Source organism: Balaenoptera musculus, chromosome 11 (assembly GCF_009873245.2).
Source record: "Balaenoptera musculus isolate JJ_BM4_2016_0621 chromosome 11, mBalMus1.pri.v3, whole genome shotgun sequence".
Classification (NCBI taxonomy): domain Eukaryota; kingdom Metazoa; phylum Chordata; class Mammalia; order Artiodactyla; family Balaenopteridae; genus Balaenoptera; species Balaenoptera musculus.
In genome coordinates, this window is record NC_045795.1 from 92,087,470 (window position 1) to 92,159,558 (window position 72,089).

General features: G+C 39.0%; 1 protein-coding gene and 1 long non-coding RNA gene across 3 annotated transcripts; one reads left to right on the forward strand and one right to left on the reverse strand.

Annotated features, from left to right (window-relative positions):
• Positions 1–4,343: 4,343 nt before the first annotated feature.
• LOC118904207 lies at positions 4,344–43,064 on the reverse strand. Its single transcript, XR_005021954.1, has 3 exons — positions 42,967–43,064; positions 31,102–31,160; positions 4,344–4,729 (listed from the first exon to the last, which is right to left on the reverse strand). It is a non-coding gene; the product is annotated as an uncharacterized LOC118904207 (long non-coding RNA).
• An 82-nt stretch (positions 43,065–43,146) lies between these two features.
• LOC118904491 (histone-lysine N-methyltransferase SETMAR) lies at positions 43,147–54,984 on the forward strand. Of its 2 annotated transcripts, none has more exons than XM_036870693.1 (2): positions 43,147–43,354; positions 51,130–54,984. In XM_036870693.1, exons 1-2 carry the CDS (start codon positions 43,238–43,240, stop codon positions 51,931–51,933), a joined length of 921 nt encoding a protein of 306 aa, XP_036726588.1. In that variant the 5' UTR covers positions 43,147–43,237; the 3' UTR covers positions 51,934–54,984. The 2 variants fall into 2 exon arrangements, with proteins under 2 accessions (XP_036726588.1, XP_036726589.1); XM_036870694.1 differs by having other exon boundaries at positions 43,161–43,312.
• The last annotated feature ends 17,105 nt before the right edge of the window (positions 54,985–72,089 follow it).

Below are 72,089 nucleotides of genomic sequence, written 5' to 3' on the forward strand. Positions count from 1 at the left end.
AGCTTATCTAACTACCCCCAAATTATAGTATTTCATAAAAAGACAAAAATATTTTAAATCTTCCCAACTTATTTTTAAGTAGTAAAATATTTTTTTCTTTTAAAGAATGAAAGAATTACATCGTATTTTAGAAATCTGAGAGCTTAACTAGTCTTTTTTAGCAGCACACACTTATCAAACTATTGGAACTACAGCATTCAAATTTTCAAGACAAATGCAGAAATAAAATTTTAATTTAGTTTAGTCATATATCATAATTAAAGGATGTTTAATAGATACATGCAAATATAAAGCAGTCTTAACAAAAGTGCCATATTTCAAATTAGTTGGTATAAGCAGAAGATAGGGCATCACTAAGAGGGGAGAAGAGAGTAGATAAAGGCCTGAAGCAGGGGAAAGGAAGAATGAATGAAGTAGTCATCCTGACAATCAAAACTTCGTTTCCCAAAACCCAACAGTCACGCCCAAAGGCAAAATAGGAATATTCCTAATGTGGAATGATTTTGGAAGCCATGAAAAAGCTAACAAAGACACTCCATCATATTCTTCCATTTGATTGGTTAATGCCTGAAATTCTACCAGACATGCATCTGTTCTGTTTGAGGATTTGGTCCTATTAGAGTTTCACCCTTTTGGGGATGGAGTGGGAAACATAGAGCATATTACAGAAGTTGCTCTTGTTTATCTACACTCCATGTAACTAGCAGTCAAAAAGAGGGAAATTTTTGAAGGTGAAGAGCTTACAATGAGGTAATGATACACATATCGAATGAGCGTTATGTGCTAAGCATTTCATACCCACCATCTCATTTAATCCTCACACTGATGCTATGAGTTGGGTATTCTTAACCATATTTTATATATAAGAAACCAAGGCTCAGAAAAGTTAGATCATTTACCCAAAGTTCAGGGAAAACAAATGAAGAACTGGAGGTCAGAGCTGGACTATCGCTAAAGCTAAATTGGTGCTAAACTGAAGCTGAGTAAATAGCTGTGGGATCCTTAAAAAGAAACCTCAGTATTGAAACAATCAATAGCTGAAGCACAACCAACTCTGCAGGTGATAAAGGGGCCCCAGGTCTAGAAGAAAACAAGCAGGGAGACCAACAGAGAGGAGGTCCCTTCCCTTCCTTTCTCTCTCTCTCCCTCTCCCTCTCCCTCATCTTTCCCTCTATCAAACACATGCAACACTTAAATTCAAAGCACACTGATAAAGAGACAGAAAACTTAAACTATCTAAAAAGCAATCATTTATAATTACACTTCCTAATTCTTTAGGATTCTGCCATAACAAGGGTACGTATTTACAGAGACAAAGGGAATTGAGTATAAGGGGAATTTTAATTCATGGCAAGAAGAAGGTCATCAAAAAATAAATGGCACTGAACTTTGCCTCAGATTTTAACAAAGGACACCAGCATGTGGGAAGCTCCCTAAATATAACTAGTATTAAAAATGAATCAGGTCTGGTGCAGGATATTTCCTGGTTTTGCCAAGCAAAGATGTTAGATAACTTGATATTAACAAAGATGGTTATTTGCTTTTCACTGTGTTAAAAACTTCCCTAGAGGGTTTTATATTCTTAAACAATACCATTTCACCCAATAGAAGAGTTTTGGACACCACAAAGTGAAACCAAATCATGTAAAATGGTAACTGGTCAACTAGATCTGACTGAACTAATTATGCAAATTATCAAGATAGCAGATAGAAAATATTGTTAAATCTGAGTAGTTACGCATATCAAAAATATTGATAACAGTAGTATTTAAAATGACTGGAAATTCAGAGAAAGAAAACAAATCCTGGAACATGCCAAACTCAGTCACTGAAAATATAGTCAGCCTAATTCTCTGACATTCATATCCATCACTAATCCCATTCAGGAGGATCTCTGTAGTGTTTTTCTTTATGAATAAGTGTTTTTAACTCCCTGAAAAACTATAAATAACCAAAGTCCTATAAGAGAAGAAAAGGAGTAATGTATAGTGAAAAAAAACAGTTGACCAAATTTTAGTCGTAGTTCTCCTTGCTGCTCTTGAACTAACCACTCCAAGTCTTTGATGCCCTGTATTTCTACCTACAAAATAAGGAGGCTGAACTAAAGAAACTCTGGAGTCTAACATTATTTGATTTTATAAGTCATCCATGACTATATTTTAAAAAGAATGCACTTTGTTCAAATGCTTCAAATGAAACATTAATTAATTAAAAATTAAAACCACAGTCTGTGGTCAGAATTGTCCTTAAAAAAAGGAGCTCGTTGGAATTCTGCTTTATTTAGAGCATACTAAATGAAGTTTATTCCTACAAATCCTACAGATCTCTGGATAATATAGAAAGAGCCAACAAAAAAAAAAAATTTTTTTTTTGGAGAACAAAGTGCTGGGAATTTCTGTGATAATTAAATTCTGCTTTACTCTCACCACAGGGCTGCTAGTTTAACTAGCATCTCACTGCCCTCTCTTGGTAGATACTGAGATAACAGAAGCTGATTTCTATGCAGGGATTGGAACTTGGTTTAGGCTTCAATAAGATACTCTGATTCTTGCCAACAGAGGGATCTCCTTCATAAGACAAGCGTAAATATAATCTATATTATTTAAAAGGTAACAGTTTGTTGCTTTCAAGACTGGTTTCCTCCAAGAGGCAATTCAGATGGACAGGTGCACAATAATGTGCAGAATGTTTATGAGAGTAGTCTGAGGAGCAATCCTTCTTCTGGAGGAAGGGAAGAAAGAAGACAGGGGCTGGGGCTGTAATGCAGTTTCTACAAGGGCCTCAGTCAGCCCCACAGAGAACCCTGAAGCTGGATGGCCCCCTCAGTTGTCCTCAGTTGGGGCAAAAAGTGCTTTCATGCCTCATATCAACTAGTCATTGGATATAGGCTGCCCCTAGGAAGGAGCAAGCCATGACCATGGACAAGGTGACTGCTTAGCCAAGGGCAGTTTCTGGCGAGAGCTGACACCTGAGGACTGTCAGCTAGCAGCACTTCCAGAAGATAGAGGAATAGATCCTTCAGTCCTAAAGGAGAATCTGGGTGTCATATCTGAGTGTCTGCTACATAATTACTCTGTACTGTTGTTAATAACTTTCTGTTTCTTAATAAATACTATACAATTTATCTTAAAATAATTACAAAAATCAAAGGCAATAAATATAGGAAATGGTGCAACCATTTTGGAAAGCAGTTTGGTAGTTTCTCTGAACAGTAAATATAAATTTACCATATGAACTAGTAATTCCACTCCTGGGTGAAAGACAATGAAAATATACATCTACACAAAGACTTATGCAGGAAAGTTCATAAGAGCATTATTCAACATAGACCCAAAAAATCGAAACAATTCAATGTCTATCAACTGGTAAATGGATATAATATAACAAAATGTATTATATTCATAGAGTGGAATAATATTCAGCAATAGAAAGGAATTCAGTACTGATACATACATGCTACAACATGGATATACTTTAAAAACATTATGCTAAGCAAAAGAAGCCAAAAGAGACTGCATATTACATGATTCCCTTAATATGAAGTGTCTAGAAAAAGCAAAACTAGAGAGACAGAAAGTAAATCAAGGATTGCCTGAGGCTGGAGGTGGAAACAGGGAGTGTCTGCAAATGGGCACCAGCGATATTTTGGAAGTGACAAAAATGTTCTAAAATTGGATTGTGGCAATGACAGTACTCTGTAAATTTTCTAAAAATCTCTAAAGTTACTAAAATGAGTAAATTTTATAGTAAGTAAATTATACTCAGTAAAGAGGAAGGAAGGAAGGAAGGAGGGGAGGGAGGGAGGGAGGGAGGGAGGGAAGGAGGTTGGATATCCTCATTCATCATGCACTAAGTGACAAGACCTGATCAGTGGTTTTTATTTTTTCTGAACTTAGAACCATGGGGTTAAAATAACATCCTGGTCTGCACCTGCCCCCTATGAATGGGAATGGGGTTTCCCCTAAAAAAACTGAACACCCCACTATAAAATATCCTGGGGAGAAGTTTATCCTGCAGCTGGAAATTTTTTTTTAAAAAACTTCTTACTGGTACATTTACCTGGACACCAAATTTCAGAGAGATCGGGAATGACGGTGGGAGATGAGCTGCCCCTGGCCACATAGAGACAGGACAGAAGGGAACAGGAAGCTGGCCAGGAATCACAGGTTGGGTTCCCCAGAAGCAGAGGCTGAGATGGTTTTGGGGGTGCAAGGTGTTTATTAGGAAAGAACATCAGTGAAAGGAAGGACTAGGAGGCAGGATTGGACAAAAGAAGAAGTTCAACTGTGACACAGGCCTGATAAAGCCCTGACCAGCCTGGTGAGAATCTCTGGAGCAAGCACTGACCATTAGAGTTCTTATATGTCGCATCTCTGTGTCTACTACACCTAGGGAGAGACCCCAGGTTTGATCTGTGTTATGAGTAGCTGAAAATTTTTCTCCATACTGTGCATCTTTTTCATTATAGTCTGACCTTAGTTTGTGCTATGAGCGATTAGAAAAAGAACCTGTGACCATGCTAGAGTAACAGACAGGAGAGATGTAGCCGTTAGAGTGACTTCATCTGCAAGTACAGACAGATTCAATTTGTTGAAATAATATGTATTGCTTCTTATGCAGGGAAGTTCAGAGGTAGAGCAATTTCAGAGGTTATATGATTGGGGCTCCAGTTCCACTTCCCTGTGATTATCTTGCTTCTTCTCTCCTCTGTGTTGGCTTCATCCTTAGGCTGGTGGTAAAAGAGAAGGTAGTTCCAGACAAAATATACAAACGGACAATGTCAAGAGTCAAAAGAGGGACGGTCTATTCTGGGGTATACGAACAAGAAAGCCTTTCCCAAAACCCCCTACTTCCACCCGAGCAGACATTCCCTCACATCTTATTGGCCAAAAAAAAATCATGTATCAACCCTAAACCAATCACTGGCATGTGATCCATTTGGAATCATCATGACTGGCTCATTCTAATCAGGATCTACCTGCTTTACCTACTGCTGAGGCCAACTACCCCTAAAGCACAAAGCTCTGGGGAGGAGGGGTGGATATTCAGACAAAGTCAGAATTCTCTCAGGAAGAAGTAAAAGGCAAAATGTTGGTTGGGTGTACAACCAACATTGTTCCCTGCATAAGTGCTCTAGTTGCTGAAATCAGCAAGTGTCACCTTGCCAAGCAACTATGACGTAAGGATCAGAAGTAGGAGAACCCGGAGCTTGGGAACAAGAACAGAAAAAATCACACTGGCTTCTTTCTGCTCATACCCCAGTGTCCTAAGAGAATTTGTATCTTTAAAAAAACTCCCAGGAAGCTAATTTCCCAAATCAGTTTCAGTTCACTGTGTCTGGTTACCTTACACATGAAAAATAAAATATTTGAACCCTGATGTGCCTGGCAGCCAAATTCAGGTGTGCAAGCATGGGACAGTAATTTCTCTCAGATCCCAAGTCCCCTGTGGGAATTCACTGACCAGGAATCCACCCTCATAGCTCAACATCATTCTCTAGCAAGAGATTTGAAGGAATCTTATACAGGAGACAACAGGGATGCTTAACTGAATGGGCAGAAAATACTATTTACTGGATTTCCTAAAACTAAGATCATGGCAGCACATTATAAATATGCAAACTGATTTAAATGAGTAAATAGCCTTAAAAGACATTATGTGACTCACCAAACAAGAAATGTTTAACTGATTTCCCTAAATGCTGTTATTACATTAAAAAATGTAACTATTTCTTTTACTATGAGTAATGAGAATTTCTGAGTATAATTAACTATCAGTAGAACATTCCACCAATACTTTGTTGTAGTCCTATTTGTTTCCACTGTAAGAAGAAAAAAAAGAAGAAACTTTATCCCTGTGGGAATTGTCTGTAACTCTAGTTCTGCCACCCATTGGATGGAAAAATAAACTCTCCGAACAATTCACTGTCCCCCAACCCCAAAAGAGATTCATTAGTTCTGGAGTACGGTGAGACTGGCCATCTATATTTTAACCAAATTCCTTGAGGGATACTGAAGCACAGGCAGGTTTGGGAACCACAGTATAGTCCAATTGCATTATTTAATGAATGAGAAAAAGTGCAAATAGTTGAAGAAAAAAAGCAAAAGCAAAATATCTAGGTCTCCTTTACCAAAAGCCTGGGATTCTTTCCATTACCTCATCAATATACATCATAATTACATTAAAACAGTATGCTTAACATTACATTAAGAACCAGTTTGTAACTCGTTGGATCCAAAAAGAAAGACTATTCAAGAGAGAGCATGAAAATGAGGATTAGCTATAGGAAAACAGCTACAGGGTATGACTTAATGCACATAGAGAGACACAGTGCTAATCAAAAAGACAAAGGAAATTGAAGGAAAAGGAGATAGGAACGGCAGGGATGCTCTCCAAGTTAGTAAAGGAGAATAGACCAACACAGTAGGACCTTAAAAATGAAAAACACTAATATTCTTTACATCCAGAACAACTCAAGAAAACTAGCATAAAAGAGAATGACTTCATATGTACCATTTCTGTGCTATACTTTCTCATTCAGCATAATAATGTGATAAAGGTCAGTCAGATTTCAAAAGAAAGCTGTAAGCAGTGTTAGAATATCTCCACTAAAAATTAGGCCAATACACAGTTCACTGGAGCCATAGGAAGAGCTTCCCCTGAGGGTCCACTATTTCCAGGCAAGTACCTTCAAGCAGGGCCCATCCAAAGTTTTAAGATATAGATGTGGTGATTTCATCATCATCATCATCAAATATGTACTACATACCCACCCACAGTGCTAGAGATAAAGAGACACAGGACTTGCTCCCTGTTTGATAGGGAAGATTGAAAAGAAACAGAATTAACTCGAAGAGACCTGAAAGCAGTGTTATGCTGGTAACTGTTTAACAACCAAGGGAAAGCCTTGGTTAAGTGTTTAAACATTATTAAACACTTACAGTGTTTGCCAATTTCCATGGTGTAAATACTCTCGTGATGGTCAGTTTCAAGCTACCAGGATGAAATCAACCAGCTAACAAAATACCTATAAATTTAACAATTGGCTCTTCGGAGATGGTATAAGCTGCCTCCAGCTTAAAAACCACACAACTGATGCCTCTACCCTCCCCATGTCACATTCAGATAGAAAAACCAAAGCCCAGAGAGATAAAGTGACTTGTCAAAGGCCTCACAACTAGATTGTACCAAAACTAAGAACAGAACCTAATTCCTCATTTTTTCCACTATAACTCACCCTGTAAGTTCTAAGACAATGCTTTCTGGCATTTGAATTAGAGATTGAGAGCTCAGGTTCTGGAGTCCACAGGCCTGGGCTTAAATCCCAGCTCCAGCTGGGAAGACTGCATGATCTTGGAAATTTACTAAATTACTCTGAGCCTTATTCTTGTCATCTGTAAAGTGGGGATGATAACACTACCTATATCTTACTGGATTGTGGAGAAGATTAAATAAGACAAACATGTAAATTGCTTGTCAAACAGCCTGGCATACGATACAACTTTAATATACATTAGCTAGTATTATTATGGCACATTAAAATCTACTAGGCCAGTACTACTCAAAGTGTGGTCTCTGACCCAGTGCTGTTTGTTACTGGTCCTTGACAAGATAACTATAGAATATGACAATAAGTGTTTAGAAACTTCTTTAACCATTTGGCATTGCCACAACATCCAAGTCTGGAATCAGTGGACTCGTTTTGATAAATAAGGTATACACAAGTTCGGATGCTGTTAAACTCAAGTGGTGAGCCGCATGGGGCATAAAATGCAAGCTAGTTAAGCACAGTAAGACCTTATAATACGTGATATCTCAGGTGAATTTGTCACCTATAACCCACAAGGGAATAAAAATCTGATAAAATGCAGATATCTGTTTATTTTTACAACTTGCTATTTTTACAATTATTATGATTTTAGATCAAGCTTACTTTTTAAAAATGTACTTTAATAAACTAAATAAGAACATAAAATTATTTTATTTTTAACTCTAATTTACATATGCCAAGATAAACCTCACTGAAGTTTGTTTTTGTCAAGAATAGACACTCATTTTTCTGCATGCAGCAGTGGTACTAAATCAAATGATAATGATGGAAGTTATTCCAAGTAAATGAGGACCAAACAAGTTTGTTCCAACTCTATTAGGAATATGATACTTGTATATTGACTTTGGTCATGTAGCCATAATTGAGAGTGAAGTACTAAAATCACAATGTGTTATTTGTGGAGACGTGCTGAGTGGTCAAAACTTGAGTGGATCTTACATATAAATCATAAAGAAATAAGCTCAAAGCCAAAAAATTCTTTGAAAGAAAGCGAGCTGAATTAAAAAGCTAATAGAAGCAGGTGTTCAATAACTCACATATAAATATGAGTGCTTCTCAGCCTTTTTTTATGTAGCACTTTAGATTGCTAAGACTGAAAAAACACAAAAATGTTTTCTTGGAAATGTAGGTGAATCTAGGGCAAAGAAAGAAGCTCAAAAACTACTTTTCAATGACACAATAGCCCAAAATAGCCAGGCACCGGCTAATGATATGGAAGCTCAACTCATAGAACAAATATAGCCAGTAAAGTATTTTTCATTGTTAATATGGCAATTTTTTAGCATATTTATGATTTTTTCCAGCTACACTGCTTATAAACACAACTAGTTCTTAACTGTAAAAAATTCTAAGTTGTCAACCTTGTCAACACATGATTTGGAATTTAAATTTTGTATATGACTGTGTTCAGATGGCACAGTTCCAATGACAGGAAATGCTTTTGGAATAGTTACTCAGATTAGGGAGTCTGAGCCAAAATGTAAACCACTGTACTACTTCCTTCATTGAAAAAGTCTTGTTATTAAGGAAAAAAAAGTTCAGCAGTATTAAACAGTGTGCTTAGTGACATAGGAAAAAATGTGAATCACCATTAAAGCTAATTCACTTAAATCTGATACTAATCACTTTTTTATTCAACGATAAAAAGCTCATAATAAAAAAAAAAAAACTATATATGGACTAAATGGCGAAATACAGGTCATTCCCTCTCCCTCACAAGGACAACTCACATCTATTCAAGACCAAAACAGCAATGAGAGAATCCTATAACACAGAGGTGAGGCTGAAGCACCCCTGGCGCCTCAAACACCAAGACAGACCGCATTAGAAGGGAGAGAGAAGCAGCTCCATGTTGACCACACTGCCCCTCCCCAGGCCAGTGCAGCACCACACAGAGAGGCCTCCCCTCAGTTTCCGATTCCTCCAGTGGGAAAAGAGAGTGGTGGGGGGACAACCAGCTTTCCAAAGCACTGTGGGTCACTTTGTGGGGAGCCCTACCCTGATTTCTCACCACACAGACCACGGAGGAATCTGTGGGGCTCAAACACTGGGAATCCGATTGTGACAGAGAAGTGGGGGAGGCATGCAACAACCAGCACAAGGACCTTGTCAGACCAAGTTCATACCTGTAGTGCCCAAGTAGTAATCCCAACTGGTGGCTCTGCTCATCTGCAGAAGCAAGTCGGGGGTGGACGCGGACCAGGGAACTCGGCAGGATGCGTATCTGCTGATTCGGATCCTCAAATGAGGAGTTTTGCCGGTCCTAGATCCCGGCTTCCCACACTCAGGCAAGCTGCTGAGTCATACCTCCACCTGCTGTAGACAGTGCCTTCCAGCCACATCTAACCAGAAGGACTGATGACAACTCCTAGAAGCTGTGTAGCCCAGCAGGCAGAGCCAATGCTCCCAGAGCAAAGCCAGTACCAGGTGTGGAGACTTTCCATGCTATGCACAGGCAAGGGGATTAATCCATAGCCAAGGCTGAGGGTAGCTCCTGGCCCTTCCCAACTGGAGATCCTCTTTGGGAAATTCAGAGTAGCCTGGAGTGACCCCTCCTACTCGTGCCCGGGGCAAAGGGGCTCAGATATAGCCCCACCTGCTGTAGAGAGACTCTTCTGGCCCCATCCGACCAGGAGGTTAGGCAACAAGTCCGAGAAGTTGTGCAGGCCTGTGGCGCCTAAGATGACAGAAGGGCAGACAGAGCCAATAGTTTGTAGAGCAAAGTCAGTGGACCTGCTTGGCCAGGGAACATGGGGTATGTGATGGCTTGAGTTAAGACAACAAACAAAGTGCTTTACCAGTTTCTGAGCTGCTTCTTTCACTGCACCCAAGCAGGGCATTTAATTTGTAGCCCCACTCATTACTGAATACATCCTTCAGCTGTCTGACCAGAGAATCTAACCAGAGCACACCGGGAGCTGCATAGCCCATTCAACAGCCCTACATATAGTGGCTCTTGAACACAGAGCACAGCCCATGACTTTTCTTGTCTGCAGAGCAAAACCGGTGGCCAGGGCTGCCCTGGTGGCACAGTGGTTAAGAATCCGCCTGCCAATGCAGGGGACACGGGTTCGAGCCCTGGTCCGGGAAGGTCCCACATGCCACGGAGCAATTAAGCCCATGAGCCACAACTACTGAAGCTCGCGTGCCTAGAACCCATGATCCACAACAAGAGAAGCCACCACAATGAGAAGCCCGCACACCGCAACAAAGAGGACCCCTGCACGCAGCAACAAAGACCCAATGCAGCCAAAAATTAATTAAGTAATTAATTAATTAATTTAAGGGAAAAAAACAGTGACCACACCTGACCAGGGAATTCAGTGCTCACTCAGGCTGGAATCAGGCCCCCAAACTGTACATATCTACAGGCCCTGAGCCCTGGCCTGTTCCCTGTCAGGGAAGGGAAGCTACGTCACAGTCCCACCAACTACTGAGTATAGTAGCCAGTCCTGACCATCTAGTAAGCCTGACCAGAGAATTCAAGCAACCACAGAGATCATCCAGCAGTCTTATCCAATTGCTCTCAGCCAGTGGCACACCCCCCATCTCCATCCTCAGAGCTCAAACAGTTGCCTCACTCAAAAACAGACCATCTGCCCAAAGACGTTACCAGTAGACACACCCAGAAACCCAAACTAAGCTAACTGGTGAAGAACTGTCTCTGAAAAGCAAACCTGTAAACTCTGGAAGAGGAGCCCCAATGCACAGATACCAACATAAGGAACCAAGGACCGTGAAAAACCAGGTAAATATGACACCACCAAAGGAAACTAATAAAGCTCTAATAACTGACCCTAAAGAAAAGGAGATCTATGAACTGTCAGACAAAGAATTCAGAATATCCTCTGGGCAGGGAGAAAATTATGTGCTATAGAGCAGAAAAGAGGAATTGTATAAAATGAGGCTGGACAGGTAAGAAGAACCTAGACCATGAAGAGTACCACGTGCTCTTTGAAGTTCATACTCTGTACAGGTGACACAAGCCATGGAAAGGCCCCTCTAACTTGCAGTGTGAAGAATAGATGGGCAGGGGCTATACTGGAGACACAGACGATTTGTGAGGTTACTGTACCTTTAATGATGGAAAAGGGTGATTGTACTATGGGAGAGAGAAAAGGCCAGAGGAAAGGGAAGAGAAACTGATATACATTGATTGCCCACCATAGGCTACTAGTCATAGATTACCTCATTTAATACTCACAGCAACCCTATCCCATAGGTAATGATACTTCCATTTTAAAAGTAAAGTAACTGAGACCCTCAAGTTTAACTCAAGGTTACATACTTCGTAAGTAGTAGAGCCAGCACTCATATACAGGTTGGTCTGACCAGAAAACCAAAAAATCTGGGGAAAATGTTTATGGTTCAGGGGTGAGAGAAAATAATTAGAAAAAATAACACAGAAAAATTCAGAACAGTCTACATATTAAGTAAACTTTGGGGGAAAATGGGGGGGGAGAAAAAATATATGTATTTAGATAAAGAAAAATTGGAAGGATTTAAAGAAACTAATAAAAGTTATTACATGTAGAATAGAATGTAGGAACAGAGAAAGAAGAAAAGTAGGAACAGGAGTAGGAATGAGAATCCTTACCACAAACTTTTTATATTGTTTTGACTTTTTTTATCCATTTGAACATACTTCCTTTTCAAAAAGCAGCATAAAACACTTTATAAAGAAAGAACAATTCAGTAGAATAGCAAAAACGAGCCAGAATGCAGAAGATTATATAGGTACTTAGAAGTTGGCTTTGACCTTTTGGTAAAAACCCACAATCTTAATTTTGTTTACTTAACATGCCTGATTTGTATTATCATTATACATTTCATTTAATATTGTTTAGAGCAAAGAGAAAACATCTTTAAAGACTCTGCATTGGTTAAAAAGACTACTAAGTCCAATAACAGTGTACAAAAATTAGAATCAATAGTCCCTATTATCATTTTGTTAAACCACTAATCTCCATGAAACACAAAATCAATGTACTTATCTAGCCATAGAAAGAAATCACATTCAAATGAGTGGGGAGGTAGGGGCAGTTTTTTGCAGTTTTACCAGAAGGAATACTCGGCCATTAATAAGACACAATGCTAAGAATTCTAAACCTTGCTTTTTAGAAAGAAGAAACACACAGAGGGGAAGTATGTAGAGTTAATGGACTGCTATTTCTATTTAATTTCTACAGTCAATTAATTAGAATCAAAAACCATTGCATACAAATCTTCCACAATTTCTCTACTCCCCAATTCTTGACTTATCAAAGCAAACAAACAGAACTACTTGGTCCCAAGAGTGGGAAAAATATCTTTATGGCAACATGAATGGCTCTTAGCCACAGTTGTTAAAATTTCAACCATTTTATACTAAATGGCACTTTCATTGAAAATAATGATACCCGCACAAGAGTATAAGGTGAGAGAACTGTTGCTCCGTCAATTCCTATTTAGAAAAAGATCTTAAAAGGAAATCTTATTTTAAAAATTAAAGGTCATAAATCAGTTCTCTTAAAATAAGCTGTCTGTTTTTTGTCCTGCATCAATCATGTATTCCTTTTTCCCATGACTACTTTTGGAGACATAATATCTTCAAACATAGTACCAAATAAGAACTCCAAAAATGTCTTTATAGATTGGATATTCTGCCCAATGAAAAAAAAATTTTTATTGGAAATGACTGTCAAAACTATTTTTATTGCTCTCCTAAAAGCTCAATCTGTAATCACGTACTACACTTTTCTACTCTTGAGTACAAAATGAATTAGGATGACTGCATCCCTTTTTCAGATGGAGTATTATGCCATTCTAGGAGCTCAGACTGTGGGTCTGAAAGGAACTGACGTTCTGCATGTGGTACCTTTCCCTTGAGGATCTTTAGATTCTAGGGAGAGAGAAATCACTAAGGAGAGAAGGCTTGCAAATCTGCTACAAGTGTGCTCCTATTAGTTTAAATCTCTTCCCGAAAATTGCCCCCACATTCAACTTCTGGAGGCAACAATAAAGTCTATAAAACTCTGTGGCAAAGGAATTTCCACATGCCTATTTGCATTAAAAGTCACAAATAGCACTTTTCTATTCTTGACACAACAGAAACATATATTCAGCTGGAACTGTCTGGCTATCTATAGTATGAACTGAGGGGTCTGTAATGTTAACCTGGTCTCCAAATATTTTCTCCAACCCACCTGAAAATTTAACATTAAGTATTTGCTCTTTCTTGGTTAAAATTTTGCCTCTCTAAAAATTGTCAAAATGCAAATAGGACTGAAAGATTAATAAATTAAAATATCCTAAAAAAAAAACCTAACATTTTAGGGAGGATCAGTAGTTTATTTTTTAACATGATAACAGAGAAAATGGCTGATAGTACACATCATCTTTGATAAAGGGACAAAGAACAGGATAAACCCGAGTACTGGACACCGCATAATGAGGACAGGCGTAAGTGTTACCCACCGGAAAGGGACCCTAGAAAAATAGTAAGGGGAGCTAAGAATGAGGAATGATAAAAGAGAAAATGGAAAAGTACAAAAAAGTGGGCTTGCCACTTTTCTATTTGCACACAGGTGGCCCTGCTATCAACTTTCCATTACCTACGTGTGAATGATCCATTTTAAATATCTTTGACATATCTTTTGCTCCAGTGTGATTATTTTCTTGCCACCAAAAATGTCTTTAACCTAGCTCCTCTAAGGAATTCACACTAGTTTCAACAATTACTTAAAATTTCTAAATGAGGAGGAGAGATAAATCCATGTTAGTTTAAATACTAAGATTTAACTGATAACTTTTATGTGAACATACTTTTGATAGTGGATTTGCTAAGCTTCTACTCCTCATGTATGTATAATACTGTCTCTAAGAAATCAGCTTCTCTTCTCTGAAGTAAAATGAGGCTTGCTTCTCTTTCTGAGTAGAACCTATCACATTCTCAGAATTCCATGAGTGAGATTCTTCTGTCCCTAATCCACCAGTAAGGGAGCTGCATTATCTATTTCAGATCTCTTGGGCACAACTATAAAGTTACAACCATAATCTCTGGTCAAATCACTACTGTCCATTAAACAACTTGTGCGTAAAATAACTTGACTTAATAGCACTTCCTCTTCCAGAACAACCAATAGCAAGGGCTGTATGTAATATTTGCATTACTCCTAGAACTGTACCCAGAATGAGTATCTTTACTTTCCAAAGGGTCTACTTAAAATAATTAAGCGGCAAAAGCCAAACACCAAAATACTAATAATGGCAATTGTTATGTGAAATTACAAGCAATTTTTCTTCTTTGTGACTGTCTAGAGTTTCTGAATTTTTCACAATGAGGGTACATGATTATAAGAAGAAATACTGTATATATGGTTAATTTCAATCTTTGACAATGAAATTTCTCAAACAAAACTAGTATGTCTCCGTGAACGCATTATGTTATTAATACTTCTTTCCTAGTCTTTGGCATTTTCTTCCGTATGTTTTATTTACTTGTATAGATGTATCATAGATTACATGCTGAGGACACATTCTGGATCTTATTACATATTTATACTCTCCTACAGTGGTTCACAGTGCCTCATATTTGGAAAGTAATTAGTAGCTGTTTGAGGAATGAATGATACTTCCAAGAATGCAAAGGTTAGAGTTGATATATTCATCTGATACACACCCAAACTGTTAAAATGTTCACATACTTCCATACTGATTGGTAAATGCTATAATGGTAAAGTAATAACCAGGAAGATTAACCAAAAATATAAATTATAAGTTCACTTCATTAATTCAAGTCAATTGTTAGGGTATGTCATAAAAGTAAATCCTAAATGGGCCTCCCATACTAGTGAGAGATAAGAAATATTTGCAATACCCATCTGTTTGGCCCACATCACAGTATGCAGCAAGAATATACTGCATATTCTTTACAAGACACCTTAAAAGCATCACTGGTTTACAATATTCCCAAATTATATAGTTGCTCTATTTCTAAATTGTTTAGTTTTTTCTTTAGTTTTGATTTCAGTGTATTACTATTCTTGTGTAAGGAATAACTGCACAGTTTTTTTGGCATTTATGAATGCAAAACTATAATAAAATATTAAAAATAAGTACTCAGAATAAAAAGACTATAAAGTTATGATAGTTTCTTAATGTTCTTTTTGAATATTATAAACATGAGTTTTATGAATATAGAGGAAAACAAAGCAGAAACCATGTTACTAAAGAAACAAGGCTGGGAACATCTTCTAATCCTGTACGAAGTGATACAGCCTAGAATGTCTTTTGATGCTGAGCAGGAAACAGTGCAAAGTGAAATAAATTTTAATTCTGAAATGAAAAATGACTTACTTGAACAAAAAATATGATTGACTCATTTTTACAAAATGTTAAATAAAAATGATGCTCATATGTGTTATTGTTTATAATTCATTTTCATCAGAACAGCAATTATGTTAAGCCCATGGTCCCTGAAAGAAAATTAAATGAATATGGAAAATATGAAAGAGGAGTTCATAGCCTGGTAACCTCTGTTCTCTCCATTTTGAATAATTACTATGTGCCAGGCACTGTCCTTAACGTATAATTCCTCATTTGAATCTCAAAATAACCCTACACACACAGACTGGAAAAAACATAGCACATATATCAAAGGGATACTATCCAAAATATATAAAGAACTACTACAAATTAACAATAAAAATCTAACAGCCCGGTTTTTTAAATGAACAAAAGGCATGAACAAAATTCACAGAAGAAGATATACAAATAATCAATAAGCACATCATCATTGTTAGCCATCAAGCCAATGCCAATTAAAAAGAAAATATAGGGCTTCCCTGGTGGTACAGTGGTTGGGAATCCGCCTGCCAATGCAGGGGACACGGGTTCGGGCCCTGGTTCAGGAAGATCCCACATGCTGCAGAGCAGCTGGGCCCGTGTGCCACAGCTACTGAGCCTGCGCTCTACAGCCCGCGCGCCTAGAGCCGGTGCTCCGCGACGAGAGAGGCCACCGCAATGAGAGGCCCGCGCACGGCAATGAATAGTAGCCCCCGCTCACCGCAACTAAAAAGAAAGCCCACACGCAGCAACGAAGACCCAACGCAGCCAAAAATAAATAAATTAATTAATTAATTTAAAAAAAAAAAAGAATACTATAAATATGGGAGTTCCTTGGTGGCCTAGTGGTTAGGATTCCGAGCTTTCACTGCTGTGGCCCAGATTCAATCCCTGGTCAGGGAACTGAGATCCCACAAGCCGCGCAGCGTGGCAGAAAAAAAAAAAAAAAAATCAAAAGAATATTACAAATAAGTTTCATACCCTAGAGTATTTAAAACAATTATAAGTTCAAAAGATATTTTATCAGTGTCAATAAAGTAAATGAAAAATATGAAGAAAAATCCATAACATACCATGACACTTAATATACATTTATAACACTATGTACTGTAGATAAAAATCATCAAGCATTTTTAGACATGAAGTATTTATATAGAACTTAAAAAAAACATTGCTATGGGTGTATCACTGCAATCCAGATTTAGGTTTTCATTTGCTGTAAAAGTATATCTATTGCAAATGCTCTCAAACCGTGGCCTAGGAACCCCTGAGATCTCTGAGACTACTACAGTGGGTCTGCAAGGTTAAAATTATTTTCATAATATTTGCCTTTCATAACTAACATTCTCTAGTTTTCATAAAACAGTAACACCTCCCAGCTTTGTATATTTAAATAAATATGTATATATGTCTTATAGAAGCATATCCTTGACAGATATAAAAAGATATACACTAGGTTGCTAATGACATATATCAGGTTCCTACCTGGTAGGGAAGTGGGGAGGTAGAAGGAGGAGGTAGAGGAAAGCTAGCAGAAACAGAAAATACCTTAAAAAATAGGTATATGATTACATTTGTACATTTAGATAAAATGATGGGGGAAAAGTACAAAAGCTTTTAAGAAGAAACAAGAAAACCAAAACCAATTTTTAAAAATCATTTAACCTATAGGTTGCCAAACTTTTTTGGATCATGCTAACCTTTGTGCCTGACTAATTTTTTTATGACATCCCTAAGCCAGGAGAAAATATGAATTCTGTTAGATCCAAACAACTATATATGTCCCGACAACTTAATAGCCATTTGGAAGGGTAATTCACATAAATTGAAAATTTTTTTATTTTATTCTTAAGGACAGTTACTTACTAACGAGATGTGTGTGCCTCCTGGTCACTACACAACTCCTCAAACCTTAGAATCAGGTTGAAAACTCGCTCTTACTTCCTGTTGATTGTCACTGGTACTTGCTTTATCACAGTAATCACCAAAACCCAACTTCACAAAGATATGACCTAATCAAAAGGAATATAAGAGGGTCTAAGGTTGAAACTGAACTACCCTAGAGCTAATAATTTGCACAGATGTTGAGTATACTGTGTTCCCCTTGAATATTTAAAATAACCTGCAGTACCCCTGTGAGCTCCCCTTAGGCTCCCCAAGGTGCCTCAGTGCATTTTGGGAACAACAGATGTAAAACATAGAGTGCTTTTCCTTGTCACCTTGGTTAGTTCTGCATTAGCCAGCTGTTTCTGGTTAGAAAATTCCATTATTATCAACTAAGCAGAGCTTAAAGTAAATTAGCAAATCATCCAGTATAGGAAAATAGGATGATTTTTGAAGTCTTTCTGATAATTCATGGATTTGGATAATTCACACTGCTGCTCTGACGTACATGCTTTCTTTTCTCCTCATCTTCTGAGCTCCCTTTCCCAACTCTACGATGGCATGAAAAATTTAAAGATGAATCTGTGTAAAAGCAAAATAATGACCCCTAAGAGTTCAGGCACCTGCTATTTTCAGTACAGGTTTGTGACCATTTAGAACGACTTCATCAGAAAACACCTAGGAAAGATGAGGTTATTACGTCCAATGATATAACCAAGTTCTTAATTGCTCATCATTGATGCATAAATGCCAGTTTCCTAATCTTAGCAAATATATCTGAGCAGTACGCAAATAGTACTGACAAGCAGAGAAACTATGCATAGACAGAATTTCCCTCTTGGCATAGCACAAAAATATCATCAGCTTCAGGCAAAGAATTAAGAAGCAGAAATAATTGTTCTGTATGTCTTTCCACTTAAAAAATAAATACTCTAAAACTTTTGGGAAGGATTCTGAAAGAATTACAGTTGACCCTTGAACAATGAGCTTGTTAGGGGCACCAACCCCCCACCCCCATGCAGTTGAAAATCCACATATAACTGTAGAGTCTGTCCTCTGTATCCACAGTTCCACATCCATGGAGTCAAACAACCACAAATTGGATCATGTAGTACCGTAGTACATATTTACTGAAAAAAATCTGCAGATGAGTGGATTTGTGCTATTCAAAACCATGTTGTTCAAGGGTTAACTGAACTATGATTGGCCTCCATCCCAAAACAGTGAGCTATTCCTGTAGGGTTAGCATCTAGTTAGTCCTTCTAACCTAGCGTAGTGTTGCAATATAATCACCTCATTCAAAAACTAGAAGTTACGCAGCCTTCTATTTGTAAAAACATTTAACTTTAATTTAAATTTAACCAATAAGAATGGTTTTGGAACTTTGCAAATCTCCCTTTACTTTACTCCTTTCTTATTTACTATTTATCTATGAGAATCAAGAAGAACCTCAGGCCCATAGAGTGCTTTTTGTTCTTCCTACCAGTGCTATCCCATTATACATTGCTATTCAGCTCTGTAGCAGAAAAAGTATGTAGCATAACTTTCTCCTGGTGGGCTGTAATAACATCACATTCAGAGGGAGGGCTATTTTAACCTTATCCCAGTGAAGCCAGAACTGAACTAGATGAAAAACAACAACTGGGAGTTGAGGTGGAGATGGGGAGGAGGATAGTGACATAAAGGAAGCCTGTAAACCTCAGACTGCAGGTAAAAGAGCAGCTGGAGGCCAGGACACTCTCACCTGGGGATGGCGGTCAGGAATCTACAGCTCTCCTTCCCCTCTTAGAACTGAAAAAGCAGTTTCCAGTTCCCAAAACATGCCCCACATTTCCTGCCTAATTAAATCGTCAGGCCTATCCTATGAAACTGAGGAAATTATCTATGAGAACAAGGAGCATATTTGGCCACTTTGGTGTACATTGGTCATTCACAGATGACGTGTTAAGGGAATGTTCTCGCATTACTGCTCCAACATCAAGAAACTTGAAATAAAACTGGAAGGAACCTAAGAGACAGGGCTTAAATATATGCCTTCATGCAAGTATAGGCCTTAATTACACCTCACCTGTTCTTGAAGATTTCCTGGGAAGTACCACCCCCCCACATATACCCACCTTCCATCATTCATTCCAGTACTTCCTACACTATTACAGACTGGAACTACCATCTCTCTTAACTTAAACCCATTTTCTTTGGTGCTATCATCCATACAAGGTAAATGTCTAGTTGTAAAGTTTCTAGCTAGAGCACAATGTGCAATAAATGACCATTTAAAATAGCATCTAGCACCGCCCATCTCCCAAGGCTTGCAGCCCGCTACCCCAGGATCCAGCCTTGCCCAACAGTGGGCCAGCACTAGCCCTGGTTCCTTAGGCACCAGAGTCAGCCAACCTGGGACACAGCCCTGCCCACCTACAGGCCAGCAGCCACCATACAAGGGAGAACCTGGAAGCCAACTGAGCAGCGAGCCAGCACTGCCTACCAGTGCACACACAGTAATCAGTCCCACAACAGAAGGGCCCATGCAGCCAGCATCGGGGACACTCCTAGAGCATATAGCTCTGGTGACTAGAGGGGAGTGTGCTACTAAGCTCCATAGGAACTCTACATAAGGCCACTTCAAGATTGGGAAACATAACCAACCTACCTAATATATAGAAATAAACAAAAAGAAACAGGCAAAGTGAGGAGTCAAAGAAATATGTTCCAAACAGGAAAAAAACAAAACCCCAGAAGAACAAAGCAAAGTGGAGATAAGCAATTTACCCAATAAAGAGTTCAAGGTAATCACATAAAGATGCTCAACAAACTCAGGAGAAGAATGTATGAACACAGTGAGAAGCTTAACAAAGAGTTAGAAAATATTTTTAAGAATCAAGCATAGGTGAAGAATATAATAACTAAATGAAAAATACACTAGAAGGAATCAAGAGTAGATTAGATGATAGAGAAGAATGGATCAGCAAACTGGAAGACAGAATAGTGGAAATCACCCAGGCTGAACAGAAAAAAGAATTTTTAAAAGTGAGGACAGGGCTTCCTTGGTGGCGCAGTGGTTGAGAATCTGCCTGCCAATGCGGCGGACACAGGTTCGAGCCCTGGTCTGGGAAGATCCCACGTGCTGCGGAGCAGCTAGGCCCGTGAGCCACAATTACTGAGCCTGCGCGTCTGGAGCCTGTGCTCCGCAACAAGAGAGGCCACGACAGTGAGAGGTCCGCGCACCGCGATGAAGAGTGGCCCCCGCTCGCCGCAACTAGAGAAAGCCCTCGCACAGAAACGAAGACCCAACACAAGCCATAAATAAATAAACAAATAAATAAAAAAAAAAATTTAAAAAAAAAAAAGTGAGGACAGTTTAAGAGACCTCTAGGACAACATCAAGGATTTGCATCTTAGGGGTCCCAGAAGGATAAGGTGGGGGATGGGCAGATAACTTATTTAAATAAATAATAGATGAAAATATCCCCAACCTGCAAAAAGAAACAGACACCTAGGTCCAGGAAGCACAAAAGTCCCAAACAAGATGAACCCAAAGAAGTCCACACCAAGACACAATATATTTAAATGTAAAAATTAAAGATAAAGAGAGAATCTTAAAAGCAACAAGAGAAAAGCAACTAGCCATGTATAAGGAAACTCCCCAAAAGTATCAGCTGACTTCTCAGCAGAAACTGCAAGCCAGAGGGAGTAGCATGATATATTCAAAGTGATGCAAAGGAAAACCTACAACTAAGACTAATCTGCCTGCCAGGGCTATCACTCAGATTTGAAGGGGAAATAAAGAGTTTTATAGACAAACAAAAGCTGAAAGAGATTAGCACCACTAATCAGCTTTACAAGAAATGTTAAAGGGACTTCTATAAGAGGAAAAAAAATGACCACAACTACAAATATGACAATTATGAAAGGAAAAATCCCACTGATAAATGTAAATATACAGTAAAGATAGTAAATCCACCACTTATAAAACTAGTAGGAAGACAAAAGTAGTATAATCATCTATATCCACAATCAGTAGTTAAGGGATACACAAACAAAAAAGATGTAAAATATGATGTCAAAAACATTAAACATGGTTGGAGAGTAAAAATGCAGGGTTGTTAGAATGTGTCTGAACTTAGGAAATCAATGAGTTAAAATAATCACATATATTTATTTTTTTTTTACTGTTTTTAAAATATATTTATTTATTTGTTTGTTTATTTTGGCTGCATTGGGTCTTCGTTGCTGTGCATGGGCTTCCTCTAGCTGTGGCGAGCAGAGGCTACTCTTTGTTGCGGTGCATGGGCTTCTCACTGTGGTGGCTTCTCTTATTGTGGAGCACAGGGTCTAGGCACATGGGCTTCAGTAGTTGTGGCTTTCAGGCTCTAGAGCGCAGGCTCAGTAGTTGTGGCACACAGACTTAGTTGCTCCACAGCATGTGGGATCTTCCCAGACCAGGACTCAAACCCGTGTCCCCTACATTGGAAGGTGGATTCTTAACTACTGCACCACCAGGGAAGTCCCTCACATATGTTTATAAATGTTGTTATATATGAACCTCATGGTAACCACAAACGAAAATCTATAATAAATGCATTCACACAAAAAAAGAGAAGAGAATTCAAATATAACACAAAATAGTCATCAAATGTAAAGGGGAAAGAGCAAAAGAAGAACAGAACAACAACAACAACAAAAAAAAGAACTACAAAAAAACCTGAAAACAATTAAAATGGCAATAAGTACATACCTATCAATAATTACTTTAAACATAAATGGACTAAATGCTCCAAGCAAAAGGCATGGAGTGGCTGAATGGACCAAAAAAAACCAAAACAAAACAATAAAAACAACACAACAAGACCCATCTATATGCTGCCTACAAGAGACTCACTTCAGAGGTAAAGACACACACAGACTGAAAGTGAGGGAATGGAAAAAGGTATTCCATGAAAATGGAAACAAAAAGAAAGCTGAGGTAGCAATACTGATAAAAGGCAAAATACTTTAAAACAAATACTATAACAAGAGTCAAAGAAGGACGTTACATAATGATCAAGAGATCAATCCAACAGGAGGATATAATAGTTGTAAATGTCTATGCTCCCAACATATAAGCACCAAAATACATAAAGCAAAAACAAAAAGGGAGAAATTGACAGGAAGAAAATAATAGTAAAGGACTTTAATAATGAAAACACATCAATGGACAGATCATCCAGACAGGATATCAATAAGGAAACACTGGCCTTAAAAACACATCATACCAGATAGATTTAATAGATGTATATATAGAACATTCCATTGAAAAATAGCAGAATACAAATTATTTTCAAGTGCACATGGAACATTCTCCAGGATAGATCCCATGCTAGACCACCACAAGTCTCAATAAATTTAAGATTGAAATCATATCAAGCATCCTTTCCATCCACAGTGGTATAAGACTGGGAATCAACGATAAGGAAAAGTACTGCAGAAAACCACAAACAGGTAGAGGCTAAACAATATGCTACTAAACTACCAATTGATCACTGAAGAAATCAAAGAGGAAATCAAAAAATACCTGGAGACAAATGAAAATGGAAACACAATGTTCCAAAATCTGTGTGATGCAACAAAAGCAGTTCTAAGAGGGAAGTTCATAGTGATACAAGCATACCAGTCAGGAAATAAGAAAAATCTCAAATAAACAATCTAACCTTACACCTAAAGAAACTAGGAAAAGAAGAACAAACAAAACTTAAAGTTAGTAGAAGGAAGGAAATAATAGAGACCAGAGAGGAAATAAATGAAATAGACACTAAAAAACAATAGAAAAGATCAATGAACCTAAGAGCTAATTCTTCAAAAACATAAACAAAATGTATAAATCTTTAGCCAGACTCATCAAGAAAAGAAGAGAGAAGGCCTAAATAAACAAATCAGAAAGGAAAGACAAGAAGTTACAAACATCACCACAGAAATACAAAGAATCATAAGAGATTACTGTGAATAATAATGCACCAAAGGAATTAGACAACCTAAAAGAAATGGATAAATTCCTAGAAACATACAATCTTCCTAGACTGAATCGGGAATAAATAGAAAATACAACAGACCAATTACCAGTAATGAAATTGAATAAGTAATTTGTAAAAACTACCAAAAAACAAAAGACCAGGTCAAGTCAGCTTCAGAGATGAATTCTACTAAACACCTAAAGAACAGTTAACACCTATTATTCCCAAACTATTCCAAAAAATTAGAGGAAGGAATGCTTCCAAACTTATCAGCATCACCTTGATACCAAAACCATACAAAGACACCACAGAAAAAGAAAATTACAGGACAATATCACTGATGAATGTACATGTAAAAATCCTCAACAAAAGATTAGGAAACCAAATTCAACAATAAATTAAAAGAATCATTCACCATGACCAAGTGGGGTTTATCCCAGGGAGGATGCAAGGATGGTTTATTATCTGCAAATCAATCAATGTGATATACCATATTAACAAACTGAAGAATAAAAATCATATAATCATCTCAATAAATGGAGAAAAAGTGACAAAATTCAACATCCATTTATGATAAAACCTCTCAACAAAGGGAGGGAACATACCTCAACATAATAAAGGCCATATATGACAAGCCCACTTCCAACACCATAATCAATGGTGAAAAGATAAAAGGATTTCTTTTAAGATCAGGAACAAGACAAGGATGCCCACTCTCACCACTTTTATTCAACATAGTGGAAGTTCTAGCCACAGCAATCAGACAAGAAAAAGGAATAAAAGAAACCCAAAATGGAAAAAAAGAACTAAAACTGTCACTTTATGCAGATGACCTGACACTATATACTATATATATGTAAGATTCTAAAGACATCACCAAAAAACTATTAGAATGAACATATGAATTCAAAAACTTGCAGGATACAAAAATTAATATACAGAAATCTGTTGTGTTTCTATATGCTAACGATTAACTATCAGAAAGAGAAATTAAGAAAACAATCCCATTTACAACTGCACCAAAAAGAATAAAATACCTAGGAATAAATCTATCTAAGGAGGTAAAAGACCTATACTCAGAAAACTACAAGATACTGATGAAAAAAATGGAAGGCTACACAAACAGGGGGAAAGATATACTGTGTTCATGGACTGGAAGAATTAATATTGTTAGAATGATCATACTACCCAAGGCAATCTATACATTCAGTGCATTCCCTATGAAAATACCAAGGACATTTTTCAGAGAACTAGAAAAAATAATTCTAAAATTTTTATGGAATGACAAAAGACCATGAGTAGCCAAAACAATCTTGAGAAAGAACAAAGCTAGAGACAACACGTTCCCTGATTTCAAACTATACTACAAAGCTACAGTAATCAAAACAATATGATACTGACGCAAAAACAGACACATAGACTAATGGAACAGAACAGAGAGCCCAGAAGTGAACCCACACTTTCTGGGCAATTAATCTACAACAAAGGAGGCAAGAATATACAATGGGGAAAAGGCAGCCTCTTCAATAAATGGTGTCGAGAAAACTAGACATCTACAAGTGAAAAAATCAAACTGGGCTACTCTCTCACACCATATACAAAAATAAATTCAAAATGGATTAAAGACTTAAATGTAAGACCTGAAACCATAAAACTTCTGGAAGAATACATAGGCAGTATGCTCTTTGACATCAGTCTTAGCAATATTTTTTTGGATCTGTCTCCTAGGCAAGGAAAACAAAAGCAAAAATAAACAATGGGACTACATCAAACAAAAAAGCTTTTGCACAGCAAAGGAAACAATCAATAAAATGAAGAGCTAGCCTACTGAATGGGAGAAGGTATTTGCAATCAATATATCTGATAAGGTGTCAATATCCAAAATGTAAAAAGAACTCATACAACTCAACATCAAAAAAACAAACAACTTGATTTTAAAAAAAGCAGAGGTCCTGAATAGGCATTTCTCCAAAGAAGACATACAGGTGGCCAACAGACACTTGAGAAGATGCTCAACACCACTAATCAACAAGGAAATGCAAATCAAAACCACAATGATATGTCAGTTCATACCTCTCAGAATGGCTATCATGAAAAAAAAACAACAGCAACAGCAACAACAACAAATAACATGTTGTCAAGGATGTGGAGAAAATGGAACCCTCATGCACTGTTGGTAGAAATGGAAATTGGTACAGCTACTATGGAAAACACTACAGAAGTTCCTCAATAATTAAAAACAGAACTTCCCTAAGAACTAGCAATTCCACTTCTGGGTATTTTTACAAGGAAAACAAAAGCATTAATTCAAAAAGATATATGCACCCTGTTCATTACAGCATTATTTACAATAGCCAAGCTACAGAAGCAACCTAACTCTCCATCAACAGATGAATAGATAAAGAAGGTGTGGTACACACACACACACACACACACACACACACACACACACACAGGAATATTACTCACCCATAAAAAAGAATGAGATCTTGCCATTTGCAACAAATATGGATGAATCTAGAGGTTATTATTATGCTCAACTGAAATATGTCAGACAGGGAAATACAGATAACATATGATTTCTCTTATATGTGGAATCTAAAAAACAAAATAAACAAATATAATTAAACAGAAACAAACCCATAGATACAGAAAACAAACTGGCAGTTGGCAGAGGGGGAGAGGAAGAGTGGGGCGATAAGAAAAATAGGTGAGGGAGATTAAGAGATACAAACTTCCAGCTATAAAGTAAATAACTCATGGGGAAGTAATGTACAGCATAGGAAATACAGTCAATAACATTGTAATAACTTTGTGTGGTGATGGATGATAACTAGACTTATTGTGGTGATCATTTTGTAATGTATAAAAATATCAAACCACTATGTTGTACACCTGAAACTAATATAATATTGTAAGTCAATTATACTTCAATTAAAAATAAATAAATAGGGCTTCCCTGGTGGCGCAGTGGTTGAGAATCCGCCTGCCAATGCAGGGGACACGGGTTCAAGCCCTGGTCCGGGAAGGTCCCACGTGCCATGGAGCAACTAAGCCCATGCACCACAACTACTGAGCCTGCACTCTATAGAGCCCAGGAGCCACAACTACTGAAGCCCGCGCACCTAGAGTCCATGCTTCTCAACAAGAAAAGCCACCACAATGAGAAGCCCACGCACCGCAACAAAGAGTAGCCCCCGCTCGCCACAACTAGAGAAAAGCCCGCGTGCAGCAAAGAAAACCCAATGCAGCCAAAAATAAATGAATAAATAAATAAATTTATAAATAAATAAAGATATGCAGGGAAGGAGACATGTGAATGAATGATCCATGTGGTACTAGATTAGAAATGGAAACACCAGTATGAATTCATGTATGTACATACACATATGTATGTATGTATACTAACTCATATATACATATATTCTCTTGCTTTGTCATCTGAGAGGGCCTAAAATCAACAACACTCCAGAAGCAAGAAGCACACCTAGTACCCAGATGTTCATTTTTAATAACATTCTCTAATAGAAAATATGAATACAATATGGATTTTAGTTAGTATTGGTCCATTAGTTGTAACAAACATACCTTACTAATGTAAAGTATTAATAAGAGGGGAAGCTGGATGGGGGTTTATGGGAACTCTGTACTATCTTCACATTTTGTTTTGTGAAATTATAACTGTTCTAAACACTAAAGTTAATTTAAAAAATAAAGCAACCAAACATGAAACTTAATTAATTTAATTTAATAGCACCTAGCACAATGGCCAACATACAACAGGTTCCCAATAAACGTGTTGAATAGCTAAATGAACAAATGCTACAAATGAATATTTCTTATTAGAAATGATTCTAACGTCAAGTAAATTGTATTGATAAAAACAACATGTTTTAAAACTTGTACTATAATTGACTGAGTTGCATTTTTGCAACTATTGGCAGATCTAGATATAATGAGACCCAGATATAAGCAAAATACACGAATCATACATGTCATAATGACTGGCTCATCTAGTCATTCAAACCGGGTGAATAAATTTAAATTATGTTGGTTTTGTTTTTTTAATCACACCGAAACTTAGAAAACTAATTCTTAGCTCTCAAACAAATAAAACATGTTCCCGAGTTTAGTACCTCTGCATACTATTTTATTTCTTTGTCAAACTTATTCACTCAGTCATCTTAGAATTCCGTACCTAGTGAAGTTATACCTCGAATGTGAATTTCTCTTAGATTGCATATAAATGTGAAACTAAACATATCATGGCATAAGGAAGCATTTCTCTGAAACGCCTCATCAAATTGCTGCAAGTATTTGCAAATTCTTAGTTTCAACAGGGGAAAAAAATCTTGTCCAGCTTAAGTAAAATTAGTATTTTATCATTTGCATTTAAATGGAGAAAAGGATAGAGTTATCCTACCACCTCGTGGACTGTTAGGGTATTGCTTTTTCAGAGCCAAAAGCACATTTTAAGAATGAGAGGATAGAAAACACTGAACACTGGTTATTCATGCTTTCCTACCGCCTTCAGTTCTTCTGCCCCTAATTCCACATCTTCACATCTTACCCATTACTCAAAATGCAGTTTAAATGTCCCCATCATTGGAACATACTGTATAGCACAGGGAACTCTACCTAATGCACTGTGGTAACCTAAGTGGGAGGGAAATCCAAAAGGGAGGGGATATCTGTATGTGTATGGCTGATTCGTTTTGTAAAGAAACCATACTCCAATAAAAATTAATAATAAATAAATAAATAAATAAATGTCCCCATCATTATTTGTGAAACATTTTATTTATCACCAAATTATAGACTACCTGTAAGTAATTTTACTCTGGGTATTACTTCTATTGTATCTTTGACCAACTTCTGACTTAAATATTTTTGTTTGCCTATCTCTCACCCTTATTTGGAGACAGTGAATATACAAACTTATGGCCTAGCACAGCAGCATGCTCACAGGAGGCAGTTAATAAGCATTCATGTAATGAATAAATATTTGCTAAATGAACAAATATGAATGTGAATGGTATGGGATTTCATAGGGTTATATGAGAGAAAATTCAGAAAGCAATTGTTCTGTATGCAACGCAAGAAGATTATTTTCATTTGGTTTAAACATAAAATTGCAATTAATATTAAAATATTTAAAATGTTATTTTATGATATTTTAGATTTTTGCTGGAAAATAGAGTAGTTTAAAAACAAGTAACTGTTGTAACATATGACAGACTGAGGAATTTTCAAACATTTAACAAGAGGACAGATTTTTATAATGTTATATAGATATGCACTTTGGATTGAATTTAATAATTCTAACGAATAAAACCAATGTTAAATTTTTTTTTAAATGTCCACATCATAGAATCATCTCTAAATTACAATTACAAGAAAATGGCTAAATGAAAATGCATCTCTGCTCTAAACTTCCATGCCACCTTACCTGGTTCCTCTTATTTTCTAGCTGGCATTACTTAGTCTTATACTCACTGTAAGTATTTTGAGGACATGTAGACAATGTGTACTGAAACTGGCTCACATGGGTTCTCACCAACAGTTTAATACTCAGAAATTTTGCAAGCCATTTGTTAAACTGTTGGTAGCTTGAAATTGGTCATGGTAGGTACATTTATACAACAGAAATCAGGAAACACCACAAATCAAGATACTTTAAAAAAATATTTTTAATCATCTTTAACTTCTCCACATCTCATTTTCTCTACTTGTAATATGTAGTGAGGAGAGGTGGGACAGCTCCTACCTCACAAGACTGTTGTAAGGACTGAACAAAATAACCCACATAAAAGGCTGTGTCTAGTGTCTGGCATATAGTGTGTGCTAACCAAATATTATAATCAATCTCCATACCCCATCACAGTGCCTTGCAAGTAGTAAATCCCTCAATAAATACTCAGTTGTTAAATGACAAATGAAATCAAGAATTTCAATGGAATATTTTAAGATATGTTAACACTGATAGTAGCCCCAGGTTAACAATAGGACAGATCATTACCAGGAATATAAACTCTTTACTTATAAATAACCCAGACTTTTTTTCTTTGCCTCTTCCTGCTCTAAATCAATTGATAGATAGATTTTATCTCTAAAATTTCTAGAAATAGTCATTTAGATAAAAATTCTAGATATATTTTCTAGATAAGTATAGATCTAGAGAGATATAGATACAGATCTTTGTTTCCTTCTGCATTTCTCTCCCATTCTGATTCAGTCTAAAGTGCCTTCCTTTCTCCTTGTTCTTTTTAGTTTATTTCATAATGCAAAATATATAATTTATGCCTCACTTTGTTCCAGAAAACATTTGTTGTGAATAATAGATAACTTGGTTTCATGTTTAGCGAATAAGCTTTTTAAATTTCTCCAAGGGAACAAAATAAAGTAGCTTTTTACCACAACTTTCATTGATCCTGTGCTCCTGTTTGATTGGCCCTTTCCTTTGGGAAAAGACAAAATTAAGTTTCCAAGCACAAAGTTGAAAACCAAATTATCATGAATTCCAGACACTTTCCAAAAAGGAACACAAGAAATGTCCTTATCCTTTAAGGCAGATGTCACCCTCATATCTCTTTACCTACCTCACTGCAATCCTAATATGGTGTTTCTTTAGCTATAAGGCTGCTTCCAATAACTAACTATGTTTAAGGATCTGCTATAGCTTCATTTGCTTGCTAAAAAGCAAAACCAAAAGATTGAAACAACTAATTAATTGCAACTAATTAGTTGTTTCAATTTTCTGGTTTTGTTCTAATTAGTTGCAAAAACAGACTGGAAAATGATTTACTCCAGATGGTTTGGAATAAAATTCCAATTGCTCAAATGTAAATTTATTCATCTAAAATAAGTTTTTCCTTACTTAGCTACACAGAGATTTTTTTTAATGGAGGAAAAAGTAAAATATTGGCTTAGTAATAAAACTAAGATGACCATTTGCCCTAGAATATACAAATTCTGTCCATTTCTGGTTTAAAAATACACAGAGGCTGAAACAAATAGCACATCCACAAGGCACTGGCTGATGCAAGCACTTTGTTTAGTGAAATAACTACTGCGATGTGTTGGTCTACCCTTATCCAAGAACATGTCAATGACATAGTGTGTGACAGGAGGGGCTTCCTCCAGAAGTAGAAATAAGGTGGGTGAGTCAGAAATTAAAATTCCAACTAACCTGCAGGCATCTGTAAGATGAAGCAATACATTGTATTTGATTCACTTCCTGGTCTGTTTCCAAAGGACACTGTCAAACACAATGATTCTTTTTCCCAACAGCTGTCACCACCAAGTCAGCTATCCTTTGTATTTTCTCTTTGTGTTTGAATCCAGACAGAGAGCAGATGGCTGGACTCAGTGCCAGGGCAAAGGTAAAATTAGTGTCTCACCTAAAGAGGTACTGCCAGACTTCATTCAGACAAAAGTCCCAGCAACAAATACCTACAAAATCTAGGGTCTAGAAAACACAATCTGAACCTCCTGTTTTATTTACCAAGTAAAAACAAAAAACCCACTTTTGAGGAAAACTTAATTAATTTGCTAAGAGGTGATGAGAAGACTCACAGATTTCATCTTCAGAGAGAAGTGGTTTCCCCTGTCATCAACTCTGTAATTTCCAGGCTCTGTAAAAAAGCACATTATGTTCAATGTTCCTCTAAGCTGAGCTCATGGGTGAATTCCAGAAGATAAAATGTCATCTTCCAGAGCTAAAACTTTACTAAAGCAAATAGGTTTAAAAAATATTTGACTAAAAAAACACTGCAAATTAAAATTACAATGGGACAGCTAAATGAAAGGTGAGACTTTCCAACTGAGGGGATTAAAGCTAGAATCAGAATTAGAGAAGGAAATTCAGAGCTGCAAGATATAACCAGTCACTTATTAAACACATAGTGTAGTTATAATATATAACTGGCAGTGGAAGAATTAGAATGACACGGAAAAAACCCTCCAACTATTACAAAGAAAGTTTGATCTCCCATAAAAATAAACTTTTGGCCTTCTATTGTGAAGCTGAAAGGTTCTGCCATTCAAAGAGCCACCTATTTTGCCTCTTCTCAGTGGCACAGGAATTGAGAATTTTGTTGCCTCCATTTACTTATTTAAAATGCCTAAAAGATAAAGAGAGTAGAACTAGAAATCGCTTCTATGGCCCTTCATAAATTGGTGATTTTCTCTACACTTTGATTAGTACCAAGACAGAGACAGAAACACATATGCAATTGATTTCTATTATTCAGCCCCCTCTCTCAGGTAACTCAAAATTAGTAAAATCATAGTAATAGCAGTTGACTGTCACAAGGCAGAGACCTCAGTAGCCTAAGAGACTGTTCTCAGTAGTCAGGCTTCAGGACTAGGAGACCCAGCAGTGAGATGAAGATTTCTTTTGAGGCAGAATAATTAATCATCTATTGTTTTTTCAAAGCCCAAGGGCACAGACCTAAAAAAAAAAAAAAACACCACCAACAAAAAAAAAAACTCTCAAGTTAAATAACGCCCTTACTTACGTAAATTACTATATTTTCAAATAAGATAAAATATTGTATATATATTTTTAATCCCATTATTTCTAATCCTTTATTTCCTCCATAGCAGCTGGAAGAAAGGCAGTTTCTGAATATGGCTAAGATTTTTCAAAACAAATGGTGAGAAACTTTGTCTTTAGAGGCAGTTTCAGACCTGGGCCCAAATCCCACTCTATCACTCATACATGTGGGGTACATGAAAAAAATTACTTAATTTATCTGAACTTCAATTCCTGAATCTTGTACAATAGAGATAATATTGCCTACTTCATGGAGGTGAAATTAGATAAGAAATGTATATAGTATTTAGTATATTGCCTAGAAATGTGCTGTCCAATACAGCAGGCACTAATTACATGTGACTATTTAAATTTATTTATTTATTTATTTTTATTTTTGGCTGTGTTGGGACTTCGTTGCTGCACGCAGGCTTTCCCTAGTTGCAGCGAGCGGGGGCTACTCTTTGTTGTGGTGGGCAGGCTTCTCATTGCGGTGGCTTCTCTTGTTGCGGAGCACGGGCTCTAGGCACATGGGCTCAGTAGTTGTGGCTCGCGGGCTCTACAGTGCAGGCTCAGTAGTTGTGGTGCAGGGGCTTAGTTGCTCCGCGGCATGTGGGATCTTCCTGGACCAGGGCTCAAACCCGTGTCCCCTACATTGGCAGGTGGATTCTTAACCACTGCGCCACCAGGGAAGCCCCATGTGGCTATTTAAATCAAATTTAAATTAATGAATATTAAATAAAATTTAAAAATCTGTTCTACAGTCACACTAGGTATATTCCAGTAACCAATAATCACATGTGGCTGGAAAGAACATTTTTATCATCACAGAAATTTTTGAACATTGCTAAAGAATCTAGTAAGTGCTCAATAAATGTTTATTTGATCTGTGTGACATTTTTTTTCTCCTCCTCTACAGTTCCTCTAAGTTCTCAGGCCTCCCAAGGTATCTCCTTATCATGAAGGAAAGCAATATGATAAGACATATATGTGTTTATCATTTTTTTCTCTCCCAGGAGTACTGGAGTTCTAAAAGAGCACTGCAAGGAGAAAGCAATGCTTACCACAAATGGGAGAAATTCTAACGATGGAGGTTTCAGGCATTACAGCAGACATTGGGGAAGGTCTTTATGGACTATGAGTGTGGGGAGAGAAAAAGAATCTCCATAGTACCCCTCAGTTCATACCCGAAGATCCACCTACTCATAGCAACAACGTAGACTTTAACACACTAACACTTACTGAGAAAATGGAAAAGAAAAAGGTTTTTTACTCTGTAGGATTCTTTTCACACCAAATTTTGGCTGAAATATCTAAAAATAAGTATGAATCATCAGCATTTCCCCAGAGAAACTTTAACCAAGTTAGTCTTGGGCACTTGAGTAGAATTCTTTGCATTAGTCTTTGTGTTCTTCGGATTCATTTCCTTTCTCCTTCCAAATACCAGAATTGGAGCTGGTAAGATACTAGAGAGAAAACGCTAATATGAGTCTAGAAAGTTAAGAAATGAGGAATTACAAGAAGCTGAAATTTAGAAGCTGAAATTCTAAGAATTCTAATCTCAGATGATACTTGGCGGTATCTGGTGAAATTATCCTATAGACCCTTGTAGATCTGGGCTTAAATGTTCTGGGTAAATTTCTCTGTAGCAGGACATTTGTGGTACTAAACTTCAAAGGATACACATCTTTGCTTTCAAAACTACAAGTAGAAGAGGCTGGCCCCTGTGCTTCATTATAAATGGGGAGAAGAAACGTCTAGTACTTTTAAAAAAACATGATGGGGAATTCCCTGGCTGTCCAGTGGTTAGGACTTGATGCTTTCACTGCCAAGGCCCGGGTTCGACCCCTGGTCAGGCAACTAAGATCCTGCAGGCCACTCAGCATGGCAAAGAAAAAGAAAAAAATTATGTTCTGCCTATAGGTGGTATCCTTAGAGGTAATAAGCAAAGCTTCCTTCCTAAGTCAAAATGAAAATGTGTGAACATAACACATTGAAAGGCTATGCCTTTCTAGATCAAGCTGAAAACAGAGCAAGTCTGTTGTCATAGCCTTGGTAATAACAGTTGAACACACCTGATAATAAATTTGATCATAGGTCTTTGGTGAGTGAAATTATTCCTTGCTGATACATTTTAGGTTAAATAAATACATAATTGGCTTCTTTCACCTCTGCACCTATTATCAAACAATCCCCATTTGATTGCATACTTTTATGAGTTAATATTCTATAATCATCAATACTGGATATTTAGTTTACAACTAAAGTACTTACACTAACAACATTCTGATTGTGATTATATCTTGATGTTTTCTGTTGTCACATCAATGAGAGAAATTATGGATTTCATTAAACCACAATGCCATGATAAAAACATCGGACAAGAGGCAAGTTTTTTATTCTGCTGAAAACATATATTTACTAGCAGTCGAAACTCAAAAACATAAAATACTATCCTTTGGAAAGCATAAGTAACACAGGATCATAATTTTGTAAAATATAACTCAACTTATTTTAATCAATTGCCATATTTTCTCTTATTGCAAAATGATCTACATGCAGTATACTTTGACATAAAACTTTAGGTACTAAAAAGACATTTTTTCTGTCCAGTTTACTTTCTATTTTGCTGTCTTTTTACAATATTGGGCATATAGTAGTACTATAACTACTAGCTATTATTGCTATATTATTATCCCTTCCACTAGACAGAAATTTTATATTTTTTACTACTTTTTGATGTAAATTTTTATTCATATTATTTTGAGGAGACGTTCTTTAGTGAAGACACATCAGCAAGACAAAGTGTTAAAAAAGCATAGCTTGGGCTTCCCTGGTGGCGCAGTGGTTGAGAATCTGCCTGCCAATGCAGGGGACACGGGTTCGGGCTCTGGTCTGGGAAGATCCCACATGCCGCGGAGCGACTAGGCCCGTGAGCCACAACTGCTGAGCCTGCGCGTCTGGAACCTGTGCTCCGCAACAAGAGAGGCCACGATAGTGAGAGGCCCGCGCACCGCGATGAAGAGTGGCCCCCGCTTGCCGCAACTAGAGAAAGCCCTCGCACAGAAACGAAGACCCAACACAACCAAAAATAAATTAATTAATTAATTAATTAATTTTTAAAAAAAAAGCATAGCTTACCAACTTTTTAAATGAACAAAAATTCATAACATCAACTTCTGTACAGAGCAATAGCAGCTGATTATCCAGCCCAAACTTTCTAATAATAATAATGGTAATAGAGGCATACCTCATTTTACTGCACTTTGCTTCATCGAGCTTCGCAGATATTGTGTTTTTTACAAAATTGAAGGTTTGTGGCAACCTGCATCAAGCAAGTCTATCGGCGCCATATTTCCAATAGCATTTGCTCACACCATGTCTCGGTGTCACATTTTGGTAATTCTCACAATATTTCAAACTTTTTCAATACTATTATATTTGTTACAGTGATCTATGATCAGTGACCTTTGATGTTACTATTGTAATTGTTTGGGGGTGCCATTAAACACACCCAAATAAGACAGTGAACTTAACTGCTAAATGTGTGTGTTCTGACTACTCCCCTGAATGGACATTCCTCCACCTTTCTCCCTCCCCTCTGGCCTCCCTATTCCCTGAGATAGAACAATATTGAAATTAGGCCAATTAATAAAGCTACAATGACCTCAAAGCTTTCAAATGAAGAGTCACACATCTCTCACTTTAAATCAAAAGCTAGAAATGATTAAGTTTAGTCAGGAAGGCATGTAGAAAGATGAGATAAGCTAGCCCTTTTGAGCCAAACAATTTGCTAAGATGTTAATGCAAAGGAAAAGTTCTAGAAGGAAATTAAAAGTGCTACTCCAGTGAACACAAATGATAAGAAAGTGAAACAGCTTTATTGCTAATATGCGAGAAGTGTGAGTGGTCTGGATAGAAGATCAAGCCAGCTACGACATTCCCTTAAGTTAAAGCCTAAGCTCTTCAATTCTATGAAGGGTGAGAGAGGTAAGGAAGCTGCAGGAGAAAAGTTTGATGAGGTTTAAGGAAAGAAGCCATCTCCATAACATAAAAGTTCAAGGCAAAGCAGCAAGTGCTGATGAAGAAGTTGCAGCAAGTTATCCAGAAGATCTAGCTAAGATAATTACTGAAGGTGGCTACACTAAACAATACATTTTCAATGGAGACAAAATAGTCTTATATTGGAAGAAGTTGCCATCCAGGACTTCAATAGCTAGTGAGGACAAGTCAATGTCTGGCTTCAACGCTTCAAAAGATAGGCTGACTCTCTTGTTAGGGGCTAATGCAGCTGGTGACTTGAAGTTGAAGCTAATACTCATTTACCATTCCAAAATTCCTAAGACCCTTAAGAAATATGCTAAAACCACTCTGCCTGTGCTCTACAAATGGAATAACAAAGGCTGGATGACAGCACATCTGTTTACACCATGGTTTACTGAATATTTTAAGTAGGTTGAGACCTACTGCTCAGAAAAAAAAATTCCTTTTAAAATATTACTGCTCATTGACAATGCACCTTCTCACCCAAGAGTTCTGATGGAGATGTACCACAAGATTAATGTTGTTCTCATTCCTGCCAACACAACATCCATTCTGCAGCCCACAGATCAAGGAGTAATTTTGACTTTCAAGTCTTATTAAGAAATATGTTCTGTAAAGCATAGCTGCCATAGATAGTGATTCCTCTGATGGATATAGGCAAAATAAACTGAAAAACTTCTCTAAAGGATTCACCATTCCAGATGCCATTAAGAACATTCCTGATTCATGCGGAAAGGGCAAAATATCAACATTAACAGGAGTTTGGAAGAAGTTGATTCCAACTCTCCTGATGACTTTGAGGGGTTCAAGACTTCAGTGGAGGAAGAAACTACAGATGTAGGGGAAATAGCAAGAGAACTAGAGTTAGAAGTGGAGCCTGAAGGTGTGCCTGCATTGCTGCAATCTTATGACAAAATTTTAAAAGGGTGAGGAGTTTCTTCTTATGGATGAGCAAAGAAAGCAGTCTCTTGAAAGAGAAGACAGGGAATCTACTCCTGGTGAAGATTTTTGAAATGATAACACAGGATTTAGAATATGACATAAACTTAGTTGATAAAGCAGTTTGAGGATGCGAGAGGACTGACTCCAATTTTGAAGGAAGTTCTACTGTGAGCAAAATGCTATCAAGCATCATTACATGCTACAGAGAAATCGTTCATGAAAGGAAGAGTCAATCGACGCAGAAAACTTCATCATTGTCTTACTTTAAGAAACTGCCACAGACACCACAACCACCCTGATGAATCCCAGCCATCAACATCAAGGCAAGACCTTCCACCAGCAAAAAGATTACAAGTTGCTGAAGCCTCAAATAATGGTTAGCATTTCTTAGCCATTAAGTATTTTTAAAATAAGGTATGTACATTTTTTAGAAATAAAGCTATTGTACACTTAATAGACTACAGTATAGTGTAAACATAACTTTTATATGCACTGGGAAACCAAAAAATTCGTGTGACTCACTTGTGATATACAGTTTATTGCAGTGGCCTGGAAATGAACCCACAGTATCTCCTAAGTATGCCTGTAATAATGCCATCATTTTCACTGGTCAAAGTTCTTTGACTGAAGTAGCAGAAAACACTGACTTAACCTAAATCCAAAGAAAGAATTTGTTATAAGAATATGAATATGTTGTGTGAATCAAAAAGTGATTGGAACAAGAAATGAACAGGCATCAGGAACTAAAAAGTCCTCTCTCCTTGTTACTCGTCTGCTCTATTTTTCTCTTGGAAGACTGACTTTTCTCTGCTTCTTTATCAATATACTGAATAAAGCTACCTCTCGGCTCCCAAATTATAAACAGTTTTAGCTGTTTCTTGGTCTCAACTAATCAAGTGAATCTGATTGGTCTAGCTTGAATCAGGTGTGCATCCAGAGGTCAAAAGTCTGGGCCAAGGCTTAGGGGTTGTGTAATATAAATATGACTGCAGTGAGCTCACCCCAAGAGATGGGCTGTGTAGGGCTGGCATGTTCTCAGAAATGAAATATTCAACAAGTTGGGCAGAAACCCTCCAAAGTATCAACTACTATGTTTTAATCTCTTCAAAATGATGTCATTTATACAGTTTTCTTTGATGAGAGGATCTAGTGCTTATCCTAGGCCTAGTTAACATCGGGTAGTGATAGTTATTATTAGGAAGCTAAGATGTTCCAAACTATTTTATTCATGCTATCATTAACACCAATAAATATATAATTTCTGCTAACTTTAGACCTTTCATCACTGGCTGTAAAGTATATCCCAGATTAAGCTCAGATAATGCTAGTGAAGTTTAATGAAAGAATGGCTTCTGAATACAAAATCATGCAAAACTTCATTAAAACACTGGCCAAAAAAGCCTAAGGATAACATGTCAGTTAAAGGCCACTCTTGTTAAAAAACAGCAAGGTCATATGGTCATACTCCATAATTTAGCTAAAGATAATTGAATATATAAAATGTTAGAGTTTTACTATATTGCATTTTCTTTAATTTTTAAATTTATTATTGACCAGATTATTTTCTTTCCTGCCAGTGAAAAAGCCAGAAGAAATCTGAATAATCAACATAATGATCAGGTCCAAGCCTTATTTATAACAGTCAATTTGGGCAACTCATTACTGTCCAGGGATACATTTTTTTTCACCAAGTAGCTATAATGGTTTTCAGGACAAATTTTGAAGATTCGGGCTTCCAGTAAGTGAAGAACAGGTGTCTGGAGGAAATAAGATAGGTTTTTAGACCTGGAAAAAATGAAAGACTGACTGCTTGGCACTCTGAAGATTGGTTATATCAGCCTGCAAACACCCTCTCATTATTTTAATATCACACTTATATAAAATACTTTGGGATTCTTTGCCAGAAAGATAAAAACAAATTAAACTGAAGGCAGGACATGAACTGAATATCTTATTCTGGAAGCACCATCACTGACAGCTTTAGAAAAAAAAATAGAATGGATCCTTCAAAACACTTTTTCCAAAGGTCAAACAATATTACCAAGAAAGAGTCAAAAAGAAAAACAGCATAATAAGCAGCGAGTGTGGTTCTCCTCACCGCTCATATAATTCCTTCTTAACATTCTTATAGTTCTTAGTAATTTCTGGGTGTATATAGTTCTTTGTTTACTGGATTGGAAGCTCTCCTTGGGCACTATGTCTTCTTCATGGTACATTCCCCAAATTGGCAAATGTAGCACTGTGCATGTACTCAGTGTTCAAAAATGTTTCTTAAAATGAAAGGACAGCATGTTCTTTGGATTTTTGCAAAATTCCTTCATTGTTTACAATTCCTGAAAAATGAAATGAACCTGACCTCTATCCAACATGAAAATACTCTTTTCTCTACACGTGCCTTTATTCCTTTACTCCTGCTATTCCTTCTGCCTGCAATACCCTTTCCTAATCTCATAAATCCTACTCATTCTTCAAGGCCTATGGCAAGTAGCCCCTTCTCCATGAAGCTTTCTCTGATCTTCCCAGCTACAAGTAATCTTTCCTTCTGTTGAAGTTCCACTTTACCTAAACCTTCCTTACATCCCTCAATTATACTATAGCCAGTTGCATTACCTAAGTAACTATCTCCGAAGTTACAGCAAGTATACAGCCATGTCTGATAAAATATTTACTAGGTGACTACCTTCAAGCCTATGGTTCCAATGGGGTTTAAGACTTCTAATTCAGGATGATCCCACACCCTATTAATAAGGATCTCCTCCTGCATTTGAGCCATCCTCTGGGAAGACAAAGAAGAACACTCCAAGGCAGTTTTGTAACCTACTGTGTAATAACCTACCGTGTGATAACTGCCTGCGTGCACTATTCCCAAAGAACATCTGAAGCCTCTGTATTGGCAGGTTGTGACCTTCTGAGTGAACCTAATGACACGTGCAGCTTATGAGAGTCCTGTGAGTCGGAACATTTAGTTGAATCTAAAATGACCCTTGATGGACCATTTCAATAAGGTTTCAAGTATTAATAGCTTATTATGAAAATTAAATGAATTAGTATATGTAAAATTCTTAAATGGTGTCTGGCACATAGTAATAACTCAATGAATGTTACCTACTGTTGCTCATGGTCAGAAACCAGCCAAGTAGAACTATGAATTCAGACATGTCTGATTCCAGACCCTATGCACCATTACTCCTTGGTACTTTTCTACATAAAATCAATTTCCTATCTCCTTCCCTCTAAACCTGCTCTCAAAAATGGGTTTTTATATCACACATGCGTACTTCAGTGCAAAATTAAGTGACTTTTTTACCTGCATGGATACACATCATAAGCCGGATCCAAGTGTCTATTCCCAAACCTATTTGCTTCCGAACAAATGTTTGTGTCCCCCTAAAGTTCAGATGTTGAAGCCCTAATATGATGGTGTTTGGAGGTGGGACCTTTCATGTCATGAAGGTAGAACCCCATGATGGGATTAGTATCCTTATAAGGAGAGGAAGATAGCCAACCCTTTCTGTTTCCCCCACATGAGGATACAAAGAGAAGGCAGCCGTCTGCAAACAAGGAAGAGAGACTTCACTAAGAAGCCAGCCAGGCCGGCACCCCGATCTCAGACTTCCAGCTTCCAGAACTGTGAGAAATAAATGTTTGTTGTTTAAGCCACCCAGTCTGTGGTATTCTGTTACAGCGGCCCAAACTAAGTCACTGTTAAATGCCAGATATAATTTATTATAATAGCTGAGGGAATAATGATGAACTATGAGGGTAAAGAAATCCCACACACACAAGAAAACTAAGTAACATACTCTGGAAAGACTTGACAAAAAGGCAAGTCACTAAAAAAATATGTTTTGCTATTGAAGTAAGTGTAAGAACAGTTTAAAAGACTGGGGGGGAGAAAAAACAGACTATGAACTCTGATTGCTTCAGTATCTTTTAGTTCCTGCCCCACTTTAGAGACACCCAAACTGAAACTCAAAGTAAGCATGACATGGAATTCTAATCGGTAGACCCACAAAAACAAACAAACAAAAAACACACAAAAAAACAAAAAACCCCATCACCTTGGCCCTATATCAAAAGACTTGTAAATAAATGTACCAAAATTACACTTGACCCTTGAACAACACAGGGGTTAGGGGAACCGACCCTCTGCACAGTTGCAAATCCATGTATAACTTTATAGGAGGCCCTCCATATCCATGGTTCTGCATCTGTGGATTCAGTCAACTGTGGATTGTGTAGCACTGTGGTATTTACTGGAAAAAAACGACATATAAGTGGACCTGGGCAGTTCAAATCCATGTTGTTCAAGGGTCAACTGTATTTAAGTTAAAACAAAATGTTTCTTTCTCCCTCTCCGTGTCTCTTTCTCTGTATCTCCCTCTTTGCCTGTCTCTTCCTCTGTATCTCTCTCTTTGCCTGTCTCTTCCTATGTATATATAATTTTTACGACTTCAATAGAAGAGCTTTGCCTATGAGTATACTAAAGAGTTGCTGGGACTATGAGAAACCACTTACAGAGTTAAACGGGAGAACAAAGAAAAGGGTAACCAATGCTATGGGAAATAGCGTCAGTAAAGATACAGAGAAGGGGACACTTGAGCTGAGTGGACAGACAGTACGGGGAAAAGGCACTGGCGACCCAAGTACGATGTGAACAAAGGTAGCAGAAGCCCAAGCAACATGGCTTGTTGAGAAAACATAAATAGAACAAGACTTTCGAAACAGAGACTAAAGAAACAGGCAGGATCTGGATCTTCAAGGAACTGATAAGCCAGAATATAGAAGGTGGGCTTTGAGAGACACATGGAGCAAACACAGGGTTTTAAGCAGCAGAATACAGTAATTGGATGTGCACACTCAAACGATCATTGTAGAAGCAGCAGTAAGGGAATGCGAGGGTATGGAGAATGTTAGATTTGAAAGATACCACTTCAAGAGTTCAAGCAAGGAACAAGAGCCTGAGAGTAAGAAGAAGTGAAAATGAAAAACATTATGAAAGTAGAATCCACAAGATTTGGCCAGGGAATTCTTAGCTACGGTGCTCTAGGGAGAGGAAAGAATTCAGGAAAATGCTTTCGTGTGTTGCTTTGGTAGCTCTGGAGATCATGGACAACTTGTTCTCCTACATTATTTTAAAGGGGGAAAGAAAGATGTGCAGAAGAGTAAGTCAACTCAGGTCACTTTGAACTTAAGGTGCATATAAGACAGAAAATAGAAACCATAACCGCATATCCATCTCCAGCTGGGCTGGAGATGAAGACCTAGCTAGTACTTTGTAAGAGTATCTGAAGGCAGGGAGTGGATGCTATTATTGAGGAACCCAGAGAAGGTGAGAAAGGGGCCCGGGGCAGAAACCTGAGTGACACCCGCCCCCATTTCAGAGTCAGGCCCGCGAAGGACAGGAGAGAGAGGACGGTCTGCGCAAGGCAAGCGCACCCAGGACAGGGGCCCACAAGCTGAGAGGGGAGACGGTTTCACATAGAAGCAGCAGGACAATCGGGTCAGCGAGCTTTGGGAAGGCTGAAAATATTCCACTGGATTCAGCAATTTCGACGTTATCGGAATCCTTTGCGGGGCGGGTCTCGGTTTCCTCAGAGCAGGGGAAGCCGAAAGGAAACAGGGATCCCAGTCTGGGAGCGCGCGGACTCGACACACAGCCTTTCGACGCCCAGTCAGGCTATTCCGCCCCCGAACGCAAACCCCATCACACACACTCCAGCTGCCCCACAAGTTCCAGGACTTCAGAGACCCAGGGGTGCCTTACCCCCTCAGCTTAGGGCGCGCCCCTGCCCCCGCGCCAGCTAGCTTCCAAACCCTCAGACACACGGACAAACGACCTCGCCTCGAAAACCCTCCCTGGGCTCACAGGAAAAATTCAAGCACTTCATTGTGTGTTCCCAAAGCTTTGTCCATACCTTACAAGGTTTTGTATTATCTGTTGTGCACCTGGCTCAAAACAAAAAGCGAGCCAGACCAAAAAGTCAAGGAACGCTGAGAGTCGAGGGAGGAGACGCCCTCACAGGCAAACTTCTGATAGGGGAGATAAAAACTACGACTCCCATGAGGCTGTGGGGCCCCGGGACCCGACTCCCAGCGTCCTCTGCGAGGTTCAAGAGAGTCTAGGTGGTAGACGCATCGTGTCAGCGTAATACGGCCGCTAAAGCCGTGCAGAACTGGCCCTGCGGGATGGCAGCCTCTGAGGAGGAGCCTGAGGCCTTGACGGAGCTGCTGGACGTCGCGCGCCGGCTGGAAAATTTGCCTGTGAGCGCATGGCCCCCAGGGACAGAGCCAGAGCCCTTTCAGGTAGGGGGCGGGGCTCGGCCAGCCCAAGAGCTGCGCGCGGCCCCCGGGGGCGTGGCCGGTACCCTTTTCTATAGGGGCGGGGCTAGGCGGTCACGAGCGCTGCGCGCGCAGCCCGGGGGCGGGGCTGGCGGCCTTCCAGGTAGCGTGCCGGGTAAGTGGTAGCTGGGTTCAGTTCTCAATTACCCTACGTGGTAGTGCTTCGATTGTTGTCTCCAAGTTTCTAGACCTTCTTTTTTTTACCCGATCGCACAGCTATCTGCGAGCGGGAAAAGCTCTTAAATAGCTTACAGGTTTCGGTCTTTTCCCATTAACCCTTCGCAATGACCTTTACACGGTCTTCTCTGCCCATAGACTGGCAGTTCCCTGAAGGCAAAACCAGAGGTCTCGTGAGGTCCCTTGGAAAGAGCCGTGAGAACCTGGCTTTTTGTCCTGGTTCTGTCCCCAGAACTCGTTGAGATCCGGGGCAAATCAGTTGCCTCTCTGGTCTCAAATGTCTTGTTTGTAAGATAAGGCATGGGGCCCATTAACGAATCTTAGCCTAGTGTCGTGATTAAAAACTTAGCCTCTAGAGTCACTTAGTTGAGGTTTCCCTCATGCTGTGAGCGCTTTGGCAAATATAAACAGCCTCAGCTAAGCCTTAGAGTCCTCCCGTGTGCAATTAAAATAGTAATACCTCTCTCTGGATTGCTTCGAGAATTACAAGTAAAATACAGTTCCTGGTTTGCTGAAAGAACTCAATAAATGTTAACTACTATTATTACCTCAAAGACCTTTGTGCTCCAACCTTCTCACCCCTTTGACCTGGGCCTGCATGTTGCCTAAGGAACAAGGAATGACAAAAACAAGGATGTTGGAGTGGAAAGAGCCCTGGACTTGGAAGTAGGAGAGCTAGGTTCAGGGCTTAGCATCTTAGCCATGTCTCAGAGCCTGAGTTTCTTCATCTGCAAAATGAAAATAAAGTTTTAGTGCCCTTGTCACACCCATTATCAATATCAAACCCTGTCCGTCCTTCCTAGGGTTATTTTGAGAATCAAGTAAGAGGACAGATTCAGCAGCAGTTTAAAAAGAGTAGAGCAGGCTATTAATGTTAGAAATGGTTATTTTTCCTCAAACTACATTAGGCAGTTTATCATTAATAATACAGGTGGCTAGCACCATATTAAACACTGATCCCTAAAAGCTTATTGAAGACCAAACATTGCTGAATGCCTGGTCAAAAACACTGACATATGTTTTCTTTCTTCAAAAAATAATTGAGTGCCTATAATGTGCCTGGCACTGTGTTAAGCTAGGCATAGAAGATAAGATGGTGCCAATAAAATTCCTGCCCTTGAGCTTACAAGAGCATATGGAAGGCACTATGTGGGGGGCAGAGGAAGCCTTGTGATTGATCCTTATACCTATAGTTGATGGGCATAAATGAAAATCAGGAGACTAAGACTCAATCCCACAGTGTTCTAGCTTCCTGGCTGTATGCACAGCTCTAGGTATAGAGTTACACATAGAAGACAAGATCCCTTCCTTAAGGAGCTTATAGTCTTACCAAGAAGACAAAGCATGCTTGAAACATGTAAATAACAAGCCTAAAAGGGCCTTCAACTACTTTGCTTCCATATATTCATGGAGCACAATACCAGTCTTACAAAAGGTCAAAACAGCTTGCTTGCCCCAAACCCTGCCTTCACAGGCATGTGCACACATAAGAATTAAGGCATGAAAAACTCAAAGTAAAAATAACTTTGTGTCTAGTTTGCCTTTGGGTCCTGTATGAAAAGGCAAAAAGAACATTCAGATGTTCAGATCGGAAACAAGCACATCATAATGCCATCGGGGTCAAAAGACAAGTAGAAAATAAACCAATTGATTTTCTTGAACTAAGAGTTGGATCTAGCCATTTTTCAGGTTTCTGAAACCAGCTTCAAATATCCTTTTTAAGGTCTCAACATGGCCTTGACAAGAATTATCTGGCTCACAGTCTCCTAATAGCTGCTTGGAGCAAAAACAAACTCATGGGGCTAGAGGCCAAGTACAAAGATTCTTGTAGCTGGTGTTTCAAAACAACCAAAAATGGAATGAAGATTTTCACAGCACTTCCTTAAAATTCAGAATTGAGGCCTAGATTTTAAGCCCAGAATATTGTGCAGTGTCATGTTTCAGTTTCTGGGGCTTTGGTACAGAATGTATGTGACTCAGAAAAGTTAGTCTTCCAATCAAAAATTATTAAGAGCTTCAATTAAGCAATCAAGTAATATTTCCTGAGCCACCTGCTCTGTGCCTAGTACTATGGATGGGAACCCAACCCCTATCACCATTCCATACCCCAAACCTCCTGACCATGCCTTTCCTTAAAACATTTGTTAGAAAGATCAGACCTACATACTTAGTGAGAGTCCAACAGTCTATGCCACTTAGATCCCAAAGTTCATACTATTAATAAGTGCAGGTCTACTTCAGATAAGGGAGAAATTAATTGTAGCCAAGGAGGTACAATATAATTGCACTTTAACATGCTGTCTTCTGTTTACATTTTGGCTTCTTGGGTGACCATAGTTTATAAAAAAAGTCTCAAGTTTTCTGTCACAAAATGTGAAGTCTCCATCCAGTTCTTCAAGGATCTGGTTTCTAGTGTATTTTGCACTGATCATTTTGTATTTATTCCCAACTCTTACATGATCAATTTTGCACTTTGATAGATACCAGGAAAAAGTAAAGCTTTTGTTATGACGACTGAAAAAATGATAAAAATCCCATTCTTCATGTCCTCTTTTGTATTTTTCTGAGTGGTTCTTTCTAAATCCCAGCATGTGCATACAATAGACAATAAGGCAATATTTACTGATGTTTGAAAGCAGTCTGTGCTGGGTCAGCTCTCAGTTTCCTCCCATCAAGATGGATAAATGATGGAGGTAGGACTATAATCATATGGTTTTCCAAACATAATTTTGGTTTGAGTATGTTTAAACCTGAGAAGTTTAACTCCAAACCTATTTTTTTCACCACCCTACTAGATAGCCTGCATAATTCATATTGAACATTTATGAGCCAGCCACTAGAGAAAGCTTTTTACGTGGTTTCTCACATGTATTTCCTTCACAGCAACCTGTAACAGAAATAGAAAGGGAATGTTTAGAGAGCTTAAGTAATGTGACAGAAATATGTGATGTTTTAAGTATAAAATCTCGAAATAATATCTAGAAGAATTTAAGAAAGTTACTATTTTAAAAGTACAAAGTGGCCCACACAGAGTATAGTGTTATGTTCATTAAATTTCTTGAGAACCTTCCACCCCCTCAGATATAGGTAGTGTCCCTGTTTTATAGTTGCTAACCCAGAGTTTAGCAAGTCACTCGCTGTAAGGTCACAGTGCTAATAAGATCCTAGTCCTGTATGTGTCTCCTCTAGGACATTCCATGTTCTGCCTTAAGACGTTCTCCACTGCTTTTGCCCAGTGTTCAGGCCACAGTCACAGTTTTCCTGGCTAGCCTCCTTCACGCTTTGCTCCATTCTCACCTCTCGGTTGGCGACCTCATTGCTCATTAGCCGTTTATATCTTTAACTAAATTTTCCAGCCATTTCCTGGAACCATTCTCAGCTTCCACCCTGGGTTTATTAGTCAAGACGCATTTGTTTGCAAGAAACGTAAATACGACACAAACTAACTCAGGCAAAGAAGGGAAGGAATTTCCTCATATAACAGCGAAGTCCGAGACTGGTAACTGTAGGCATCTCTGGATCCAGGAACTCTCAAGGTGTCATCAGATATTTCTCTCTACCACCTCCCTGCTTCACACCCCTGCTCCCCTTTCCTGTGGTGGGCCACACCCTCAGTAGGTCTTATGTGTGTGGTACAACTTGGGAATGCCTGATGGATACTCTGTAGTTTAGCAAACCCAGTGGAAAAAGAACACCTCTTCCCTAATTTTTTCAGCAGGAGTCCCAGAATTATATTTCATTGACCTGGCTTATGTCCTGTGCCCATCCATGAACCAAAAGTACTGTTGAAAAGAGCAAGCGATGTTCTGATTAGCCAGGTTTAGGCCCCACCCAACCTGAAGCCCCAGCAAACCATTAAGACAAGAGTGAGGGCTTCCCTGGTGGCGCAGTGGTTGAGAATCTGCCTGCTAATGCAGGGGACACGGGTTCGAGCCCTGGTCTGGGAAGATCCCACATGCCGCGGAGCAACTGGGCCCGTGAGCCACAGCTACTGAGCCTGCGCGTCTGGAGCCTGTGCTCCACAACAAGAGAGGCCGCGATAGTGAGAGGCCCGCGCACCGCGATGAAGAGTGGCCCCCGCTTGCCACAACTGGAGAAAGCCCTCGCACAGAAACGAAGACCCAACACAGCCAAAAATAAATATAAAAATAAATAAATAAATAAGACCTGGTGCAACCAAATAAATATTAAAAAAAAAAAAAAAAAAAAAAAAAAGACAAGAGTGAGAAGGGTTCCCCTGGGAAGACTCAGGATGCTTTCATCAGAAGAATAGATGCTGCATAGATTTAAAAACATGTCCAGGATTTGATCTCTCCTTGGCGTAGGGTAAGCACAAACACCCCTCAGGGTAACACCCTTTTTGGATCAGTTTGGTCCTGGGCTTTGTACCAGGGAGTAGGGTACAGACTATGGAAAGAGTGTTACAAATGGGGAGCATTTAAGCTGATGCCAGCTGATTCCTAATTTGTAACACACTTAACATTAGCTTTCTGAAACGCAAAATGTAAGTTTATATGGCATATAAATATTTGAATAAAATGTCAGATTATTTCTGAAAAGAATAATTAACTTTTCAATATGTAGATACCTGAAAAGATAGATAATTACATAATGATATGTTAAATTAGACCACAGTTTTCAAAAGACTATTCTTTAGTATAGCCATTTTTCTAAATCAGGTAAAACATCTTTTTGGAATGGTATTTAACCAAACTTTTTATGAAGGAGAAAGTGGAAACATATAGAGATAAAATGATTTGTGATTATTATTGGTATCAGGGTCAATGATTACATCGATCAAGGGGAAAAAAATATTCTCTTTAAACAGGAAGATTATCCAGAAGTCTCTATTATCCTTTGGACGGTGTTTGCAGCTCATTTGGAATCAGCTACCATTTGTAATCTAAGTCTCTAAAGGATCTGAGATTGTGCAAAAAGTTTAAATTGCAGAATTTTTAAAAATGTATCACCAGATTCTCCAAAATCTTATTTTAAATGTAAAAATAAAAGTAAAAATAAGCAAATAATAGTATTTTTTCCAAAAAGTATTTATCCAACAACACGGAATAATATGCTCTCCTGGTTAGAAAACTGCAGTAAGTCAGAGTTGATTTTAAAAGTTGTTATCTGCATCAAAATATAAATAAATAAATCACCTTAGAGTTTAGTGATTTCTGTAGTACATTAAAATTATATGCACCTTTAAGAACAAATCAAGTGAAAAGAATTCTTCATGAAAAGTTTAACAAAGTGGTAGGACAATCTTCATTTTACAAGCACTTCTTAAAATGTCTCAGTAACCATTTCTAAGTTGACTCTTAAAGTCTGGAAGTAGATTCTGTAAAAGACAGCAGTCATTGAATTTGACTGATAGGGCATCTTTTTCTAAGCCATCCTTTATCCTTTTATGACATCTCTGCTAAGCTAAAGCTGTAAGAACCGACACAAACAAGAGAAGCTATTTCTACTCTCCACCTCCAAATCACTTTTTAAGCAGTATTAGCCTTCCCCCCTCCCCCCGCCCCCTCTCCCCCCTCCCCCCTCCCCCCTCGCCCCCCTCCCTGCAGGTACGCCCACTCACCATCCTTTCACAGAAGGATGTCAATCCTTCCCCCCAGCTCAGAGGTTTTTTTGTTTTTTTGTTGTTGTTGTTTTGTTTTTTATTTATTTATTTATTTATTTATTTATTTATTTATTTATTTTTGGCTGTGTTGGGTCTTCATTTCTGTGCGAGGGCTTTCTCCAGTTGTGGCGAGCGTGGGCCACTCTTCATCGCGGTGCGCGGGCCTCTCACTGTCGCGGCCTCTCGTTGCGGAGCACAGGCTCCAGACGCGCAGGCTAAGTAGTTGTGGCTCACAGGCTCCAGATGCGCAGGCTCAGTAGTTGTGGCACACGGGCTTAGTTGCTCTGCGGCATGTGGGATCTTCCCAGACCTGGGCTTGAACCCGTGTGCCCTGCATCGGCAGGCAGATTCTCAACCACTGCGCCACCAGGGAAGCCCCCAGCGTTTTTTAAAGTATAGGGTTTTGCACCTAACTGCATAGCTCCACCAAGGCCTCCACAGGGAGTGTAACTACATGCTGCTCAATACTTTTTCTAAAAGTATTGACACAACATTAATGGATAATTGACTGAAAGATAGGCTGTTCAAACGTTCCTCTGGATATGCTAAATTCTATCGACTGGTCTCTTGCACAACTGCTCTTACTGACTTCATGTGGCAGGATGCCAACAGCCTTTATTGAGGGTCAGAATGAATGAAATGAAAAACAGCCCATGAAACTGCATCCTGGAAAAGAATGGTTTAGACAGACTCATTTGTGAAATTTCTCTCCCATCTCCATAGTGGAAAAAGTCAATGCTTCTGAACAGTGAGATTATTCCTTACGGACAGTACAAGCCGTACATCGAATCATATTTCCCTCTTTGACGTGGCTGTTCTTGGGCAGTGCCAAATGTCCAGTCTACTTCTGCCCACTTAGTGTGTCTAAGCTCTCTCGACTTATTTTTCCCTTCACCTTACTTTCCTTACCTGTTGTTCATTTATCTCACCTCTTTGTAAGCCTCATTCAATCCTTTCTGGAAGAAAACAAGTATAAATAAATGAATTGTTCTATACATGAAGAAATATGCTGGGCTCATGAGAGATACTTTAATCTTCAGAGTTTGAGAATATGCTTCATTCTGCCAGTGAGGAAATAACCAGAGGTCAGGTTTCACAGAGACTTTAGACTTAAGACTTCTTTATCATAACATTTTATAAATGTAACATTTTGAAAATACAGGTACGTTTAAAAGACAGAGAAACTTTTTTGTATTCTCCCTTTCGCACTTAATAAGAACAGGATTTCTTTACATGTATACAATATATCTACAATAAATTTCAATATCTATTAATATTATGTAACAATTTTTGGAATTATCTCTGCAAGTTTTTTGCCAAATTTCTGCTTTTAACTTTGTGAAGACTCAAATAGAACTATAAGGTAATAGCATTTTTTAAAAACATGAGAGAATATATAGGAATTTAGATAATCTTCAAATTTAAAAATTCTTTTAAAAAATCAATGGAAGACTCTCTCCCGAAGGCCATTTTTCATTGATTTATCATTTATGACTTTCTTATCCCCCAAAAGGATATGAGGTAACTCACAATAAAAATACATATATGCATTTGTATTACCAGATAAATGTAAGAGATAAAAGCCAAGGAGAAAACACATAACTGCATTCAAAACCTAAATTCAGCACTGATTTTCCTGACATCTAAAGCTAACAGGGAAACAAAATGGATTACAAATTTTTCAATATCTGATAAGAGAAAAATACATAAATTTTCCCACTGCTTAAAAGGAAACCACCAAATTTTAAATCTAAAAATTAACCCTGGTTTTTAAATTGGAGAGAGATGTTTTCAGGTAATATTGTAATATATTGCATTTTTTTTTTTTGTTTCATTCTGTTTGTTGGAATTAGGAACTGTCTCAGCCAAAAGATGCTTGAAATACAGGTGAGATATATGACATGCCATGCTGACTTAACAGTATTTCCATTTTTTGCAGTATACTCCTGATCATGTAGCCGGGCCTGGAGGAGACACTGACCCCACTCTAATAACCTTTCCCGGATGCGTTTGTCTCAAAACTCCCTGCCTCCCTGGAACTTGCTCCTGTCTCCGTCGTGAGAAGAACTATGATGATAATTTATGCCTCAGACACATAGGATCAGAAGCAAAGTGCGCTGAGCCAGTTTTCGAATGCAATGTCCTGTGTCAGTGCAGCGACCACTGCAGGAACAGAGTGGTGCAGCGGGGTCTGCAGTTCCGCCTCCAGGTGTTCAAGACAGATCGCAAAGGCTGGGGACTTCGTACCTTGGACTTTATACCAAAAGGACGGTTTGTCTGTGAATATGCTGGCGAGGTTTTAGGATTCTCGGAAGTACAGAGAAGAATTCAGTTACAAACAATACACGATTCGAATTACATTATAGCCGTCAGGGAGCATGTTTATAATGGGCAGGTAATGGAAACGTTTGTTGATCCTACCTCTATAGGAAATATTGGAAGATTCCTTAACCATTCTTGTGAGCCAAACCTATTGATGATTCCTGTCCGAATCAACTCGATGGTACCAAAGTTGGCACTTTTTGCAGCCAAAGACATTCTGCCAGAAGAAGAACTCTCTTATGACTATTCAGGAAGATTTCTTAATCTACTGGATAGTGAAGACAAAGAAAGGTTAGATAATGGGAAATTAAGGAAACCTTGTTATTGTGGTGCTGAATCATGTGCTGCGTTCCTGCCTTATGACAGCTCACTGTACTGCCCCTTAGAAAAGCCAAACACGAGTGAGGAAGGAAGAGTATAGCAGAAGCGTGTCTGGCCTCGCAGTGGAGGAGAACGAGGAGGGATCGAGCGTGCTTGGCTCAGCCCTTCCTGGGTTCCCCTCTTACAAGCAACTTACCCTCAGGGTCAGTCTCCGCTCCGTGGTAGGAAGCTTGCCCCTCACTGTAGGGGAGCCCAGTGGTTGTCACTTAGGAATGTGGCAGAGACTACAGATTGTCCAGCAACACTCTCTCTCCCCTTCCATCATAGAATTCTCAGTTTTTAGCTGGGTACATGACTGCCGAGAATACTCGCTTTTCCTAGTGAGACGTGGCTGAGGGACTACGTCATAGCTAGTGGGATATGAGGGAAAACACTGTGCCCTTCAGTGGAGATATCCTTCCCTTATCCCACTCTTTTTTCTTCTTGGCTGGAATGTACACATGATAACTGGAGCTGGAGCATCCATACCATACCCCAAAATAACCTTGGAAAAGGAAGCCACACATAGCAAATCAGCAAAATTGAAAGGAGTCTGGGGGCTGTATACTGTCCAGCACTCTACCAGTCCTGACCTGACACCTCTGGACTTTTCGGTGAGAAACTGTGTCTTCGTCATTTATGCCACTGTTATTTTGAACTTTCTAGTACTAGCACCAACCCTAATCAGTGATCCAAAGAAACCCTGATGGCTGAATACCTAAGCATTGCTTTCCAGTCAATTTTATCAGTCATAAGGCTGGTATTTTCATTTCTGTCTGACTCCTGCATTTTATTTCTCATTTGTTTCTAAACATATCAAGGAAAAGGGCATGATTAATTATCACCTGCTAAAAACCTTAATGATTATCGCCAATAGTGAAAAACATAACTGTGAGAATGACTTCCATGTGTATAACCAAAAGTCATACAAGGAAACAAATTGTAAAATTTTTGCTATATACCTGCTGTACTTCAAGGCTTGTGAAGTTATGCTTCAAAACTTCAAACAGCCTCACTTCATGTATTAACAACATGAAAATAACCCTGTCAACACCACCAAAGGCGACGGGAGTTTTATAATTCCATTTAAACTTCTGGAGAGGCAAACATCTCTAACTTCCTTCCTTAAAGCAAGAGTGTTGCAAAAACAAAGCTACTACGGAAGTTTATTAGACTTTGTGAAAGCTAAAATAATTACTTGGGCCCTATAATTTCTTTTTCTAGTACGTTTAGACCCTACCACCAGGAGACGCTGTGCTTTCAAAGTTATATCATAGGGACCCATGTTATATATAACACTCCTGTATGATATCATAAGTAGGACAGTTGTACATTTTAAGTGAATGAAATGTATGGTATGAGAATTATATCTCAATAAAACTGTTAAAATAATAACTATGTTAGGGTTTGTGTATTCACATAACATTATCAGGAATGGTTCCATGTGAATAGATGATACTAGAGTACCCATAAAATGCCCCAAACTACAAATGTGCAGTGTCTAAAACAGAATGAGTTTTTCCTCCAAACTCATCATTTCTCCCTGCCAACCTTCCTCTATAACTGATTTCTCTGAAGCAGTCCTGCTTTTTGTAAGGCAGCTTGTATCTCTCATTTTACAATGGCCTTTCTCCTCCTCACAAGGGCTTCTAGTAACTGAGCTACTTAAGAGGCAATAAGGAAACGGTCAGAAGGAACGTGAGTGGCTCACTGTGTGATGCTCCCGATACCCTTTCCTTCTTCCTCCTGCTCCGTAGCTACTGAATATCACCGTCTGTGTATCAGAAATACTCCAGTGAGGACACGAGCGGCATCCTCCATCGTGATGTCTCTTCCAAAGACAGAACTCACTGAATACAGACCCTTGGAGTTTTTTGTACTCACACACAAGTTTATTCTTAAATAGCAATGTCGCCTGGAAATCAGATTCCTAAAGTAAGCGTTGGAGACTCTTCCAAGTCTTTTCTAGGTACTGAGTTAACTGCATTTACTTAATTGCCATGTTCCTAAGAAAGTTGACACTTCTACTTTTGAGAGCAAACATTAAAAGATATACTTCTGCTTGACTGTTATCCCAATATAAAAAACATATAAATTTTTTAAAATTATAAATTAGTATAAAATTAGAATTTTAAAAGGTGTTATGTGTCTTCATGGAATTAAAACATAAAAATGGCTCTGAAGTCAATTTCCACTGAATTCACTAAGAATGTGGAAACGTGTACCTTGGAAACTGTTTTGGCCCAAGGATAACAAAGATCATACTTGGAGGACAAAACTTTTCAAATCTTCTTTTTTAAATTAATGTTTTTAAATTTCAAATTAATATTCACAAAATATCAGTGGCTGACAGATTTTGTTCTTGGCTAAATGGAAAATTTTGCCTTAATTGAAGTGAATATTCAGAGATTATTTTTCTCCCTCCCTGTTTTCAATATTAAGCCCCAATACTGCCTAACTCTGAAGCATAAGGCAGGAGTGGATTAAGTACGTCAATAGGAGACTAATTTGCATAGAACAGAGGATTTTATCTTAAACTCAGGAAGATCTCATTTAAAAAGGGGGAAAAAAATCTCCCAAAGTTGTTTTCATTCCCTTGAGTGTTCAAATAATGTTCTCTTTGTGTAACATATTCCTTATTACATATTCCTCTCCAGTGTGTTATTGTTCAGCAAGTTACTGAACCTCTCTGACTCTGAATTCCCTTTTCTGGATACAGCATTTTCAGGAGAATCAAATAAGTTAACACTTGTAAAGCGTTTAAACAATGATGCAGCACTAAGATAGCTATAACCAAAAAGACAACTACAAGTGTTGACAGGGATGTGGAGAAATTAGAACCTTGTATATTGCTGGTAGAGTTGTAAAATTACACAACTACTTTGTAAAGCCATTTGGTTAGTTCCTTAAAATGTTATACATAGAGTAACCACATGTCCCAGTAACTCCATTCCTAGGTAACAAACCCAAGAGAAACGAAAACATGTCCCACCAAAAATTGTATGCAACCTTTATAGTGGCATTATTGGTAATAGCCCAAAAGTAGACACAACCTAAATGTCCACTGACTGATGAATGAATAAACAAAATGTGGTATCCATATCACAGCATATTATTCAGCCAGGAAAAGGAATGAAGTGCTGACACATGCCACAACATAGATAAACCTTGAAAATACTATGTTAAATGAAAGAAGCCAGACACAAACAGCCACAAATTGTACGATCCTATTTATATGAAATGTCCAGAATAAGCAACTCTGTAGACACATAAAGTAGATTAATGGTTGCCAGGGACTGGTGGAGAGGGAGGTATAGGACGTGATTGCTAATGGGTTCAGAGTTTCTTTTTAGAGTGAATATACTGAAAACCACTTTCAAGTGATGACTATCATGTTACGTGATTTATATCTCCATAAACCTGTCATAAGAAAAAGAAACAAGAAGATACGGGTGCCTCTCACTTGGAAACTGGTAACCTGTAACTCTGGACGTTGCTCTCATGAATAAACACTCTCAGATCCCAAGGAAATTCTTCTCCACTTGCTTTATGTCCTCAAAACAAAACATGACCGCGTCTAAGGTTGTGATTTTTTTGTGGCTATCACCACTATCAGAGATAGACCCTGCTTCACAGGGCAGTGAGATTTTGAACAGTAGGAGTGCTTAGTTTGGTAAGAACATGGATGGATTAATTAGTTAGATCCTTCCTCTCAGATAGCATGAATGCAATTCTTAAATAACAAAGTATTGTTTCCTTGTAGTCTTGAATATCAACTTTCTTGCCTCTCTTTCTGTTCAAGTTTGTGGTTCCAGAGATTCGTGTGGTTCCTCACGAATCAGCACAGTATTCGTTACAGTTGCACATGGAGACAGAAGTATTTTGCAATATTAAGCAATTCATATTACTTTTACATTTGTATATGTGTGGATCTACAAGTTTGATATTGGTTCTTCACATTACTTCACGTTACTTGGTTCTTCTCATTACATTACATTTAAGAGACAGTTAAAATGACAACATAAGTGATAGTGGTTTATGTGATATAATTAATATATTTTTCTGCAATGATAATAATTCATCAGATATAATATCATTACAATGTTTGGACATGATAAGTAAATTTCATGATTTATTTTCAACTCTGTTTCAGCGGAGTAAAGCTTTCTTAAATTGACATTAATAAAAAACTATCAAAGAGCTACAATAACTCAGAAAAGATGGTCTCATTTCGTATCATTGTTAACAGAACATCAACCATGTGAAAATCTTGTTTATAACAGCACAATTTATGATTTTACTGAAAGGACAATAAGAAAAATTGTTTTTTGTCATAAATATGTAAAAAATTATGAATCACATAGCTCATTATTTTATTATTCATCCAAACATTGCCAACTCAGTTGGATGCCCAGGAATGAGCAAGGATAATTAAATTTAGTCACATATGATATTTTGCCAACTTCACTCATATAAAAACCCTAACTTTATACATGTTTTCCATTCTTGTGGTTATGAAGACATTTTTGTCAAACTTGATTTATAACTTTTAAATATTTCTACATATTGCCTATGGATTTCCCATAAGCTGTCCTGGCCTTGATGCTTATAAAGGGAGGGAAGAAACTAGCTTCCCTGGTAAGGCTGTTAAGGGACTCACATAAAATAATGGACTTATATAGGCTATAAAGTACTATATAAATTTGGTTATCGTTACAGGCATATTTCTGGGTTTACACTCTGCTACACAGAACCGAACGCACACGTTATCATATTATCATAGTCAAGATTCATTTAGAGTCCATATAATGGTAAGTCTTTCTTGGTGGTAAATGTTATGGAAGTATTAGAATAAGCTCCCAAAGGAGTTCTGTTAATCAATTAAATAAAAGGATACTTGTCTTTGATCATTTAATTATAGCTCAATGATGAACAGAATCTGAAGAACATCCTTGGAGCTCCCTTTTACTTTATAACTACTTGGGATTTCCCTGGGATGACAAAAAGCCTTGCTATTTTTGTATATATTGTTACTCGGTTAATGGCCTTAGTTTTTGCCTCACTGCCCAAAGCTACAAGTCATCCGTACCTCTTCCTCCTCCTCCCCATAACTAATCAGTCACCAAGTCCTATACATTCCCTGCCCTACACATCTCTCACATCTGTTCCGTTTTGCCCGTATTGTTTTATGCCATGCTTCCATCATTTCTTCCCGGCAACAGCCTCTCGGCCTCACCATCCCCACAGTGTATCCTCTGCCTTTAAAGCCTTCAGTGACTTCTCATCACACTCAGGACAGAGTCCAAACTTCTCAAGATGACCAGAAGGCCCCTGCCCCCGTCTCCACCTCATCTCTCACTCATCTTCTCACTCTGAGGTCCACCTTGAAAAGCCACGTGCCCTCTCACCCTCCCCTTCCCTTCTGGAAAAAGCTTAAAGAAGCAGGTTGCTTAACTTTACCTTCAGGGGGCATTAGAAGGTCGTGTGTGTGTGTGTGTGTGTGTGTGTGTGTGTGTGTGTGTGTGTGTGTGTGTGCATTAGAAGGTCGTGTGTGTGTGTGTGTGTGTGTGTGTGTGTGTGTGATTTTACTTTAAATTGTTCTTACCCTGGCCTTCTTTGCAGAATACATCTCCTATGCTGCTTGTTTACATGGCTACTAGGCAGCTAAAATAACAAGACAGCCAGCAATATATTCTATTTTTTTCCCTGTCTCTTCTTCCTTCCTTCCCCGCTTCTCCTATTTCTGTTTGCTGCTAGCTGGCTAGCCATCACTTCCATCAGCCTGCTGTCTCCTTGTCATTCATCTTCCTTCGGCCACCTGCCCAGCCTTGTCCTCACTGCCAAATCTCCAGGGCTGAACTGGGAAAATACAAATTACTTGATCTACCACAGTACCATTCCTGCTGTGTACTGCTTTGCTAACTTTTGTTAGTCGTCTGGTCCAGACATACTCAATGCTCCCTGTTTATAAGGGCAGTCAATTACACAGTGCTGATGCCACTAATTCCAACCCCACATGTCCCATGGCCTCTGCTCACCACGTCCCTCTCTGACCAGCCCACGCTCCACCCTCCCTCCATCCCTAGACCACTTCTGTCTTCTTTTTCTAACCTACCACCAGCTCAAAGCATTTGTACATAGTAGGCAGACACAGAAAAGGGCCTCCAAACAAATCTAAGACAGAGTTCTCCTAGCCTGTATTTAAATATAATTGAATTCCCTCAATTAGAGCTTCCATTTACCCTCAAGGCAAAGTGGGTTTGTTTTTGTTGTTTATTTTGGAAGTGTCTGCTTGCTTGCCAATCTGTTTCTCCTGCCTTCCCTAACTCTTAAAAATAAACTCTTTCCCCTTTCCACGGCAGTAACCAACCTACCTCTTCCCCACACCTCCTCCCCCAATTGTACACTCATCGGAATGCATTCTCAGCTCTTTTGAGGGTGGAAATAAGGATGGTTCAAAGACTAATCCTAGATCTTCAAGAGACACCAGACCTCCCACTACCCTAACTTGCCCTGCAGAAATTGCTTGCAAATTTTTGACTAGTTTAAAACCATTTTAGCTACTAAATTGTTGATTTTTTTTTGTCTAGTGAGAGGATTTACAATAACCTAATATTTACTATCACTACCCTTTCAGAAAGAGAAGGCACAGGGAAGGGGGTGCACATAACCCCTTAAAATCTCTCAGCAGTTCTTAAAATGAAATCAGTGTAGCTTTATAAACAACATGACACCTGGTCCTTATTTTTCTTCGCCGAGACCAGTACTTGGGAAGTGGTTCTGGTTGATCCACCCAGTCATCTAAACAACTGTTATTTGTTCATTAATTCAATTCATTCATTCATTCACAAACATTTATCAAGTACCTAGTATGTGCTGGTGGTGTGAAGTCAAGTCCCTGAATTCATATTTAATTCAGCAAATGTTTCCAAGCACCGACTATGCTACATTCTGGAGAAATAGAGACCAAAAGCCATCTTCATTCCCAAAGTGTTTAGAGTCCAATAAGGGGAAAAAAATTAGCGTGAGAGGGTCTCAAGGGTCTACATATTATGTCTATACTTCTTAAGTCTTCGAAACACTTTAATTTGGTATGTGTGTACAAATTTGGCACTTGTGTGATTGATTTATGCCTAGCTCCTCTGTTGGACTCTAAGCTGCTTGAGGACTGGGACCAGATCTAATTTTGCTCACCAGTTTCTCTCTAGCACTTAATGGGTATCACTGAGTGAATGAACTATATAGTGTGATGAACCTGACATTATCTTTAGGATGAAGTCCAAATTCTCTATGGGAGCACCTTAATGCCTTCCACAGTCTAGCTTTTCAGCAAAACCCCACTGCTCACTTCTCATTCTATGACCTATAGCCCCTCTGGGTAGCTCTCTATTTCCTCATCAGGCCTTGGGGGAAGTTCTGCTCATGCTGCTTTCCTCCTTCAGGACAACTCCCCTCTCCCACCCTTCCACCCCTCCCTTCATTGCTTAGTGACTTCTTTCCCATCTTTCTTGAAAGTCTCAACTCAAATCCCACTTCCTCTGTGAGGCACGTGTTTGGGTTCCCTGGAGAGCACACTCTGAGAGGAAGGTTGGAGGGCAGGAAGATTAGCAGGCGATGCCGTTGGGATTAGCGCCTGTGATCGAATGGAAGGGAAGGAAGCAGGAGGGGCAAAGGAGAACTTGGGCTGTAGTGAAATCTCAACAAAGACCACAGCCAACCCACAAGGGGCCCTGAAGCTGGGGCGGCCTTTCAGGGTTGCCTCTACTAGCTGTAGTGAGAGGTAGAGCCTTTACAGTCCTGCATCAGCCAGTCACTGGATGCAGACCGCCTGTGGAAAGGGGGCTGAGAGCACTCTCAGCGGCCGAGGAATAAATCCTTCAGGCCTTCGGAGGGATGTGCGCGGAGCACACAGCATTCACTACACCAGTATTCTCAAATTTCAGCACCCATCGAAACCACCCAGAGGGCTTGTTAAAACACAGATTGCTTAGCCCTAATCTCAGAGTTTTTTGAGTTAGTAGATCTGGGGCGGGGCCTGAGAATCTGCATGTCTAATAAGTGGCCAGGTGAGGCTGATGCTACTTTGAAGGATCACAGTGATTACATTGTAACCTCGACACGCTGTGATTACATTGTAACCTCGACACGCTGTAACCACATACAGCCTTAACCCACCTAACTTCTGACCATTCACATTGCTCTTACCATTTGCTGCCTTGTGCTGTGTTATTTCTGTGTGTCATCTTTTTGAGTCTCATCCTTTTAAGAATACCAAGCTCTACAGACTATGTTATGGTTTATGTTTGTTATGGACTGAATGCATCCCTCCCCCTCCTCCCAAATTCATACATCAAAGCCTTAGGTCCTAATGTGATGTTATCTGGAAGTAGAACTCTTTGGGAGGTAATTAAGTTTAGATGAGCTCAAAGGAGTCGGACCCTCATGGTGGGATTAGTGCCCTTATAAGAAGAGGAATCTCTCTCTCTCTCTCTCTCTCTCTCTCTCTGCTCCCTCTCCCCCTCCCCCTCGCCCTCACCCTCTCTCCATCTCTCTGTATCTCTCCCTCTCCACTAGCACACACCACAGAAAGGCCATGTGAACACAGGGAGAAGACAACTGTCTATGAAGCCAGGAAGAGAGCCTCACCAGACACTGAACAGCTGGTACCCTGATCTTGGACTTCTCAGCCTCCAGAACTGTGAGGAATAAATGTCTGTTGTTTAAGCCACCCAGTCTATGGTATTTTATCAGAGTAGCCCAAGCTAAGATAATATTCTTCCTGAAAGTAAATGGAAAGCCACTGGTAGAGTTTGAGCAGAATGGGTACATGATATTATTTACACTTCAAAAAGAAAAAAAAAAAAAAAAAGGGACTTCCCTGGTGGTCCAGTGGTTAAGACTCCACGTTCCCAATGCAGGGGGCATGGGTTCGATCCCCGGTTGGGGAACTAAGATCCCTCATGCCGCAAGGCACGGCCAAAAAAAAAAGAAAGAGAATTGACTGTAATGGGGACACCCGACTTGGGTTGGAGGACAGAAGGGAGTTGTGAGAGAAGATTCAGGTGGACCAGTAGGAGACGGTTTGTATTTGTCCAGGAGAGATATGCAGCTTGGATTATTAAAAATGGGGAAAAATAGATTCAAAGAGGTATTTAGGAGGCAGTAGTGACAGGACCTGGAGATGGGCTAGATGTGGGAGATGAGAGACAGGGAGAGGTCAAGAATGACACCGCAATTTCTGGAGTATACAGCTGGATGTACTGAGGCACCATATCCTAAACACTGTGAGACAAACAGCCTGTAGGACACAAGACTCTCGCACGCAAAACTTTTACAAGTTTGGGGGGGGGGGAAGGTTTATTTCCCCAAATTGTACATGCTTTAAAAAAAAACTTGTGGGACCCCCCTGGTGGTCCAGTGGTTAAGAATCCACCTTCCAATGCAGGGAACGCAGGTTCGATCCCTGGTCGGGGAACTAAGATCCCACATGCCGCAGAGCAACTAAGCCCGCGTGCCGCAACTACAGAGCCCATGTGCTCTGGAGACCGTGCACCACAACTAGAGAGCAACCTGTGCACCACAACAAGATGCCGCATGCCACAACTAAGACCCAATGCAGCCAAAAATAAATAAAAATAAATAAATATTTTTAAAAAAAACTCGCTGAGGTGCTTCATTTTTCTTCTTCTTCCACGTAAACGTGATTGTGTCGCACTATATTCCCAGTGTAAAGGAATGTATGTGATGCCGCTTTAGTCTTCAGCCATGCTTCTTTGACTATTTGACCACCAAAAACCAATTTAAAGTCTCATAAGAGAACATTTTGTTCTCAAGTGACTGTACCCCTAAAAAGGTGACAAAGAATATCACATGGGCTGGGATTATTGCCAGAAAGTACATCAGCATCTTGCCAAATATGTTCTGCCACTTCAGACACAAGCTCTGGCCATTCTGATGACAACATACAAAGGAGAATAATAGGAGGGATGACCAAAGGAGAGTATGATCAAACAGTCTAGATGTTGTGGTCTAATTCAAGCAGACCTCCCACCATGAAGCAGAGGTGCTTAGAATAATGATTCTTCTGGGAGATTAAGGACATATTGGTACTTTTAAAGGTTTTTTTTCCCATTCAAATCAGTTTTTACTATTTTTCCCATTTAAATCAGTTATTATTATCATTATGTATTTTGTAGAGTATATCTTTAAACGATTTTAACATTTAACGTTTAGTATTTTGTGGAGTATATTTTAACATGAGAAAGCTGTAGAAAAATGAATGTGCCTCGTATTAACTTTGTATTCACTTCAAAAACATGGGTAACATTCTGCAGTACCTTTTAGATCTAGGCTTTTCTACCACTTTCTGCTTTTTTAAACTTGAGATATAATTGGTATTTAACATTGTATAAGATTAAGGTGCACAACGTGTTGATATTGCAATGTAATTATCAACATAGTGTTAGCTGACACCTCCATCATGTCACATAAATACCAATTCTTTTTTGTAGTGAGAAAACTGAAGATCTAGTCTCTTAGCAACTTTGAAGTATATAATACAGTACCATTCACTATAATCACAAACTATGCATTAGATCCCCAGAACTTATTCACCTTTTAACCCTATGCTTTACCTTTTAAGATTTAGGAGTCTCTTTCTCGCTTGCTATGAATGAATGTATAGTTTGTCTTTCTTTTTTGTTTTTTCTTTTTCATTATGATACCAGATAAAAATATGTTTTTTAAAATGTAGGAGACTTATAAGGCACTTTTTGGCACCTATCATGTAAAATGGTTTAGGCACAACAAGCATTCATTAGGCATTTGTTACTGGACAGAGATCATATGGTTTCACATTTTTTTTTCCTTTAAAAGACTTTTTTTTTTTTTTTTTTACCAATACACCTATACTTTTGTGGCTCGTTCGACACCTTTTCCACCTAAACTGACACTGCCATAAAACGTCTACGGTGATAATAAATGCTATTCACATTTTTTTCTTAACTAAGAAGAAATTAAGCTGGAATTCTCCAATTGCAGTTTCAGCTTATTCGTTTTTAAATAGTGACACTCTGAGGACATACAAAGCAGTAAGTAATAATTTATCCCTTACCACCAAGCCAACTTGATTATGAGTCTTATAGACATTATGGGACATAAAAGCTCCAAAGCTCCAAGTTCATATTGCAAAACCCACAGGTCCCAACAGAGAAGGCACGTGCCAAGGGTAACCAAAAAGCCACACACCATCGTGAAGCTGCTAGCAGGCTGACTTTAGGTCCTCAATGCCAGCAAATGTCAAAAACTCATGTCATTTAGCTCTTTTTACATTTACAAACATTTATAAAACACTTACAACATACCAGCTATCATTTCGGTCCTTCAATACCAAGGAAAGCCTTCTGTTGTTATTGGTTTTCAAAGGTACTATAAAGCAAAAGCTACTGCTTGGTTCTGTGTCGTTGGCTTCACCTTTGGGTTTACTTCACCAGGGACCCCAGTCACAGAATTCCAGAGTGAAGGGTCCTTAGAGATTGTGAAATGAGGGATCTACCACAGGTCTACGCCAAGAGAGGCACATACATTTTTTTCAGTCTCGCCTTCCTTGCATCTGCTTTCATGTCATTCCAGAAGGGAGCCAAGAAATAGAGCCTAAAGCAGAAGCACCATCTGCTGGCCAATGTTTCCACCACAATGGACACACTAGTGACTCCCCGGAGCAATTCTCCTAATCGAAAGTCTCAGGCAGAATTTTCCCGACAACCCTCCTCTCCTCCTTTCCCCTACAGGAGAGTTTGATATACTTCAAGCCCTCAGTTTACAGATAATGCAACTAAAGCTCCCAAGGGGTAAGAGGCCCAGGAGGTGAGAATGGGGATTTTGAGAAGTATGTAATCCCAGGCCTCACTGGAGCCCTATTCACTCAGTCTTCAGCGGGGAGGGCTCAGGAAAGTGCATTTGTGACAACCCCCCTGGGTACTTCTAACACAACAAGCCAGGCCTGGCACAGGGACCAGCTCTGAGGACATCCGATGGCGTAGAGAGAGGGGGACGAGGAAGCTGCTGAGGCTAGACAGCATGCAGGGTTTCTGACCTTCAGACTATGATCTTTTCACTTTCAAGGGCAACCAGGCATACACAGGAAAGGTCAGAATTATTAACTCAGAGATGAGCTCCAGATCGCCAGACCACAAGGAGAAAAATAACATGGAAATCGCAGGCAGTAAAGAGGTCACTGTGGATTGTGGGCAGGGGTGGAGAGTGGAAACAATTTACTCCTCAAGACTGATTCCATTAACAGTGAATCACTTCTGCAGACTGGAGTCATCTGCCATCAAAATTGGACCAGTTAGCATACCCCAGGGTTGTATTTCAGCCACAGAGAGCAGGGAATGCTCCAGTGCGGAGGCCAGATGAAGACCTCAGTTTGATTTCATTTATCCCCCCTGACAACTATTCCTGAATCCTACAGAAAATTTTCCTACACTGAGCTACCTTGGTTGTTCTCAGATTCGTTTCAGGATGAAAAAATAGCGTTAAAAAGCTGCAGATTCACTGTGTGTGGGAACGTAAATTGGCACAGCCAGAAAAAGGAGGGCTGTCAATATCCATCACAATTTAAAATAACCATAAGCTCTGATACAGGAATTAGACTCCCAGGAATTTGTCCCACAGAAAATATCTGCACAAACCGGCAGAGATATAAGTAGGTACAGATAGGTTTATGGGAACATTTTTTAACAGTAATAATTGAAAATAACCCAAATATTCATCAATAAGGGAATGCTTAAATAAATAAATGTCATTAATTCAGCTATTTAAAAAGAGCTAGACCTATATATTACTTTCATGGAGTGTACAAAACATATTAAATGAATAGTATTTGTAGTATGACTCGATTTTGTTTCATGAAAACCAAATGTAAGTTGAATACATTGTGTGTGATTTCTGTGTGCATCTATGTATATTTTGATAAGTCATCTGTATTCAATATATACCAATAGACACATGTACAATACATGTTTGTAAATGCATAGAAAAAAGCCTGGAAAGGTACACGTACTGTTGATAGTAGTTACCTGCTGGCACAGATTTGGGAGAAGACCAGAACTCACAGAGTGAAGGACACTCTGAATATTTTTTTAGAGTTTCTAGTTTTACCCTATGCATTTTATTGCTCTTATAATTAAAAAATAATAAAGATTTTTCTAATGAAACTTGATGGAGAGTTATTAATAAGATACTTCTTTTTTAAAAATTAATTAATTAATTAATTTTTGGATGCATTGGGTCTTCGTTGCTGCGCGCAGGCTTTCTCTAGTTGTGGCGAGCAGGGGCTACTCTTCGTTGCGGTGCATGGGCTTCTCATTGTGGTGGTTTCTCTTGTTGTAGACCATGGGCTCTAGGCTCGCAGGCTTCACTAGTTGTGGCACAGGGGCTCAGTAGTTGTGGCTCGTGGGCTCTAGAGCACAGGCTCAGTAGTTGTGGCGCACGGGCTTAGTTGCTCCGCAGCACGTGGGATCTTCCTGGACTAGGGCCTGAACCCGTGTCCCCTGCATTGGCAGGAGGACTCCTAACCACTGCGCAACCAGGGAAGTCCCAATAAGATAATTCTTAATAAAGGCAGTAGAAATTCAGAAAACAATCAGAGTGAAAAGATGAGAGATCTCCCTTCTGCAGGTCAGTCTCCATCTCCATCAGTTCTTTAAAAATCTAGGGACTGGATGGGAGAAAAACTTAAGAACAATTTTTTCCTATGGAATAAAGATTTGCACACTCTTCTTTATCCTCTCCCCCTGGCTTTCCCAAATCCACAGTACCCCTAAGCGAAAGGTTCTCCAACTCTAGAGATCATTTGTGCAAAAATCAAAACCAATCTGGCCACTAGAGGGGGAACATTACACATAAAACCACTTCCAGTTGCCAGGGATGGGGGTATCAATACAAGGGCTGCCTCCAAAAGAGACTGTCCAAAGCTAACAGCCCAGAAGCAGTAATCAACGTGATTCATCCTTTGGCTTGCCTAATATATTCTGGAGCAAAAGATTTTGTTAATAAATATAAAATTGCAAATGTGAATGTGATTCCCACATTAATGAGGTTTTTTTTCCCTACCCACCAAACTGAGTATTTACAAATGTTCTGGAACAGAGGAAAATGCTGAGTTGGAAGCTGCCCTGAAACCACATCTTAAGAAACAATGCCCAGTTTTCAGTCCCTCAGCAGAGTTAGGGGAAGAGAGTAAGAGACTTCAGCCCAGTTTCACAAAGACCAGGGGATTTACTCTTATCAAGGAAGTCCTCCCGTATGCTTTTTCAGAGCGCTATTTAACAAGCATGGTGCAGGACACTTCTCCTTTCACTCTTCACACGTGATCTCAGTCGTCTTATCAGCTGTAACTTTTTTCATGAATTTGAGCCTGGTATGAATGAGCTGATAATGCACCTTTTGATCTTCATTATTTCCAGCAGGTGAATGTTTCCCATATACCCAGCTTTCTCCAACCTCACCCCTAAAAAAAAAAAAAAAATCCGCCTCTTTATGGAAACATGATCGTTTTGTAAAAAGAAGCGGCACATTCTGGAAAAGAAAAGGATGTGATGAAAACACGCCTTTTGAAAATGTGTGGTCCTAACCTTGGATGTCTCATTGCCGTATTGAGAATGACACGGAAGGGATGTAAAGCAGGTCAAAAATTTGCACACAGATCACCCTATACTGACAATTTTAACACTCCTGCCTTGATTCTACCTTTTCTGAAAGTATTTCCACTTAATTTTCAAAATCTGAAAAACAAATCAGTTAAGTAACTTGCCCGAAGTCACACATCTAGCAAGTGGTAGGCTAAGAATTTAAACCAAGACAGTCTGGCTCCTGGGTCCATGTTCTTAACCACTAATTCATTCCGTCTCCTCGCTCTTTGCCTTTTTTCTCCTTCAGTCTCCCTTTTGCCTCAGTAATCTCCCCTCTTCAATTCACCCCTCCCCACACCAAACTCAAAACTGTGGATCTAGTGATGTAGTAGAGAGAAGTCACAAAAATGGTGTGAGTCCTGGTTTGGCCTCATTCAGCCATGTCACCTGGATGCCCTGCAAACACCGAGTCCTAGTTTCCTAAGCGCACAGTGGGAATACTAACCAAAAATAACCGTTTCCTCCCGAGATCGCCTGCAGATTAAATTAGATCATGTACATAAAGCATTCAGCGTAGTGCCTGGCTAAGGAGCACCTAAAACTGTGACTGGAAGATAAACCAGGCAAGAGGAAGGTAAAACAGTCACAATTTACTGAAGATGAATTCCACCAGGAGAAAGTGAGCTGTTTCATGAAAGTAACACTTTGACCCTCCTCACTTGCTTTATGATACAACCACCATCTGAGGGGGCAGATGGTTGACAATGCAGGGGTCCCACAACCACATCACCTAGAGCGGAGGCTGCAACAGGGGGGGAACTTACACTGTGTGCACCTGATATTCCAAAGCCCTCCTGGGGAGTCCTTGTATATCAGAGTGACTCCAATTACAGGATTGTTTAGGGCAGTCCACTCACAGAATTGTCTCTCAGAGGACCCAACTCCATTATCACCATCTCTGAGAAAATGTGACAACCCATGGCGGGGCCATCGGCCTGTGCTGCTCCCCAGAGCTTCCTCTGAAAATTCATAAAAATGAACATATTTCCACAGAGAAAGACAATCTCAGATTGAGAAGACAAACTTATGGTTAAGCCAAAGAAAAGGTGTGAGGAATGGAGAAATTAGGATATTGGGGTTAACAAACATATACTAATACATATAAAATATATCATCCCCAAAGACCCTATGGAATACCAAGAGTGGTCTACTCAACACTCTGTAATAACCTACATGGAAAAGGACCCAAAGATCAATAGATATATGTATATGTGTAAATGAACAAGATTCTTCTGACCCTTCCACGTGACCACGTCAACTAAATCATTGGTGGGTCTTCTTAGAGCCAGGGAAGGAAATTCTCCTCTTGCATTTAATAGGTCTCCAGAAACGAATAGGAAAGAAGCACCTCTTAGCAGATAATGTTACTTTCTCCTGTGGTCATTTAAACTCAATTCTTCTTGACTGTCTTCGGAAGAGCTGGAGAAGGGCTGGTCATTATTCCCAAGACAGACTTGGTCACCACGAGACCCTGCTTTTCTCCTAGATCAGCAGCCCTCAAGCTTTTTGCTCTCAGGACCCCTTTACATGCCCACATCTTACTGAAGGCCCCAAGGAGCTTTTGTAACGTGGGTCAGAGCTAACATTTAGCATATTAAAAATTAAGACTGGAAACATTTTAAAACATAAAAATAGGGCTTCCCTGGTGGCACAGTGGTTGAGAATCTGCCTGCCAATGCAGGGGACACAGGTTCGAGCCCTGGTCTGGGAGGATCCCACATGCCGCGGAGCAACTGGGCCCGTGAGCCACAACTGCTGACCCTGCGAGTCTGGAGCCTGTGCCCCGCAACAAGAGAGGCCGCGACAGTGAGAGGCCCGCGCACCGCAATGAAGAGTGGCCCCCGCTCGCCACAACTGGAGAAAGCCCTCGCACAGAAACGAAGACCCAACACAGCCAAAAATAAATAAATAAATAAATAAATAAGCTTTCATTAAATAAAAAAAAACATAAAAATATACAAGCTCATATTCTATGAGCCATCAGGCTACCTATCATGTAGTTTCTGGAAATTCCCACCATACACTCATGAGATAATGAGAATAAAAAAGGCAAATCACATCTTTTTTTTTTTTTTTTTTTAAATAAACATAGCATACAATTTACTAATTCAACCATTTTTAAGTGTACAATTCATTGACACTAAGTACATTCACATTGTTTTGCAACCATCAGGATCACACATTTCCAGAATTCTTTTCATTTTCCCAAACTGAAACTCTGTACCCTTTAAATTATTTTATTTATTTATTTATTTTTGGCTGTGTTGGGTCTTCGTTTCTGTGCTAGGGCTTTCTCTAGTTGTGGCAAGCGGGGGCCACTCTTCATCGCGGTGCGCGGGCCTCTCCTGTTGCAGAGCACAGGCTCCAGACGCGCAGGCTCAGTAGTTGCAAATCACATCTTAATATTATCATGAAGATAATTTTGACTCAACTCCCTGAATGGGGTCCACAGACCACACTTTGAGAGTTGCTGTTCTCAAAACCCATTACACCAATTCCTATGAGCGTTGCCAAACCCTCAACTATTCTCCTTTGGATGTTGTTTTGAGTTTTAAATGTGGTAATTTATGAAGTTAGAATCTAGATCCTGGACCAAAAATCTCAGAGAAGAATTAAGTAAGAAGAAATAATTTAATTGACTTCCCAGAATTACCTAAACAACTATTCTCTAAAACTGGCATGCAAATTAACATTGAAAACACCACAGAAAACCTTAACAGGCTGACTAGCATATTGTGAGACAACAGACTGCCTTCCCTTTTGTTTTCTTTATTTTTAACTATTGTTCTGCCCATGAAATGACGTTTTCATTGGTATTAAACCTGCCAGAGGTTCTCTGTGAGATAGACTGAGGAGGAAAAGCTTCAGAATTATACAATCTATGTAGCAATAGTCAGATGTAACTTTCTCCTTTAAAGAGAACTTTGATGGGGGGAATTCCCTGGTGGTCCAGTGGTTAGGACTCTGTGCTCTCACTGCCGAGGGCCCGGGTTTGATCATTGGTTGGGGAACTAAAATCCTACAAGCTGCACTGGCACAGCCAAAATTTGCGGAACAGATGGACCATATAGTATCAGAACATTTTCAAATTCAAGTATTAACAGAGATTTGGGGGTCAATCATGCCAGCTTCTTTTTTTATATTTGAGATAGAGATCAAGTTATGCTTTTAAATTCAGCCTCTTTGTTTGCTGCCTCTTGGCCCACTTTGCTCTCTGTTCTAAGCTGAACCCCATGACTGAGGACTGTCTGGTAGTATCTTCCTGCTCCTCTGATCTTAATAATCATACTCATAATAGAAACAAGTACCTAGCAAGCACTTACCCAAGTAATTTGTGCTAAACACTTTATTTTTGCATTATTTCATATCTCCCCACAACCTCAAGAGGTAGGTACTATTATTATCCCCGTTTTACCTGAGAGGACATTACCTGCCTAAAGGTCACAAGGTAAGTAGGTGGAGAGGCAGGGAAACAATCCCAGATAATCTCATTCTGGTGCTCTCTTCACACCATGATAAACTGCCTTTTAAAGAAGATAACGGAAGAGATTAAAAAGGGCATCCTTCCACATCATTTAAAAGAAAATAAATAAAATTTCATTTGGCAAGTGTCTGGAGCAGAGAAAAATTGTGAGCTTCAGAAAAGCAACCACAAAGGGCCCTTCTTAACAGGCACCAAACTAAATGCAGGTGAACCTTTTATCAGCACCACCTGACAAGGAAGGGCTTCTCTCTGTTCCCCTGATTGACTGTCAGCTGGTTTCACTTTCCTGCTAAGGGCTGATTCAGAGCTTCTAACCTTACCCTGTTGAGGTGCCAAACTGACATGTTGGAAAAGGGTTGGTCTGATCGGTCTTCCATTTCCTCAGCAAAGAAAACAAGGAGTTTGTCAAACATGGCCCAGGCCCAGCAATGGGAGAGAATCCTACCCGGCCTTCAATTACCCTGCAATGGAAGTGTCTTTTTGCCTGACAACGATGACTAATTCCAAAGGCCCAACCAGCCTTCTCATAATGATGACTGTGGAGTCAATTACCATTTGGGGGCAGATTAGAATCTGATCTGAAGCTGAAAAATTCCACCTCCTTGGTGCTAATCCCTTCAACTTTCCAATCCTAAATAGGGCAAATTTCAGAAAAGAGCGTATCTCATTTTACAGCCTACCTGAATATTATCTGTAATGATTTTTCTTAATCATAAAATTAATTAAACTCCTGCTTTAATAGTCTAAACACAAGAGTCAGAGGAAGGAAGGAGTTCTGGCCTGCTGCCAGGGCTCCAACTGAGGTTCTTGGCGTTAATAATTTCCATGGTGTTTTAAGCATTTGAAACAACAAAGGCCAGCTTTCACTAAAAGCATGGCTGATTCTGGCAAAACCTATAAAAACAATGCCTACTCTGGGGTAGTTCGTATTACAGACAATTAAATTTTAATAAATGAAACCAACAGTTAAGAAATGGACATTTCTGCTATTCTCTGATATTAGTCTGCAAACTTAATAATAAGTGCCAAAGTTAATGAAAATGAACTGTTGATAGCACTGCTGAGATTGCCTATGGCTATTAAATGATTTTAGGTGGGATGGGGTGGAGATGGAGAAAAGGTGTTCCCTACGCATTTCTAGGCAAGATGATGGCCTTGGGCAAGCCACTGCCCTTTCTCAAACTCGGACATTTCTAACTGGTACGTTACTTACTTGATCAGTCATTTTTCAGAAAAGAAATACATGAGATTTCGTGCTCCATGAAATGAATCAACTTTTCCTAATCTCAGTTGAAAAGCAGCACCCCACAGGCTGAATCTGGCTACAGAAGCAATTTATTAGGTCCTCACAGTGTTCGGTATTTTTTAATCTGAATTGGCTGCCAACATTAAAAACTCAGAAGACTTCACATGAAAATGCAAAGAGCCAGGTACATACTCCCAGAAATTGGACAATCGAGCAAGTCTGGGCTCACATTTCTGCATGGCGGCCAAGGGAGGGCAGAGCAGTGAGAGCGCCTTTAGAATGGGCATCACTCAGCCTGCTTCTTGCCTGGCCCCCCGTTCCCACAAGAGCCAGGCTCTGCACCTCCAGTGCCCCTCCTAAAAGCCAGCCTGCAGGTTAACTCCCTGGTGATAAATATTGCAAATGGTAAGGTTAGTTTCGATATTTGCTGGAAGGAAGGAGGAAGAAATGCATACCAAATATTTTATGAAGGAAAAATAAATCCTACACTAGTCCCTTGTATGAAATTCCTGAAGTCTCAGAACAGAAAACGTCATATTTCCACGTGTTTTTTTTCCTCAAAATACTCCTTTCACTAGGTCAACTATGGATTTTACCACACAGAACAATTCTATGTGTAGCTTGAAAACATGATCTGTTTTGAAAAGGTGATTAGCAAGAGGATTCTGAGATTCTCATGGATGAAAGGCCCTTTGCCTTATTTTATGTCAACAACAGAATTCTTAGTAAAGACGGTCCAAGGAAAACAGAATTTACCAACATATTAGTTTGGAGCCACTACCCCACCACGCCCC

Bases quoted from the DNA above. Each gene is read 5' to 3' on its own strand.
- LOC118904491 (XM_036870693.1), top strand. From the start codon at position 43,238: ATGGCAGCCTCTGAGGAGGAGCCTGAGGCCTTGACGGAGCTGCTGGAC. The intron at 43,355-51,129 runs GTAGGGGGCGGG...CATTTTTTGCAG, and splicing joins CAGAGCCAGAGCCCTTTCAG to TATACTCCTGATCATGTAGC.